Source organism: Oryctolagus cuniculus, chromosome 18 (genome assembly GCF_051225735.1).
Source record: "Oryctolagus cuniculus isolate XC-2025 breed Fujian yellow rabbit chromosome 18, ASM5122573v1, whole genome shotgun sequence".
Taxonomy (NCBI): domain Eukaryota; kingdom Metazoa; phylum Chordata; class Mammalia; order Lagomorpha; family Leporidae; genus Oryctolagus; species Oryctolagus cuniculus.
In genome coordinates, this window is record NC_142884.1 from 25916405 (window position 1) to 25986598 (window position 70194).

Below are 70194 nucleotides of genomic sequence, written 5' to 3' on the forward strand. Positions count from 1 at the left end.
GCGTGGCGGGCGTGGCGGGCGTGGCGGGCGTGGCGAGCCGCGCGGCCCCTGCCGCCGCCCTGGGGGCGGCCCCTGCCATCGCGCCGGACGCCTCAGGCCTCTGCGGGGGCCGCGCCCACCAGCTCCACGGGGACTCCAGCTTCCTGCCCTGGACGCGCCCCCGCCTGCAGGCCGGCCGCCACGCCCCCCAGTGCCGCGCCTCGTCTTCCCACCCGACGCCGCCGCCGCGGGCGCGCTCTGGGCTCCTCGTCGGCTCCACCCCGCGCCCCCGGCCTCTCGTAATGGCGCCCGCCCCCGCGCCGGCCTCCAGGCGTCCAGAAGCCACGTGGGCGCCCAACGGCCCGGACAACGGCCAGCCTTGCGCAGCGCCGCCGTGCGGCGGGGAGGGGCGTGGGGTCCCGCGGTCCTGGCGCGCGGCTCGCTTCCTGGGCCGCGGGGCGCCCGGGGGCTTGGGGACCTGGGCTGGCCTCCCCGCCGGGAGCGCGCGGGGCCTGCTGGGCTGTCCACCCCCAGCGTCCAGCGGGCCGCGCTCCCCAGGTCTCTGTGCTGGGCTTGCTTGTCTTAGCGGAAGTGTGCACGACCCCGTCCTCTGAGTGGGCCGGGGTCTGCAGCTCCTGTGACTGAAGCAGCCACCAGAGTTCTCACTTGGAAGGCTCTGTCCCCGCACCCAGAAGAAGCTCCTGGCTTCTGATTGGCCCAGCTCTGGCCATCTGGGGAGTGAACCAGCTGATGGAAGACCTTTCTCTCTGTCTTTCCCTCTCTCTCTAACTAGCACTCAAATAAATAAATAATATTTTTTTAAAAAATGAAAGAAACCTCGACACCCCCCCCCCCAAATCCTGGGCCAGGAAGCTTTTACAGCTGAATTCCTTAATATTTCAATGGGGGGTGGGGGTGGGCACAAGGTTTCTTAAGCTCTATGTGGAAATGTGTTAATTGATTGGGGCAACCAACAAAATAGTAGAAGACCAGATTAGAGAGAGCATGGGAATTGTTAGGTTCTGTGCTTGGGGGAGCAAGATGTTCAGGTAAGCCTCTAGTTTTAAAAAATAAGCTCGACTCTCTCGGTAACTGACTTTCAAGTAAACCTTTAAAAAAAATAAAAATTCAAGGAAAAAAAAAAGCTTGATTCTACAGGCCCCACAGGTGTGTGCTTGACGTCCCCCAGGAGGACCTTGGGAAAGGACAGGTGTGCGCCTGCGAGTCAGGCAGGAAGCTGCTGATGGGGAGCATGGTGTTCACCTGGTGCTGGGGGGGGGGGTGGCGAGGAAGCAGGCTACATACCTGGCAGGCCAGCACACCTGTCGACAGGTGAGACGTGGAAGGTCCCGAGCCTGAAAGGAGGTGGAGAACACGGGCAGGCGATGTGCCAGCGCGGTGGCTGGAGCCCCTGCGTGCGGTGTCCGTCTGCACTTGCATTCAGTTTCCTGCGATGTGCAGGAGAAGCAGCAGGGGAAGGCCCAGGTGCTGGGTTCCTGCCACCCACGTGGGAGATGCAGCTGTAGTTCCTGCTTTCAGCCCGACTCGGCCCTGCTACTGAGGGCACTTGGGGAATGAACCAGTGGATGAAAGATCTCTCTCTCTCTCCCTCCCTGCCTCCCTCCCTTCCTCCTTCCTGCTCTCTCTCTCTCTCTCATTTTGCATTTCAAATATATAAAATTGTTTTAATGAAGAATGCAAGGGACAACCTTTGTCTTTTTTTCTTTGATTAACTCATGCTGCAAAAGGTGATCCTGAAACATTGTCACAAACCTGCTTCCAGAAAGTGGAACTATTTGTACATCACAGTGGCCTTACCAAGCCCAGGGTCTTTGGCTCACTTGCAGATAGAAATTGACAAGGGGCCAATATGCAGCCCAGAAGGGTTTATGGGGCGCTCATGCTCCAACACAGGGATAGCACAGCAGGGTTAGCTTCCATCAACTTGCTGTCCTATGGGAGCCGAACAGGTGCTTTCATGGGGGTGGGAAGGCATGCCCGTTCCCCCAGTGCACACGGCACTTCAATCTGGCTCAAACCCCCGGGCACAGGACAGCATTTGGCACCCAGCTAGGTGATCTGCACAGGCACCGCTGATTTGGCTTTCACTCTTTTTGCACACGACACACCACAGCAATGGTGCTTGATACCATCACCCCGGAAAGTTCACATGAGGCCATTTTGGGCATGCTTGAACGTTCAGGAGTCCCTACCAGGGCAGCAGGGGTCACTGCCGGTGAGGATCTGACACTCCTCGCTCCTGATTGGTTTGGAGCTAGAAATGGACACGTGTCCAGTTGTGAGGAGCTTGATATTTTTCTAAATGAGTCCTGTTTCTCTCCTGTTGCACTGGGATGGATACTCAAAATGAGGCTGCAGCCACCCAGTCTCTTAAGACTGCAGAGTTTCAGAATCTGTACCTGTAACCTGCTCCCCCCTCCCCCAACTCTGATGCTAATGGGGAGATTTTTTGTTTGTTTTTTAAAAGACCTTGCACCATTGTTTTGGACATTTGGTGCAGCAGTTAAGACACAGCTTGGTATGCTGGTAGCCCCTATCAGAGTGCCTGGATTTGAGGCCTGGCTCCACTTTGAATTCCAGCTTCCTGCTCGCCTAGACCCTGGGAGGGAGTAAGTGACAGCCCAAATATTTGGATCCCTGTCACCCACACAGGAGACCCAAATTGAGTTTGGGGCTCCTGGCTTCAGCCTGGCCCAGCCCTGGCTGTTGCAGACATTTGGGGAATGGATCAGTGGCCAGGAGATCTCTGTCTCTCTGCCTTTCAAATAAACAAATGTAAATAAAAATTCTAAAACTTTACAACATAAACAGGTAGAAAGAGAACAAGGTTGTGGAAAAAAGGAAGACGTAGTATGGTGCTGCCATATCGTCCCCATTGGGTGTCTGGGCCACTTTGGAGCAGAGCAGCTGGGGTTCAGGCTCTGTGGTCTGTAGGAACCCCCAGAAGAGCCCAGGGAAGAGTTGGCCACGTTAAGTGGAAAAAGAAAGCAATGACTGATTACGATGACTTTGCATTTTGGGTCTGGATTTGCCACTCCTTTCCTGATGCGAAGACACCTAAAGCTTAAGAAAAACATTGGGGGCAGGCCCTTGGTGCAGTGGTAAAGCCGCTGCAGCCAGGTCCTATATAAGAATACCTGAGTTCAGGCCGGCATCCTGGCTCACTAGGCTATTCCTCCGCCTTGCGGTGCCGGCACACTGGGTTCTAGTCCCTGTCGGGGCACCAGATTCTGTCCCGGTTGCCCCTCTGCCAGGCCAGCTCTCTGCTGTGGCCAGGGAGTGCAGTGGAGGATGGCCCAGGTGCTTGGGCCCTGCACCCCATGGGAGACCAGGACAATTACCTGGCTCCTGCCATCTGATCAGCGTGGTACGCCAGCCGCAGCAGTCACTGGAGGGTGAACCAACGGCAAAGGAAGATCTCTCTCTCTCTCTCTCTCTCTCTCTCTCTCTCTCTCTCCACTCTGCCTGTCAAAAAAAAAATTTTACTCTGAGATTCTTATAATAAATTTAACCCATTTTTTGTGGTTGTGGTTGGTGTGTTCTAATTTCAGTCACTCTCTTCTAAGGTTTTGGCTTACGTTTCATGGCTACTTTCAGTGCTCTCCCTTTTGCATGAGGAGTTACACTCTTGTTTCTGACTGATTTGTAACATCACACGCTGTCTTTAATTCTACCAGCTACTCTTGCACTGAAAAGCACTTGAACAGATATTTCTCTATTATCTCAGGTATTTACTCTGTCCTCTCATGTTTTTTCCTATTCTTTCTAGCACTACCCCTATATGTGAGAATATAGTCTGGAATAATTGAACAAAAACCACGTTATTTTTATCTTTAAAAGGTTGTTTTTAACAAAACAGGTTAAATTTTAATTTTTAACATTTGCAATGTCTTGTTTAAAAAAGATTTATTTATTTATTTGAGAGTCGGAGTTACACAGAGAAGAAGCAGAGGCAGGGAGAGAGAGGTCTTCCATCTGCTGGTTCGCTCCCCAGTTGGCCGCAACAGCCAGAGCTGTGCCAATCTGAAGCCAGGAGCCAAGAGCTTCTTACCAGTCTCCTGTCGCTGCCCCTCTTTGTGGAGGAACGACACAGGACCCTGCGCTGTTCTTTTGTCTGCTCGGCCCTCCCCGGGTTTGCTGCTGGTTCTTCCCGGGTTGGCTACCATCCCTTCCACCTCTGTGGAAGGGCAGTTCCCCCTGCCACCTTCCCCACTTCCGCGGGGGAGCGGCACACCGCCGGCCGGCTCTCTCGGGGGCTGCACAGGTGTTCCTTCAGATAGATGTTCCTGGTGCATGTTGTCTCTCTCCTCCTTTATAGTCCTTTTCCGCCAATCCCAACTCTGCTACCCACACGCCGAGTACGCTGCTCTCCTCCAATCAGGAGCAGGTCCTACAGTTTATTGGTTGAACTGGAGGCAGCTGCGTAGAAGCTGTTTCTCCCTTCTCAGCGCCATATTGTGGGAGAGCAGATGCATAGAATAAGTCTTAATTCCAGTAACAGTCCAGTCCGAGTTGCTCCCCACAGTCTCCCATGCGGTGCAGTTTCTCAAGGGCTTGGGCCATCTTCTGCTTTCCCAGGCCACAGCAGAGGTGCTGGTTCCAGTCCCGGCTGCTCCACTTCCAATCCAGCTCTCTGCATGTTTCCATGTGGGAAACCCAGAGGAAGCTCCTATCTCCTAGCTTTGGATTGGAATAGCTCACTCTGTTGCGGCCAGTTGGGGAGTAAACCAGCAGATGGAAGACCTCTCTCTCTTTCTCTCTCTCTCTCTCCTTATCTTTCTATATAACTCTTTCAAATAAATAAATAAATCTTTAAAAAAAAAAAAAGAGAGGAGCTGGATTGGAACCAGTGCCCGTATGGGAGGCCGGCACTGCAGGCAGCGGGTTTACTCAATACGCCACAGTGCCAGCCCCTACAGTGTCTTTATCTAGAGCAATTATCCAGGCTGGCACCGCGGCTCACCAGGCTAATCCTCCAATTGCGGCGCTGGCACACCGGGTTCTAGTCCCGGTCGGGGCACCGGATTCTGTCCCAGTTGCCCCTCTTCCAGGCCAGCTCTCTGCTGTGGCCCGGGAGTGCAGTGGAGGATGGCCCAAGTGCTTGGGCCCTGCACCCCACGGGAGACCAGGAGAAGCACCTGGCTCCTGCCATCGGATCAGCGTGGTGCGCCAGCCGCAGTGGCCATTGGAGAGTGAACCAACGGCAAAGGAAGACCTTTATCTCTCTCTCTCTCTTTCTCTCTCACTCTCACTGTCCACTCTGCCTGTCAAAGAAAAAAAAAAGAGTAATTTTGCAGACTCTCTCTCTCTCTCTTTCTCTATCTCTGCCTCTCTGTAACTACGCCTTTCAAATAAATAAATAAATAAATAAATATTTAAAAAGGAAAACAAAAAAACCAATATGTGATAGTCACAGAAAGAATTCTCTGGATCATGGGCTCTGAAGATTCTCCTGCTCAAAATACTATAGATGAAAAAACAAACAAAAAAGAAATACTATAGGCTTCTAAAAATTAATCAGAATCAAATATTTTGAATGAGCAGTGCATGGTAGAAGTCCTGATAATAAGTGTCAAAGTCAATTAATTATAGGAAGTAAGTCTGGATAATTACTCTATTTTTTTTTCTTTGACAGGCAGAGTGGACAGTGAGAGAGAGAGAGAGAGAGAGGTCTTCCATCCACTGATTCACTCCCCAGATGGCCGCAACAGGCAGAGCTGAGCCGATCTGAAGCAAGGAACCAGGAGCTTCTTCTGTGCCTTCCACACGGGTGCAGGGGCCCAAGGACTTGGGCCATCTTCTACTGCTTTCCCAGGCCATAGCAGAGAGCTAGATCATAAGAGGAGCAGCTGGGACTAGAACCGGTGCCCATATGGGACACCGGTCCCTAAGGCCAGGGCGTTAACCCACTGGGCCACTGCGCTGGCCCCAATAATTCCTTTTTAAACACAGTAAGCTGGGGCTGGTGCTGTGGCTCTGGCGTAGTGAGTTAAAGCCTCCTCCTGCAGTGCTGGCATCCCATATGGGAGCCAGCTTGAGTCCCAGCTGCTCCACTTCCCATCCAGCTCTCTGCTATGGCCTGGGAAGGCAGTAGAAGATAGCCCAAGTCCTTGGGCCCCTGCACCTGCGTGGGAGACCAGGAAGAAGCTCTGGCTCCTGGCTTCGGATCGGCACACCTGTGGCTATGGGGGCCAGTTGAGGAGTGAACCAGCAGATCGAAGACCTCTGTCTCTCTTTCTCTCTCTGCCTCTCCTCTCTGTGTGTAATTCTGACTTTCAAATAAATAAACGAATCTTAAAAAAAAAAAAAAAACAGTAAGCTTATTTCAGTGCAAAAATTTCGAAAGTCACATGACTTTTTCATAAAATGCAGCTTCCACTACGTTTTTGAAGGTCTTTTGTGAATGTGTAGATATTGCCTCACATTAATTTTTTTAAAAAAAAGACTTATTTTATTTATTTGAAAGACAGAGTTAGAGAGATAGAGAAAGAGAGAGAGAGAAATGTCTTCCATCTGCTGATTCACTCCCCAAATGACCAAAATGGCCGGAGCTGTGCTGATTAGAAGCCAGAAGCCAAGAGCTTCTTCTGGGTCCCCCACGCAGGTGCAGAGGCCCAAGGACTTGGGCCATCTTCTACTGCTTTCCCAGGCCATGGCAGGGAGCTGGATTGGAAGCAGAACAGCCAGACTTGGCCAGCATCCATATGGGATGCCAACACCACAGGCCTGGGCTTTAAACCCACTGAGCCACAAGCCAGCCCCTCACATTTTTAAAAGTGCAGGTTTTACATGTCACAATATGTCAAAATTAGGGTCCATGTTGTGGCTTAATGGGTAAAGCTGCTGCCTGCTGTGCCGGTATCCCATGTGGGCTCCAGTTCCAGTCCCGGCTGCTCCACTTCCCATCCAGCTCTCTGCTAATGGCCTGGGAAAGCAGTGGAAGATGACCCAAGTGCTTGGGCCCCTGCACCCAAATGGGAGACCCAGAGGAGGCCCAGCTGCCATTGCAGCCATTTGGGGAGTGAACCAACGGACTGAAATTCTTGCTCTCTCTCTCTCTCGCTCTCTCTCTCTCTCTCTCTGCCTCTCTGTGACTCTGCCTTCCAAGTGAATTCAAGATTAAGCACTTTTGTTTTGTTTTGGCTGGAGGCACTCTATCACCAACAATGACAGAATACGGTTTGCTGGGCATCAGAGCAGAAAAGACACACAATTATTTCGAGCCCAGGGAGAACCCTGTGCCAAACAGGATTCACATCCGGCAACTGCTTTAGGCAAAGAAGCACTCAGAGCTGAGTGCCAGCTGCCCGTTGTCCACCTGTCCTCGGGGCTGGGAGCTTTCTCAGCCTGTCCTGGGTTTTCTGACCTTGCCACTCTAGGGGAGGCCTGGCCAGGGATGACCCAATGTCCCCTACACTGTGCTCTCTTTGGAGTTTGGACTAGGGTTGGGGAGTTTGGAAAGAAAACCAAAGAAATCAGGTCCCTTCTTGTCACCTGGCATCCAGGTGCATGACAGCTGTGGCTGACCACGGGTTATCACCAGAGGACTGTCCACATCTGTCAGGGAGGGGCAGTAGCTCCCCCTGCTGGAGCGGAGTCAGCCATTGACTACTTAGGGTCTCAGGAGTATTTGTCTCTTCTCCATCCGTCTGCTTATGCAGTCATCTGTTTGTATCAGGATGCACTCACATGTGGGGTTTTATTCATGGTTATAACCTGATATTAAGTTACTCCTCTTGCTGCTCACCGGGTTCCAGATAAGAGCACAAGCAGCTGTCTTGGGCTCGCTTCTGCTAACGTTTCCATGGACACCCTCGTCTTGTTGGAGCCAACACACTGTGCTCCTGCATCGGAGGCTGGGGGAGCTCTCTGGAGGGTCTAGGCAGAGCAGCACCGCCCCTTGGTGACCCGGCATGTGGGCCTGTAGGGCTGCAGCCTCAGGGGCTGGAAGGGCTCGGGACAACTCAGTCTGGGGAGATGCCTCTCTCCCGATACCACCTGCTGGTGCTGATGGAGGCACAGGGCCCTTTAAACCGCCCAGGGGGTTCAAGGCTCAAGTTCAGAAAAAAAACTCCATTGCTGTGCTTACGCTGGTTTGCAGGTCATACTTGCTGCTTGTTATGTGAGTTTCCCAAGGCAATGAAAAGGTCGATCATCTTATCTCCTGCAACTTGGCTGCCATCAGACACCTAGAACAAGCCCCTATTCTACACCAAAAACTTCATATGGCAGAAAGCAACACAAAATCACTTTTCCCGGAGCTAACAATGAGCCAATGCAAACACCTAGTGCACTCTTGCAAGAATTGTGCCCCCTCGCCCCGTCAGCCCCACTGCTACAAGCAGCAGTGACCCCGCGAGGCCTTGCTCCTAAGAAGCTCTGGCAAGTGGACGTCACCCACATGAACTCCTTGGGTCAACTTAAGTTTGTCCAAGTGGTGGGAGATACTTATTCAAAGGCTGTATTTGCAGCAGCCCAATCCGGAGAAAAGGCTAGAAATGTGATAAAGGCGGTTAAGTCAGCCCTGCTGGTCCTCGGTGTCCCCTGGAAAATAAAGCCTGATAACGGGCCAGCGTATACACCACAGGAATTTAATTCCTTCCTGAGGTCCTGGAACATACAGTGTGACACAGGTATCCCATACCTGTGAGAGACATGTGGGGTCAAGCCAGGGATGCTGCAGCCACGGCCGCCCAGGTCTAGGGGAGAGCACAGAGGTGACACAGGCCCTCCAACCACGGCTGTTCCTATTGTGCCGATCTGTCACCGAGGTCACGGGCACTCACAGCTGCTGCTCTCCCACCCTGACCCAGTTCCCACAGGGCACAGCTGAATCTCAGGCATTGCCTGCAGGGTCCTGAGTGGGTCTCTGCCTGGGGCTGGGGGCTGTGGAGCTGCCTACGCTCTCCAGGAATACGGGGAAGCTTGCTGCCGCTGGGCACCGGGGTCACAAACTGGAGCAAACTCGTTTCCATGGAACAATTTAATACAGACTCAGCACCACCTGAGGGTGGCGGTGGGGGAGGGGGCGGGGAGGAGGGTACAGTGGCTCCTGGCACGGCTGTTGTCTTCCAGTGTCAGGGTGTCCTGGCCCCAGGAAGAGCCTGGGCGGTGGGGGCTCAACCAAGTGCATAGGATGCCGTGAAGACACACGGAAGGCTGCTGCCCAGCCTGGGCAGGACAGATGGTGGACTCGGCCTCTCTTCTAGGAGGCACCCATCATCCAGGTGCCCCACAGAATAAGAGGTAAGGAGGCCTCTGGCCAGGGAGGGCACGCGGGCCTGGTCTCCCAGCCCAGGGCTGGCTCTGCCCGGCTCCAGCCCGTGACTGTCCCCAGAGTGCGTGGGGCTGCCATGCCAGTAGGGGGGAGTCTTCAGCTGTGGCCCCCAGGCGGGGACAGCCTGCATGGGCCCTGGTTCCGGGGGCTCCGAGGCCCGTGGAGGAGCCCACATCCACAGGCCCTCCCGGCTGCCAGCGTCGGAGGAGTCGTCCTCCCTGTGCTCTGGCCCGCTCAGGTTAGGGAGACTGGCGCACTGGCACAGGCCTCCCCACCTCGAGCACTTTGGAGACTCCGTGGGGCTGGCAGAACCTGGAGACTCTGCGGTCCCCACAGGGGAGCCCAGGCCGAGGGGCTCTGGGCTGCCTTCCCAGCTCTCCTCCTCCTCCATGCCTTCCCTCTTGGTGATGCGGAGGCCAAAGCTTCCTGGAGGACGGATCATCACTGCACGGGTAGCGGGACCCCTGGTCTGCTCCCACACTGCCACTGTGTCCTGAATGGTGATTTTGGCCTTCGGAGCAGTGGGGGCAGGAACGTGCATCTGGGGGACGCGTGCCTGCCCCAGGGGCCTGCTGCACTGTTCGATGGCCTTGGCTGGAAGAAGAAGAGACACGGTTTGCTTCTCCACAGCCCCCGTCTGGCCTGCAGGGTGCCTGCCCCGACCTCATCCTGGGGTCCCCATCACCACGTGTGACGCTGAGGACTCTTCCAGGCTGCTGGCCCCAGACGGGAGGGTGTGTGCAGCCCGGGCAAGGGGAGCCCTGGGACACCACCGGCTCCTCCTGCACAGCCCCACAGGGTGGATGGCCCTGAACTCCTTGCCTCACTCTCATCTCTGGGGACCCAGGCACCAACTCAGGACCCCATCACCTACCCCACCTGACCTGCTGCGCCCTAACAGTGCATTGGCTGATTTCCCGCATCTGAGTCTCTCCTACATGGCTGGAAAGGAACTGAGCCTAAGATGATGGGGGTGAGAGCTGGGGCTGTGGGGCAGACATGGAGTCCGGTTCAGGACTTGGGGACAGGGAATGCAGTTTCTAAAGAGGTGGCAGGGGTGCCCTGTGTCCTCTGCCCCTGGGCCACTGTCTCTTTCCTGGTGAGACTGGGCTGTCACCGCTACTGTCCCAGGAGCACCCAGGGGAGGCAGCACCTGGAGGCACAGTGGGGCCTCCCCAGTGCCTGGACAGCCTGCACCTGGGCCCCCACTTAGAGCCTCTAGAGCTGGGACAAGCCCATCTCTGCTCTGCATGGGGACCCAGGCGCTCAGGTCCATGATGGCAGCAGCAGCAGGGGATGAGCACGGGGACCCCTCCCCACTAGAGCCCAGAAGCCAGCGATGCTCCGGGTCCCGCTGCCTTCTGTTGGCCCGAGGCTAGGGCTGCAGAGCCCACACTCTTGTGTTCTGCCGTGGGGCCCCCAGCCCTGCCTCTGTGCCCAGCCCTGCTCGCAGGAGTGCACTCGGCCCCCACAACTGGGCTCAGGGCACCTGGGCCTTCCAGGGGTTCTCAGATGGCTGAAGGGGATCCAGTGCCGGTAGCCTTTACATCACTGCACAGGGTCTCCCACAGCCCCACCTCCCTCTAGCCCTGCCCACATGCAGGTGGGAGCCCCGCCCACCCCTGTCCTAGGAGGGTCCTGTGTGCAGACAGCTGTGGTCATCGGGCCAGGAGCCTGTGTGGGGTCAGTTGGGGAGGGGCCCCCTGGGCAGGCAGGGCCACTTCTCATCTTGCTGGAGTGGGGGTCCAGCTGTGCTCCAGGCTCCTGGGGGCACTGAGCCAGGGCACCTGCTCCAGACCTGGGCAGGGTAGCTCAAGGCGGGGCCTCCAATCCACTCCAGAGTGGGGGTCAGCCGAGGAGCCAGAGCCACAAATGTCCTGAGGACAGCTCCACGGCCCGGCCCCAGAGTCGTGGGGGGAGAGCCGGCACCCACAGGAGGATTCTGGGAAGCTGCCCGAGGCCCTGCCAGGCCATGCTGACAGAGCTTCAGAAAGCAGAACTGCTGAGCCCGGGGAGGACAAGGAGGACCAGGAAGAGGTGAGGCCCTGGGCGGGGATGTCAGGGCCTGGCACTCCCACTACTGACTCCCCCAAGGGAGCATGGGACGGGGCCGTGTGCTGGACTCACCTTCGGGAGGCAGGAGGCACTGGAGCTTCCCCAGCTCACGCATGGAGGCCCGCAGCTGCCTGATGACCGCGTCCTCGCTCAGAGACCAGGCCTGCTTCAGGGTCACCTGCAGGAACTCCCGGAGGTGGTCCCGGGGCATCTTCAGCAGGCGCTCTAGACATGGGGGTGGGTGTCAGGCTGGGAGGGGCCCTAGGGATGGCGCAGCCACCATGGCTGCTCCAAGCCCTGTCCCAGCACCAGACATGGGCTGCAGACACCCTTGGACACCCTTGGGTGTCACACCAAGCACTAGAGGGACTGCTCAGGGGCCAATTTCCAGTGCGATGACCCTGGCCACTTCTCCTTGTGGTCTGTGGGGGCCTGGGATTGGGGATGCAACAGGGGGATTCTCAGTGCCCTCCTGAAGGGAACCCAGGCCTCCCCAACCCCCTCATCCCTCCCTCAAGTCCTGCTCACGAGGGACAGGCAGGGGACCCCCAGCTCCTCCGTCCCCAGCACCCGGGCCTCTGTGGGCCCTGAGGACTCACTGTTATGGATCTTGAGGGCCGTGTATGCCATGGCCGGGAGCACGTGCTCGCCCTCCAGGATGTATATATCCCATATTCTCAGAGCCAGGGGGAACGGCACCTGGGGACAGAGGCATTGGAGGACCCGCCCATCAGGGCCTCAGCAGGGCCCACAGGGGTGGGTGTGCAGTGTCACTCCCCTAGGACAGAGGGAGACTCCAGGAGGCTGATCACACAAGAAGGCCAGAGCTCCTCCTGGGAGGGGAGGGGAGGCCATGCCTCATGGCCACATCCCTGCCCACTCAGCGAACCAGACCCAGAGAGGATGACCATGTCCTGTCCTGGACCCTGGGGGTCTGCACACTTTGGAAGCCACACTGGAGATGCCAGACACCCCAGGGACCTGGGGAGGGGTCAGCCCTTGGGCTGTGCTGCCACCAGCCTCTGCCTCGGGGGGTCTATGGATCTCCTGCCTCTCACTGTAGGGCTCTGGCCTTTGCCAGGCTCTCTGGATAGGTCCTGGTGGGACCTGTCCCCTCCTTGCTGGCTCTGAGGCTCAGCCTCAGCTTGGACCACCCTTAGCAGGGCTGGACAGGGCCTGCCTGGTCTGCACAGCAGGCTCCCTCCTGTGTCTGCTGGGGCTGGGGGAGCTCAGAGTCACAGGCCACCAGCACCAGAGAACCAGGCACTGGGGCAGGAGCTTCCCTGGGCAAGGGGTCCCCGGGGCACTTACCCCATCCAGGAAGCACTGGATGTACCAGTGGGTGGTGGAATCCTCCAGGCACACACCCTCCTTCTCCTAAGAAAAGGCAGAGGCAGAGGGGGCTCAGGGCCCAGGGCCCAGGGCCCTGGCCTGACTCCCTCTAATCTGAGCCCTGGGGCAGAGCCCCTGGGTGCAGGAAGCCCAGCAGCAGGGGCATCCCCCCTCCCAGCCATGCAGGTTCCTGAAGGGACACAGGTCCCTCCTTCCACTCTGCTCTGGGGACAGCGTCTCCCTTCAATCTACGCCAACTCTGGGGGACCAAGTGCTGGACAACAAACCAACACCCAAGCTGCCGTGGACCCCCGTAACCAAGGAAAGTTTTGGTGAGGATGTGGCCTCCCCTGGCTCAGGAAGCAGTCCCATGAGCCCAGAGCCCCCAAGAGGAGAAAGGAGATGCTTAACTTACCAGGTGTTTCTCCAGGGAGGGGAGCACGCGATGCACAATGAGCCCCAGGTGTTGCTGGAATCGCTCCAGTTTGGGGGTGTTTGGTTTGTAGAAACCTGAGTAGAATCAGCCACACCCTCATGTGAGAGCCTCCTCCTAGGAAGGCTGGAGAGCCCCAGGCCTGGGTGGGGTGCTTCTGAGCATTGAGGGTCAGGGGAGGCTGGACCAGGGGCAGGTGGGGATGAACGTGGCCAGGGCAGAGGATCTGCTTGGGAGGTGGGTGCAGGTGGGTGACTGTGTGCAGCCCAGGCCTGGCTGCCCCCTGGAGCCCGCTGGGGTGGGTGCAAGTCAGACTGGGTGCCTCCTGACCATTCCAAGACTCAGGAGCGAGGAGGGGTGACCCTACAGGGGATGCTGCCTTCCACAAGTTCCCTGGGTGTGGCTCTGTGCTTGAGAGTTGTGTACGGACGTGTGAGGCAGAAGAGTCAGAATCGACCTGAGTCACTGGACAAGGACAGGACCCCTTGTTCTGAAGGTTCTCACACCCAGGATGGCCATGGCCAAGCTGCAGGGCCTTTGGGTGGTGGTAAAAGAAGGGGGCTGGCTCAGTCTGGGAGGCCTCTGCCAGCCCTGGCTTCTAGGGAGCCCCCCCCCCCCCACACACTGTGACACTGTCCTGCACATTCAGGAGCCAGTGAGGGCCGTGCACGGACTTGCATGCACTGGGCCCCACACGCCATCCACCTACCGTGCATCGCGTGCTTCCTGCTTTCCATGAGCTGCACCAGGGCCCAGAAAGCGTCCTCCTCGGGCATATACATGAGCAACAGCGCCACCACATGGCTCAGACCCTGGCTGTAGCCCACCTCCTGCAAGATCCCAGAATACCTTTAGGAGACCTCCCCTGGCAAGAATGATATCCTAGGATGGCCCACCTCTCAGGCAGATCAGGGTCACCCACTGAAGGGTCCAGGAAGATTTAGGCACAGGGAGCCCCTGTGCCTGAATCCTGCCACTTGGTGTCAGCTGCCCAAGAATTGGAGCCCAGAGAAGTTCTCCAAGTTCCTGGAGGGAATCCTGCAGGGCCTGAGCTTAGGCAGCACAGGGGGAGAGCTCAAGTATGGACACCTGTTACCCCCAAGATGTCAGCATGGGCCAGGTTGCTGTGGGAATCCAGATCCATGCCCATGGAAGCTTCTGGACCCCTGAGCTCTGCAGGTGAGCCGGTGGCCCTTTCTCACATGAGGAAGAAGTAAGCCAGGAAGTGCTACCAGGACCGGAACAGGAGGTGTGCCTCTGGCATGGGTGCAGGCCTGGGCTTCCTGAATGCCAGGCCCCCCTGGGAACCAGGGCACCAGGCAGGGTTGGCCAGTGGCAGGTCAGGGGGGTGGGGATGTCCAGGCCTTGCTGGGTCACCCATGGAGCCCTGCGCCTGCTCCACTCATGGGAAAGTCTGAGTGGGTGGTTGTGGCAGTGGCGCTGTACAGAGTGGGATTCAGGCCCATGGGTCCAACCACAGGGCTGGTGGGTGTAATGGCATCAGTGGGACCCAGAGCAAAGTCGTACACCTGATCTGCCCTGCCTTCGCCCCCCGCCCCACTGCGTGGAATGCTAGTCCTGGGAGGGGCATCCCAACACGGCCAAGCTCCTGGGGTCTGGAGACCAGCCCAGGAGAAGGCTGCCTTTCTCCTCCCAGAACTTGAGGTTGGGTCCAAGAGGCTCAGAGCCTGGCCTCCACCGCTCTTCCTCAGAGCTGTGGATGAGCGAGGCCCCCTCAACCCAGGCTGGGATCTTTGTGACCAGGGGTGCCCTGCAGGGACTGCCGGGATAGCACCTGCGCTATGATCCCAGAATACTCACAGGATTGTAGACGGAATAGGCCATCAGTATGTGGAATAAGGCCTGTTGGCTGGAAGAGAGAGGACAGAGGCCGTGTGTCTTGTGCTGCCGAGGCTCTCAGTGCAGCTCTGCCTAACAGAGCCTGACAGCCACACGCAGGGCCCGTGACACTCTGCTCATGCGCAGTGACGTCGTCAGGGCACCTGCGTGTTGTCCACCGTGTGGGTGAGCGCCGCCTGCAGGGACACGCACACCTCCCAGGGCGCAGTCACGTGCACTTTCATTTCCCAGGTGGGTGTTCAGGGCACAGGTGAGCGTCCCACTGTGGGAGTGCAGTCCCGTGGGTCCAAGCTGTGCAGAGTCAGCCTCCCATGCACGTTCAGCCTTGTAGGGAGCAGCACCCGGTGTCCTCAGTGGTTTTAGTTCCCCCCTCCCACAGCTGTGCGCTGGTGCCCCTTTGTGGTGTAGGGAATAAGTGTGTGTTCATGCGCTGAGGAGGTGAAGTGTGTGTGCTTTCATGAAGGGTCCCCCCGAGCCTGTGTTCCCAGGGTACTGGGGGGCTGCCCACTGCTTCCTTGTGACTGAGTTGAAGGGCTCCTTGAATATTCTGGAAACAACACCTTTATTAGTTAGATTGCTACTATTGTCTCCCCTGGTGTTTCTTTTCATTTCAGTCTCTCCACAGTGTCTTGGGAAAGTTTGTGTACTATAGAAAAGGCAAGTTTGTTTTCTGTGCTCAATGAACTGTTTTAGGCTTGCACCCAATCTTCCCTAGGGACCCCATGTGCCCCAGGACCCTTGCTCCTCCCACCCGCGGGTCCTCCCCAGCCCAGAGGCCTCACTTCATTCCGTAACGTTCCCGGAACATGAGGTGGTTTCTGAAAGTCCATGCGATGGCGGAGTCGATGTGATGGAAGTGAGTGGCGCCCAGCCTGGCCAGCTCTTTCATCTCCTGCAGGGCAGGGACAAGGGGGAGGGGCAGCCTCAAGAACTGCACAAGCCCCATTGCCACACAGGGACCTCAAGTCCACGTCAGCTCTTCTGGCTGACAGGGAGTTCCCTGCAAGCGCTCATTCCTTTCTGGGTCCCACCTTGAGGGAGGGTCATGGGCTCCCTACTTGCCTCAGTGCCCACGTAACCCTGACGGTCAGCAGCAGACAGGGGCTCTGAAAGGTCCCTGTGCACTCCCCCTGCCTGCCTCAGCTCTCAGCACAGACACGGTCTGCCCCCAGCCAGGCTTCTGAGCCTCCTAGCTGAAATCTCAGGCCCTGCCCTCCAGGAGTCAGCCACAGCCTAACCACTGCTCCATGCTGCCCCCTGCTGGAGGGGCCCATCTCCATCTTGACATTGCAAGCCACCCTTGGCTTGGAGCTGAGCCTGGGCAATGACTGTCTCCAGGCCCAGCTCCCAGGGCCAGCCCCAGACTGCAGACTTGGGGGAGGCAGGGTGGGAAACACAGCTGGGCCCTGCTCCCTGATGGCAGCCAGGGGCCATGAGAGCCAGCTGCAGTTGACTGCCCTCTGCTCACACCAGTCCTCACTCCCTCCTTTCCCAGAAGCATTGAGAGCTGTCTGACCATTGGAGCGGCCTCTCCAGGCAAGGGCAATGCCAGGGGCTGCAAGTCCATGTGAAGGCAGGGCCAGCTGTGGGCAGGCCTAGGTGAGGGCCGGCCAGCTGCGGGCAGGCCATGTTAGCACAGAGCCTGTGGGGCTCCCTACCTCACACCATTGTGATCTCATCCTGGGAGACCCCCGCCCATCAGGGACCAGCAAGTCCTCTCTTCTGGCCGTATGCCAAGCTGCCCAGGTGAGCTCAGCAGAGAGCAGGTTAAAGCCTCTGGCACAAAACACACCTGTCCAGTCCCAGCTGGGTCTGAGGAGACGTGGAGGAGGCACTGACTAGGATCTAGGGAGAGGAAGGCAGGATGGGGAGGAGGCTCCCGAGGGCTCAGTGAGGGACGGTCCTCCACGGAGACTCAGGCTCCTGAGCAGGCCCGAGCAGGCCGGGCCCCCTTGGGCTGAGTGCAGAGCCGTACCGCGTATTTGCCCGCGTTCTGGGCCTTCCTCTTGTCCACCTCCAGCATCACGGCCCACACCTTCCCGCGCACCTGGGCAGGGATGCCTTTGTAGATTCTGCGCTGAAACTACAGGAGAGAGGAGGCTCTGGTGAGTGTTGAACGTGGCCACTCGTGGAGGCAGCGCAGGGTGAGACAGCAGAGGGAGAAGCCAGGGGCTCCCTGTGTATTGGCAGAGGGAGTATCTGCCCAGATGGGGGCCTTATGACCCACAGTGACTGGAGGGCCAAGGGCTCAGGGGCACCGGCTCTGCCGTGTACGGAGTGGCCGCTACAGGGCTCCTGGAACCACGCCTGCCCTGCATCCGGGATTGTCTTCAGCAGTGACTTCAGATTTTCTACCAGGACAGTGTCCTGTGTGTATGGGGAGGTGTGCCCATGACCTGTGTCTCTAGGGACTGGACAGTTGCCCCTGGGCATCTGAGAGGCAGGCGGTGCCTGGCACAGGAATGGGCACTGCTCAAACCCCAATTCAGCTCTCAGTGTTCCCGAGGGGCCCTCATCGCCACGGTACCTTGTCACTGCCGCGGTATTTACTATGGTTCTTGATCATCTTTATCCACTTCTGGATCCTTCTTACCTCCTGTTTACGCTGGAAAACGAGACAGGATGGCGTGAGCCCAGCTTGGGGCTCTGAGAGGGGCCCTCGGATGCAGCTCAGGAGCTCTGTGGGGGCTCAAATAGAAGGAGCCAGAAAAGGCACAGACCGTGAGCCCCAGATCTTCTGTCTGGGGGAGCATCGGTGGCCTGGCCTCTGACCCGAGCTGCCCCGTCTTCAAGGAAGAGCCCCTGAGCTCCAGCCAGGTCACTCCCAACCATGCCAATGAGTCAGGGCGGCCGACAGCAGACGCCCCTGAGCTGTGGCTCACTTCTGGGACAGGTGAGTGTGGTAAGATGTCAGCAGGTGCCGTGTAAGTACCGCATCGCGGGACCTTATGGCGCTCCCACTCACCACTGCCGAGCCCCACGTGCCCCTCCGCCCAGCTCTGCTTTCAGATGACTGGCCCATGGCCAAGGACTTGTCCTTACCTTTGCCCCCGGGGTGCTGTCCTGGGGCAACTTCTGCTCACTGGAAAGCAAGGGAGGCGGAGAGGTGAGGACAGGACCACAACAGGCACCACGACCTCCCTAGTGGGCCAGGGAAGGAGCAGCTTCATCCTCTCAGCCCAGGGGACTGAGATGGGGAGGGAGGGGCTGGTGACCATGAGCACAGGGGGCCTAGGGCCAGGCAGGGGCCCTTGCTGCCAGTGGGGGGCTCCAGGCCTGTCAGAGGTCCACCTTCGTGGGTGTGTGGCAGCCCCCCACAGCGGTTGTGGGGTGGCTGTCCTGAGCAGGGCCAGGCTGCCCAGGGCTGAGGCAGCTATATCCCCACATCAGCTCTGCCCAGGACGTCACCCTGGAACTGACCGAGTCTGGGTGGCCTGCCTGAGAGATGCTCAGTGCTGTGAGTGTGCACCTGGGGCTCGAGGTACCTGGGACCCCCACACCCCTCAGGGTCCCCCACTGCCCACCCTCCCCCCGTGCCCTGGCCTCCTGAGGTCATGCGCCCCACCTCACCCCCTCCTCTGTCAGCCCAGACCCTGACCATCTCTCCACCACTCTGCTCCTACTTATTCTCCAGGTTCTGGCACAACATGGAGGCAGAAGCCCTTATCCCCGTGCTAAGGTGGGCTGCTGAGTCATGCCAGAGATGGCCCGAGATGGCTCCATCCCTCCAGGTTACCGGAGCCCACCCTCCAGCAACGGGGCCTCTCTCCCCGACATCTGTGGGAACAGCCTCCACGTCCGACTCCTGCCCCCAAATGCTGACCAGTGCCTGCCTATGACCACAGCTGAGCTCAAGGTCGGGACCCGGGGACAGGTGTGCCGCCTCATGTTGGGGTTTCTGACCCCAGTCCCGCCCTGGGGTGAGCTGGGGTGCGGAGGACTCACTGCAGGAACCCAAGCCTGTCTGGGACGAGGCAGCCGCCCTCATCGTCCTCTTCTTCGGGCACCAACAGTGCCGCTCCTCGGCGTCCCTGCAGCCGAGAGGGACCCGGGATGAGAAGTCACTGGGGGAGCTGTCCACCTGCCCCCTCCCCCGTGTCCCCAGGGAGGCTGGGTCTGGCTCTCACAGGCACAGTCCTTGAGGCAGGGCCCCACCTCCTCTCCCAGCACCCTGGCCGGTACCTGCTCATATTGTCTGATGAGCGCTGCTCGCTCCTGGGCCCTCCGGGACCTCAGGGCATTCATATCCAATCTGTAAGACACACACGCACATGAGAGCCAGCACCGGGGAGCCCACAGGAATGCTGCCCTGAGGGCTGTCCCCCTGGTCAGAGGGGGGACAGCCACACAGCCAGGCAGGCGGGCACCTGGTGTCTGGGTCCCTGGAGGATGACTTGTGCAGAGCTCAGGGACTAGGGACGGTTGGGGAAGGACAGCCCCCACCTTGCCTCCCCTGCCCTCGGAAAGGACGCTCCTCCCCCAGGCTGGCATCCATGTGTCCTCCAGGGGGCCCAAGTCTACGGGGCTCCCTGGCCTGCTCCCAGCTCCCGCATCTCTGGGGCTCTCAGAGCTGGCCTCCCTGCCCCACGTGATACCAGCTGACCTGACACCTAGTCTTGAACCCATGTCCAGACAGGGACTCACACCCAGGCCCATTCAACACTGGTGACCAGCAGAGCGGGAAGAATGAGAAAACTATACACGCTCTGCACACAGGGGCAGCACTCAGAGCTCCACCACATCACTCATGGAATCCAGTGTGGGAGACCAGGGCCACCCCCCTGGCAGGACCTTCCCCACACCACAGCTCATGCAGAGAGCAAGTGCCACTCACCTCCATCGCGAATCCATGTGATTCTCTGAAATGCGCCTGCTGCCTACACTACCAACTGGTCAGTTGGGCAGTAGACGCACTACTGGCCTCTGGTCGCCTCCCAGCCCAGAGTGCGCATCTCAGTGACTGTGACATCACAGAAGCCTGCCAGCCAATCCCTAGTGGCTCTGCTGTGGCAGGGCTCAGGGTCCTCAGGCCTGGCTTCATTAAAGGTCACCACAAGTGGGGCCTGTGTTCTCCCCAGGGCCCAGGTGAAGAGGGCAGGGCTCTGGCAGAACTGCCCCGGAACCAGGGGTGCCAGGGCCCTCTGCCACCTGCCGTAACGGTCTCAAGTCCCAGGCAACCGGCACCTCCCGCCAATCCTTTCTGCCTCTGCTATTGTATTACAGCCCAACTGTGAAGGCCTCTTTCTTTGAACACAAGGTCGCATAGGGAGCCCCACATAGACCTGTCCCCACACTCGGGGCTGCCCCTGCCATGACCTGAACTGAGACTCCCAGGGTGCAGCCTCCTGTCCTACCACAGGCCCCACCCCAGCACTGCCACCCTCTGCTGCCCCTCCTGCTCTGTTCCAGCCCTTCTTCCCTGGAGTTGTAGGAGGTGGACACAGGGGTCCTCTGGGATGGAGGCAGGGGAGCATCCCGCTGAGCACCTCAAGCCAGTGTGGCCCAGCCTGTCCAGAGCGGGAACCAGGGCCCTGTCCTGGACACGGGCCAGGGCTTCAGGCACAGAGCACTGAGAACTCCTGGGCACCAGCACCTGAGCCGCATGCTGGTAACACCGGGCTGCTGCTGACCATAAGGACAGGGACAGCACCCGTCAGGCTGCAGGCAGGAGTAGCCACAGGCCTGCGGCTCCCCGGGGTGCTGATCGCAAGGTTGCTCCCCCTGGGAAAGTGGCTCAGCCCTCCCCCAGCACCTCCTTGGTCCTGGGCCCCACACTGCACCTAAGCTGCCACCTTATGGCCACAGTCGGTTCTTTTCCCTTCAAGGGCACACTGCTCTGCCTCTCTGCCCACTTCCCTTGCCCTGGCATGGAGACCACAGGGTGCAGGGCCCTGGTCACCCACACACCTGCTGGCCTCCTCTGCGGAGTGTGAATGAGTGCACCGCTGTGTCGTGTCCAGAGATGCTGTCCAGCAACACTTGGGTTTTAACTGATTCTTATATTCCCCCCCCCCCCCAACTCAGCTTCTCAGCTTTAAATTGCATTGTAAACTCTTTGGAAGACTCACAAAGTGCTGTAAAATAACACAGCGAGTGCTGAATGGGGACCACTCAGCTTCAGCAGTCAGATGTTCCTAATTGGGTGGAAGACGCCCATTCGTTTTCCTTTCTCTGCCTGAGTTCAAACTCCAGATGCCTAGGCTTAGTGTTCTCCACATTGCATTTTCCTTCACTCGGGGGGAGGTTTTTTTCCCCAGAGTCCATGTGCAGGGAGCATGGGTGCATGGGCCCCAAACCAGCTCCTGCATGGACGGGCGCCGGCCTCCTGGGGTGGCTTAGGGTGCACAGGGGTGAGTTCCTATTGTTGTTGCTACAAATGTTTCCTTATCATCAAGGTGTTGTTACATATGTTTAATTCGTGGATCTTGGGGTGTGGTTGCTTCCATCCACTGTTCCCCTCAGCATAGGCCTGCAGTGGCCAGTGGCTGAGGCCTTAAAATAAATAAATCTTTAAACAATAAAAATTAAAGTTCAAAATAAAAGCAAGTTCCTCTACTTCTCTCCCTCTTTCTCTCTACATCTTTGACTCTACCCGCCGCTCCCTGCACCCCCATGGGATGTTGGCCACCATGTTGGATGCAGCACGAAGGCCCTCCAGAGCCGTGAGCCAATCAGCTCGTGTGGCTTGGACATCGCCCCAGTCTGTGGGATTCTGTCACAGCAGCAGAGAGCGGACCGAGACACCTGGTGTCGCCTGTGTCCTCACTGCACATAGATTTGCATCTGTCAGACGGAGTGTGGTGGGACACAGCCCCAGGGTCCCACAGGTGGGGTAATGAGGGGGTCTCTGCTCCCCAAGCCCTCCCGTCCCCTGGGCTCCCTTTCACTCCTGCAGAGGCAGGGGTCCCCCATTGCTCCTCTGTGGAGGGAGCTCAGTGAGCACAAAGAGCAGGTCTCCCCTGGGGTAAGTGCTTTAGACAGAGTTTGTGGCACCAAGAGGGCTGTGGGACCTTTAAGAGGTGGGCAGAGTAGGAGGTTGCTAGGTGAGATGGGGTGGGGCCCTGGGAAGGCATGAGTGCTGGGCTCCCAGAATCAGGGCTGGGCCAGCCAAAGGCAGGAAATGCATCTGGGTCTCCCTCCCTCCTGGGTGATGGAACCCCAGTGCTTGGACCACCACCTGCAGGTGCCACCTGAACCCCCGAGTGTGCATTAGCGGGGAGCTGGAATGGCAGCCAAGGAGCTGGGAGTAGAACCAGGCCCTCTGACTGGGGATGTGGGCGCCCCAATCCGGGACTTCACCGCTGCCTGGAGCGCCCACCCCGACCTCTTCTCTCTGTGAAGCCAGCCCAGGTACAAGTGTGGGAGAAACAGGAAAAGAATCAGCCCACCCTGCCCCCCTCCAGCAAGCCACCGGTGACAGGAGCGGCTGCTATCAGGGCCTCCCAGCAGCTCCTTGGTCACCAGGATGACACAGATGTTCCTCCCGAGACAGCCCTGTGCCGAGTGCCCTCAGTGAGTTGTTACAGAGCAGGGGGCAGGTAGCAGATCCAGGCCCAGAGGGCACAGACAGGAATGCGGGGAGCCTGAGACAGGCAGCAGCATCATGACCACAGGGCTGAGCCACCGCAGACACCCAGACCCTGGGCCCACTGTGCGGGAGACCCCACGCGGGGTGTGTTTGCGGGGTCACAGCTGCGTCCACAGTTGGGGGTTGGCACTGGGACCAGCTGAGGCACGAGAGAGGATTTCTGGATCATGGCCAGGGGCGTTCATGCCCCCTGAGCTTTAGGTCTTCCTGTCCGGTCAGGGACCTCTTCCCACCCCTTATGTCCCTTGGGCCTGGAGGTGGGAGGTCTCATATCCATCTATAGGTGGGCACCACTGCTACCGTGCATGGCCTCACACTGAGCAGCCGAGCAGGTCTCCCTGCAGAGGGCGGGGCAGCAGAGTGGCTGCGGCTGTGCAGTTGGGCACGCGCCCCGGCTCTGAGCCGCAGTGTGCTCACGGTGACGCTGGGACTCTCACTGCCGCTCTGAAGGAGGCTAGCTGGCTATGCCTGGTCAGTGACGCGTGTGTCCTGCGGATCTCGGCCATGCCGACGGAGACCACACACCCCCCCGCCCCGCCCCACACTGCACCCCTGCAGGAACAACACGGACAGCCCTGGATCCAGCCACCACTGGCAGTCACGGCAGCTGGCCCCGCTGCACCGCCCGCCTCCCACACCCTTGCCCGGTGTCCGGTCCAGCACTGAGCCGACTCTGTGCAATGCGGGCTTTTATTGTTGCCTCCTCCTTTGAGAGGCCGCCAGTGCGCGGGGCTGCACCTGCTGAGAACGTAGGCCCAGGGTGGCCCTGGGTCTTCTGGCTGGGAGGGCTCCCTTAACAAAGAGGATCTGAGAAGATTTTACTCTGCAAAGAGAAGTTGGGACACCTGGTGAGGCCGGGGCCCATAGACACCTGCAGGGCGCAGGCACAGGGCACTTCCTGGGGAGGAGCTGCAGCCTGGCACTGGATCTGGGCAGCTGAAGTCAGATCCTCTCCTACACCCTGGGTGCCTGAGAAGCTCTCGTAAAAATCCTTCCCTTGATGAGGAATGGGGGGGAGGTTCTCTGTGGGGGGTGCAGGCGAGGCTGGGACAGGCAGGGGCTACACAGAAGGCCTGGCAAGGTGGCAGTGGCACCGGGGGCCTCCAGGAATGCACAGACCCCAGTCCGCTGGCCCCTTCTGTCTCTGGCACACTTGCAGCCTAGCAGTGCCCATCCCTGCCTGTGCTCCACCTGCAGTCAGGGTTTGGTCTGCTTTTTCCCCAGCTGTCGCCAGGCCCGGGAGGACAGGAAGGGCTGTTGGAGGTCTAATTCCAGGCTCCGGAGCCCCAGATGGCCGTTTGGGGTCCAGGGAGAAGGAAACATGAGGTCTGGGGGTGGAGGAGGGCACCTGAGGGGTCAGGGTGAGTTAGTGAGATTTGAAGGCAGACAGCACCCAGTGGTCACCGCTTGGAGAAGATTCGACTCGGGCGCTGGAGAGGCTGTGGGCAGGGAGGCCAGAGCTGAGATTTTACAGAGGCAGGGCTGCCGTGGGGACAGCGGCCCTGGAGGGTCTTGGGCCTGCCTGGGGGAGCTGAACAGCCATGGAGCCCAGGGCTCCGGGTCCACACAGTCTCCCTCCCTGTACTTGCCCGCACCTTGGGGGGGGGGGCGGCCCCCAACTCTGCATCCTCATCTGGAGGTTCTTCCCACAGAGTCCCAGGCTGGGCTGTGGTGGGCACGAGCAGTGCCCCCTCCCCAGGGCCCCGGAAGGAGCCGGTGTTGGGCCAGGCCCAGCTGGACTCACCACGGCACTGATCGCGTGCCCCTTCTCCTCTGCTGTCAGTTTCCCATCTCGCACTGCTTCAGCGCAAGGGCTGCACTAGCGGGTCACTTTGGTAATTTTGCACATAGGAAATATACTCATCGGAGGGTCCTGACAGAAATTCATAAACAGCTGTCTGCACAGCCGGCAGATGTCACAATCTGAAGAGAAATGGAAGGCATGGGTCACGGCAGGTGCGTCCCTTCCCCCGCCCTGGGAGCCAGCACTGCCCTGGAAAGCTGGCCCCTGCCCCCAGAGCACCCCCAGCCCAGGCGTCCGTGGCTGGCACCCACTGGCAAGAGAGAACAGGAGCCAGGCAGCGCCGAGCAGCACCAGGCAAGCAGCAGGCTTCATGGTGCAGGGACAGCCGCTGCCATCGCGGGGCCCTTTATACCTGCTCTGTGTCCCCAGTGGGGCAGGAGGGGCCTGTCCTCCCGGGGATGGGGGGCTCCACGCCCAACCCAGGCCACAGCTTGCATGACCTGCAGTTGCAGAGGGCGCACGTGTGTGTGTGTGGATAGTGGCCAAGTCCAGCCCTGGATTAACACAGGGCTTAGCTCTTTCTCCCTCTCTCTTCCCGGGGACCTGACCATGGGCCCATGCCTGGGTGCAGGGAAGGCGCAGAACCAGTGGAAACCCTGCCTGGGCAAGGGGAGAAAGCACCACACAGGGCCTCTGGAGCCCTGGGCCAGCTCAGCCTCTCGCACCTTGGCTGGGACCTTGACGACTGGCTGCTGTGACTATGGGAACTGCAGGACACCCAGTGCCAGTGTGGCGGGCAGGCTGGAGCACAGCTCCTCTGCTTCTCTCTTGCACTCACGGCCCTGAAGGCTAGGGGACACGGGGTAGACCAGTTGTCTCTAAACACCTACTTGGCATTTGACCACATTCTGCTCGTTGGGGCTCGAGGGCCCTGGCTGGGCTGGGAGAGACGCCCAGGTCCTTGTCTTCCCGTGGGGAGAACAGAACCAGGACACACAGAGAAGTGCAGCCTTGTCAAAAGGCAGGGGTCGTGCACGACTTCTCCATCTCTTCCCGCACCTGTGCTCCCCGAAAGACGCCCCAGGGGAGCCCAGCTCCCTTCTGTCCCTGGCTTCCCCGCACACACCCTCTCCCACCCTGCTGCCTCTGCCACCTCCTGCCCAGTCTCCCTCCCTCCATGGCCTCCTTCCATTTTTTTTTTTTTTAATTTATTTGAAAGCCACAGTTACAGAGAAGCATTGACAGAGTCAGAGAGCAAGAGGTCTTCCACCCGCTGGTTCACTCCCCAGATGGCCACAACAGCTGGAGCTGCGTCGATCCGAAGCCAGGAGCTTCTTCAGGGTCTCCCATGTGGGTGCAGGGGCCCAAGAATCTGGGCCATCTTCTACTGCTCTCCCAGGCCATAGCAGAGAGCTAGATCAGAAGAGGAATGCCTGGGACTGGAACCACCACCCATATGGTGAGGGAAGTCTTGCAGCTGCAAGTTCACCTCCCCCACACAGGGGAGCACAGCTGGGGCTGGCCGGAAGCTGGCCAGGAAGCAGCAGTGGGACAGGACTCTAGGCGTTCTGACCTGTGATGCCCACATCCTAAGCAGCAGTGGAACCCGCTGTGCCCCAGCACCTGCCCCGCACGTGAGTTCTTGCTGTGGCAGGACTGGGCTGGTAGAGGGAAGCTTGTGCTAAGGCGAGTTCCGCTTCCTTGGCTTGCTCTGCTCTCGTCCACCTGCACACGCTTGCCTTCTGCTGTCCACTGTGGCCAGGAGCAGCAAGAGGGCCTGGTGGGGAGCGCTGATGTGCTTGGGGCTCCCCAGGGTGCAGCCCAGCAGGAGCTGGGAGCCCAGTAGGAGCGACAGCCAGGCTCAGCCCCAGTGCACACTCGCCCCTGCGCGCTCGGGCTCGCCCTCCCGTCTTCAGTTCTCCATGGTTTCCCTCCCTTGTGGAGGGACGGGAGCTCCAGGAACATGAGGGCTGTCAGAGGAGCTGAGGGCGTGGCCTGCTTCTCCGAAGTCTCTAAACAAGGACACGTTCACATGGGTAGGAGAGGACTTGAATAAGTTCATGGATATTAGCATTTAAAGTGCACGGGCCAGGGTGGTGCTAACTTGCAATGATGGCATCCCATAGTGGAGAGCTGGTTCGAGTCCCAGCTGCTCAGCTTCGGATCCAGCTCTCTGCCAACAGGCCTGGGAAAGCAGTGGAAGACGGCCCCAATATGTAGGCCGCTGCTCCCGCATGGGAGTCACAGTTGGAATTCTGGTTCCTGACCTTCGCTTGGCATAGAACTGGACCTCAAGGACTTCTGGGGAATCAACCAGTAGATGAAGGATTTGTCTCTCTTTCACTGTCACTCTACATTTTGAATACATAAATAATTCCATTTTTTAAAGATTTATTTATTTATTTGAAAGTCAGAGTTACACAGAGAGAGGAGAGGCAGAGACAGAGAGAGAGGTCTTCCATCTGCTCATTCACTCCCCAGACGGCCACAACCGCCAGAGCTGTGCCGATCCAAAGCCAGGAGCCAGGAGTTTCTTCTGTGCCTGCAGGGTCCTGAGCGGGTCTCTGCCTGAGGATGGGGGCTGTGGAACCACCCATCTCCCCAGGAACACGGGGAAGCTTGCTGCCGCTGGGCACCGGGGTCACAAACTGGAGCAAACTCCTTTCCATGGAACAATTTAATACAGGCTCAGCACCACCTGAGGGTGGCGGTGGGGGAGGGGGGCGGGGAGGAGAGTACAGTGGCTCCTGGCACGGCTGTTGTCTTCCAGTGTCAGGGTGTCCTGGCTCCAGGAAGAGCCTGGGCGGTGGGGGCTCAACCAAGTGCATAGGATGCCGTGAAGACACACGGAAGGCTGCTGCCCAGCCTGGGCAGGACAGATGGTGGACTCGGCCTCTCTTCTAGGAGGCACCCATCATCCAGGTGCCCCACGGAATAAGAGGTAAGGAGGCCTCTGGCCAGGGAGGGCACGCGGGCCTGGTCTCCCAGCCCAGGGCTGGCTCTGGCCGGCTCCAGCCCGTGACTCTCCCCAGAGTGCGTGGGGCTGCCATGCCAGTAGGGGGAAGTCTTCAGCCGTGGCCCCCAGGCGGGGACAGCCTGCATGGGCCCTGGTTCCGGGGGCTCCGAGGCCCGTGGAGGAGCCCACATCCACAGGCCCTCCCGGCTGCCAGCGTCGGAGGAGTCGTCCTCCCTGTGCTCTGGCCCGCTCAGGTTAGGGAGACTGGCACACTGGCACAGGCCTCCCCACCTCGAGCACTTTGGAGACTCCGTGGGGCTGGCAGAACCTGGAGACTCTGCGGTCCCCACAGGGGAGCCCAGGCCGAGGGGCTCTGGGCTGCCTTCCCAGCTCTCCTCCTCCTCCATGCCTTCCCTCTCGGCGATGCGGAGGCCAAAGCTTTCTGGAGGACGGATCATCACTGCACGAGTAGCGGGACCCCTGGTCTGCTCCCACACTGCCACTGTGTCCTGAATGGTGATTTTGGCCTTCGGAGCAGTGGGGGCAGGAACGTGCATCTGGGAGACGCGTGCCTGCCCCAGGGGCCTGCTGCACCGTTTTATAGCCTTGGCTTCAAGAAGAGACACGGTTTGTTTACCACAGCTCCCGTCTGGCCTGCTCGGTGCTTGCCCCGACCTCATCCTGGGGTCCCCATCACCACGTGTGACGCTGAGGACTCTTCCAGGCTGCTGGCCCCAGAGGGGAGGGTGTGTGCAGCCCGGGCAGGGGGAGCCCTGGGACACCACCAGCTCCTCCTGCACAGCCCCACAGGGTGGATGGCCCTGAACTCCCCACCTCACTCTCATCTCTGGGGACCCAGGCACCAACTCAGGACCCCGTCACCTCCCCCACCTGACCTCCTGCGCCCTAACAGTGCATTCGCTGAGTTACCCACATCTGAGTCCCTCCAACATGGCTGGAAAGGAACTGAGCCTAAGATGATGGCGGTGAGAGCGGGGGCTGTAGGGCAGACATGGAGATCGGTTTAGGCCCTTGGGAACAGGGAATGCAGTTTCTAAAGAGGTGGCAGGGGTGCCCTGTGTCCTCTGCCCCTGGGCCACTGTCTCTTTCCTGGTGAGACTGGGCTGTCACCGCTACTGTCCCAGGAGCACCCAGGGAGGCAGCATCTGGAGGCGCAGTGGGGCCTCCCCAGTGCCTGGACAGCCTGCACCTGGACCTCCACTTAGAGCCTCTAGAGCTGGGACAAGCCCATCTCTGCTCTGCATGGGGACCCAGGCGCTCAGGTCCATGATGGCAGCAGCAGCAGGGGATGAGCACGGGGACCCCTCCCCACCAGAGCCCAGAGGCCAGCGATGCTCTGGGTCCCGCTGCCTTCTGTTGGCCCGAGGCTAGAGCTGCAGAGCCCACACTCAGTTGCCCTTGAGTTCTGTCGCAGGGGCCCCCAGCGCCTGCCTCCGTGCCCACCCCTGCTCACAGGAGTGCACTCGGCCCCCACAACTGGGCTCAGGGCACCTGGGCCTTCCAGGGGTTCTCAGATGGCTGGAGGGGATCCAGTGCCGGCTGGTTTCCCCTTCACTGCACAGGGTCTCCCACAGCCCCACCTCCCTCTAGCCCTGCCCACATCCAGGTGGGAACCCACCCACCTGTCCTAGGAGGGTCCTGTGTGCAGACAGCTGTGGTCATCGGGCCAGGATGTCTTGGGTGTCACGCCAAGTACTGGAGGGACTGCTCAGGGGCCAATTTCCAGTGCGATGACCCTGGCCACTTCTCCTTGTGGTCTGTGGGGGCCTGGGATTGGGGATGCAACAGGGGGATTCTCAGTGCCCTCCTGAAGGGAACCCAGGCCTCCCAAACCCCCTCATCCCTCCCTCAAGTCCTGCTCACGAGGGACAGGCAGGGGGACCCCCAGCTCCGCCGTCCCAGCACCCGGGCCTCTGTGGGCCCTGAGGACTCACTTTGATGGATCTTGAGGGCCGTGTATGCCATGGCCGGGAGCACGTGCTCGCCCTCCAGGATGTAGATGTCCCGCATCCTCAGAGCCAGGGGGAACGGCACCTGGGGACAGAGGCATTGGAGGACCCGCCGTCAGGGCCTCAGCAGGGCCCACAGGGGTGGGTGTGCAGTGTCACTACAGGGGACAGGGGGAGACTCCAGGAGCAGTGACCCAGGATATTGAGGATCTCTGTCTCTCTGCCTTTCAAAGAAATAGCAAGATCAATAGGGGCCTGTGCTCTGTACAGTAGGCTAAGCCTCCACCTGCCACACCGGCATCCTGTATGGGGCCAGTTTGCGTCCCAGCTGCTCCTCTTCCAAGCCAGCTCTCTGCTTATGGCCTTGGGAAGCAGTGGGAGATAGCCCAGGTGCTTGGGCCCCTGCACCCCTGTGAGAGAGCTGGAAGAAGCTCCTGGCTTCTGACTTCTGATCAGCTCAGCTCCTGCCACTGCAGCCATTTGGGGAGTGAACCAGCAGAGGAAGACCTTTCTCTACGTCTTTCTCTGTCTATAACTCTACCTCTCAAATAAATAAAATATTTTTATTGAAGGACGGGGTGGAGCCAAGATGGTGGAATAGTGAGGGCACGCACCGATAGTCCAGGAAAATTTAGTTTAATAAAAGTGGAGTTATGGTAGCCTCAGAAAAAGGATCAGGAAAAAACTGCAGAGGAAACTCTTCCGGATCTAGTGGCTGTGACTCGGAGGACCTACTGGGAGAACAAGGTCGCCCACCGCGCGGAAGCCGAGCTGCGGGAGCTGCATGGTCTGCGCGCCAGTGCAGGAAGGGGAGTGGATGTCACACAGACACCAGCAGGGAGAGCAGGGACGCCCAGGGCTCTGAGTCCACACATCGGTGCTGGAAGGGGAGGTGAGCTCAGTAACCTGAGACATTGGCGGGGAAATGGCGGTCAGAATCTAGAGGGGAGCGGGAAAGTTCACCAGACTGACTACAGGAGAGAAGGAAAAAAGGTGTGTGGGGGGGTACTGGTACAGAGGAGTTTCTCTCTCTGCCAACCTTGCAAAGGCAAGCAAGAGACAAAGAGCAGGCATTCACTCTGGATTTAGATAACAACTAGGGAGAGCTAAGGAACTGAGTCACTACAATTCAGTAGCCTAGGCAACCCAGTGGGAGTCCAGAGGAGAAACAGAGCCTGCACAGACTCTTTGGGTAGAAGCCAGAGATCGGAAGCTAAATACCATCAATTCTGCACAGCAGTGCGGTGCGGTATTACTTACCTCCTAAATAAATAAATAAATAAAAAGGAGAGATTTACCACGCATAACCTGAGGGTGTCACCTTTGCACACCCGTAACCCAGAAGAACCAAGCAGAGCTCTCAGGCCACACCCATCTCAAGCCTCCAAGGCTCCTCCAACAGCAGGCAGTCCACTTAACACAGACATAGTATTAAAAAAAAAAAACACACACACACACAGTGACGAAAGAAGAATTAACTATGCCAAGCAACAAACACAGAAATCGAGGGAACAAGATCAACGATGACACTATGATGCCTCCAAATAAACAAAACACCCCAAGCCAAGATTATGAAGATGATGAGATAGAAGAAATGCAAGATATGGATTTCAAAAAATTTATGATAAGAACATTTAGAAGTTTTCACAACACAACATATCAAAACTTATGGGATACAGCAAAAGCAGTATTGAGAGGCAAGTTAATAGCAATAGGTGCCTATATCAAGAAATTGGAAAGGTACCAAATAAATGAGCTTTCAGCACAGCTCAAGGACCTAGAAAAACTGCAGCCAAACCACACCCAAATCTAGTAGGAGAAGAGAAATAATTAAAAGCAGAGAAGAAATTAACAGGATTGAATCCAAAAAAAAATTACAAAAAATCAGCCAAGCGAGAAGGTGGTTTTTTGAAAAAATAAACAAAATGGACACCCCATTGGCCCAACTAACTAAAAAAAGAAAAGACCCAAATCAATAAAATCAGAGATGAAAAAGGAAATGTAACAACAGACACCATAAAAAAGAAATAAAAAGAATCATCAGAAATTACTACAAGGACTTGTATGCCAGCAAACAGGAAAATCTATCAGAAATGGATAGATTCCTGGACACATGCAATCTACCAAAAGTGAACCATGAAGACATAGAAAACCTAAATAGACCCATAACTGAAACAGAAATCGAAACAGTAATAAAGGCCCTCCCAACAAAGAAAAGCCCAGGACCAGATGGATTCACTGCTGAATTCTACTAGACATTTAAAGAAGAACTAATCCCATTTCTTCTCAAACTATTCAAACAATTGAAAAAGATGGAATCCTCCCAAATTCTTTCTATGAAGCCAGCATCACCTTAATCCCTAAGCCAGAGAAAGATGCAGCACTAAAAGAAAATTATAGACCAATATCCCTGATGAGCATAGACGCAAAAATCCTCAATAAATTTCGCACCAATAGAATACAACAACACATCAGAAAAATCATCCACCCAGACCAAGTGGGATTTATCCCTGGTATGCAGGGATGGTTCAACATTTGCAAATCAACCAATGTGATTCACCACATTAACAGACTGCAAAAGAAAAACCATATGATTATCTCAATTGATGCAGAGAAAGCATTTGATAAAATTCAACACCCTTTCATGATGAAAACTCTAAGCAAATTGGGTATAGAAGGAACATTCCTCAATATAATCAAAGCAATGCATGAAAAACCCATGGCCAGCATCCTATTGAATGGGGACAAGTTGGAAGCATTTCCACTGAGATCTGGCACCAGGCAGGGATGACCACTCTCACCACTGCTATTTAACATAGTTCTGGAAGTTTTAGCCAGAGCCATCAGACAAGAAAAAGAAATTAAAGGAATACAAATTGAGAAGGAAGAAGTCAAACTATCCCTCTTTGCAGACAATATGATTCTTTACTTAGGGGATCCAAAGAACTCTACTAAGAGACTATTGGAACTCATAGAGGAGTTTGGCAAAGTGGCAGGATATAAAATCAATGCACAAAAATCAATAGCCTTTGTATACACAAACAATGCCATGGCTGAGAAAGAACTGCTAAGATCAATCCCATTCACAATAGCTACAAAAACAATCAAATACCTTGGAATAAACTTAACCAAGGACGTGAAAGATCTCTACGATGAGAATTACAAAGTCTTAAAGAAAGAAATAGAAGAGGATACCAAAAAATGGAAAAATCTTCCATGCTCATGGATTGGAAGAATCAACATCATCAAAATGTCCATTCTCCCAAAAGCAATTTATAGATTCAATGCAATTCCAATCAGGATACCAAAGACATTCTTCTCAGATCTAGAAAAAATGATGCTGAAATTCATATGGAGGCAAAAGAGACCTCGAATAGCTAAAGCAATCTTGTACAACAAAAACAAAGCTGGAGGCATCACAACACCAGATTTCAGGACATACTACAGGGCAGTTGTAATCAAAACAGCATGGTACTGGTACAGAAACAGATGGATAGACCAGTGGAACAGAATAGAAACACCAGAAATCAACCCAAACATCTACAGCCAACTTATATTTGATCAAGGATCTAAAACCAATTCCTGGAGCAAGGACAGTCTATTCACTAAATGGTGCTGGGAAAACTGGATTTCCACGTGCAGAAGCATGAAGCAAGACCCCTACCTTACACCTTACACAAAAATCCACTCAACATGGATTAAAGACCTAAATCTACGACCTGACACCATCAAGTTATTAGAGCACATTGGAGAAACCCTTCAAGATATTGGCACAAGCAAAGAGTTTCTGGAAAAGACCCGGGAGGCACAGGCAGTCAAAGCCAAAATCAACTACTGGGATTGCATCAAATTGAGAAGTTTCTGTACTGCAAAAGAAACAGTCAGGAGAGTGAAGAGACAACCGACAGAATGGGAAAAAATATTTGCAAACTATGCAACAGATAAAGGGTTAATAACCAGAATCTACAAAGAGATCAAGAAACTCCACAACAACAAAACCAACAACCCACTTAAGAGATGGGCCAAGGACCTCAATAGACATTTTTCAAAAGAGGAAATCCAAATGGCCAACAGGCACATGAAAAAATGTTCAAGATCATTAGCACTCAGGGAAATGCAAATCAAAACCACAATGAGGTTTCACCTCACCCTGGTTAGAATGGCCCACATACAGAAATCTACCAACAACAGATGCTGGCAAGGATGTGGGGAAAAAGGGACACTAACCCACTGTTGGTGGGAATGCAAACTGGTCAAGCCACTATGGAAGTCAGTCTGGAGATTCCTCAGAAACCTGAAGATAACCCTACTGTTCGACCCAGTCATCCCACTCCTTGGAATTTACCCAGAGGAATTTAAATTGGCAAACACAAAAGCGGTCTGCACCCTAATGTTTATTGCAGCACAATTCACAATAGCCAAGACCTGGAACCAACCTAAATGCCCATCAACGGTAGACTGGATAAAGAAATTATGGGATATGTACTCTTTAGAATACTATACTGCAGTAAGAAACAATGAAATCCAGTCATTTGCAACAAAATGGAGGAATCTGGAACACATCATGCTGAGTGAAATAAGCCAGTCCCAAAGGGACAAATATCATATGTTCTCCCTGATCGGTGACAACTGACTGAACACCAAAAAGGAAACCTGTTGAAGTGAAATGGACACTATGAGAAATGGTGACTTGATCAGCATAGCCCCGACTGTTAACAACTTAATACATTATCCCCGTTAGTATTTTTTTTGTCTGTTCTACTTAATATGACTGGTTTAATTCTGTAATTAATACAGTTATTCTTAAGTGTGGAAATTTAACTGAAATGTGATCCCTGTTAAACATAAGAGTGGGAATAAGAGAGGGAAGAGATGTACAATTTGGGACATGCTCAAGCTGACTTGCCCCAAATGGTAGAGTTAGAAACATACCAGGGGACTCCAATTCAATCCCATCAAGGTGGCATGTACCAATGCCATCTCACCAGTCCAAGTGATCAATTTCAGTTCACAATTGATCATAATGAAAGGACTAAGAGTCAAAGGAAGCACATAAACAAGTCTAGTACCTGCTAATACGAACCGGTAGAATAAATAAAGGGGAGAGTGATCCAACATGGGAAGCGAGATACACAGTAGACTCATAGAATGGCAGATGTCCTAAACAGCACTCTGGCCTCAGAATCAGCCCTAAAGGCATTCGGATCTGGCTGAAAAGCCCACGAGAGTATTTCAGGCATGGAAAGCCAAGACACTCTGGCAGAAAAAAAAAAAAAAAAAAAAACCTAAATGAAAGATCTCTGTGAGTGAGATCCCAGTGGAAAGAACAGGTCTTCAAAGAAGGAGGTACTTTTCTCTGAAGGGAGGAGAGAACCTCCACTTTGACTATGACCTTGTCTAAACAAGATAGGAGTTGGAGAACTCAAAAGGCTTCCATGGCCTTGGAAACTCATGACTGGAGCATAGGGAGATTACTGATGCCATAAACAGGAGTGTCAATTTGTAAAGTCAACAACAGGAGTCACTGTGCACTTACTCCTCATGTAGGATCTCTGTCCTTAATGTGCTGTACAGTGAGATTTAATGTTATAACGAGTACTCACACAGTATATTTCACTTTGTGTTTCTATGGGGGTGCAAACTGTTGAAATCTTTACTTAATGTATACTAAACTGATCTTCTGTAAAAAAAAAAAAAAAAGAAATTATCAATTCCCAACTTGACTCTCACTGGGATGAAACATGACAATAGGTCTGATCTGATTTCATCATCATTTAAAAATCATCTATTATTTTTCACTTTATGTTTCTGTGTGGGAGCAAACTGTTGAAATCTTTACTTAATGTATGCTAAACTGATCTTCTGTACATAAAGAGAATCGAAAATGAATCTTGATGTGAATGGAAGGGGAGAGGGAGTGGGAAAGGGGAGGGTTCTGGGTGGGAGGGACGTTATGGGGGGAAGCCATTGTAATCCATAAGCTGTACTTTGGAAATTTATATTCATTATATAAAAGTTAAAAAAAATAAAATATTTTTTATTTTATTTATTTTTTTTGACAAGCAGAGTAGGACAGTGAGAGTGAGAGAGTGAGAGAGAGAGTGAGAGAGAGAGAGAGAGAGAGAGAAAGGTCTTCCTTTTTCCGTTGGTTCACCCCCCAAGGGGCTGCCACGGGCGGCGCATTGAAGCCAGTGCACTGTTCCAATCCGAAGCCAGGAGCCAGGTGCCTCCTCCTGGTCTCCCATGCAGGTGCAGGGGCCAAGCACTCAGGCCATCCTCCACTGCACTCCCAGGCCACAGCAGAGAGCTGGCCTGGAAGAGGAGCAACTGGGACAGAATCCGGCGCCCTGACTGGGACTAGAACCCGGGGTGCCACCGCTGCAGGCAGAGGATTAGCCTAGTGAGCCACGGAGCTGGCCAAGAAAATCTTTTTCAAAAAAGATAAATAAAGGACCAGTGCTGTGGTTCAACGTCTTAGGGCCTAGGCCTGTGGTGCCAGCATCCTGCATCCCATGTGGGTGCTAGTTCGGATCTTGTCTGCTCCACTTCCAATCCAGCTCTATGCAATGACCTGGGAAGGCACCAGAGGATGGCCCGGGTCCTTGGGCCCCTGTGCCCATGTGGGAGGCCCAGGGAAGGTTCCTGGCTCCTGGCTTCAGGTCAACTCAACTCTGGGGGGTGAGGCGTGCTGTTGTGCAGTGGGTTAAAGCCCAGCCTGCAGTGCTGGCATCCCATATGGGCAGTGGTTCATGTCCTGGCTGCTCCTCTTCTGATCCAGTTCTATGCTATGGCCTGGGAAAGCAGTAGAGGATGGCCCAAGTCCTTGGGTCTCTGCACCTGCGTGGAAGACCTGGAAGAAACTCTTGGCTCCTGGCTTTGGATCAGCTCAGCTCTGGCCACTGCGGATTTTTGGTGAGAGAACCAATGGAAGGAATGGATTCGCTCTCTCGCTGACTCTACTTCTAACTCTTACAAAAAAAAAAAAAAAAAAAAAAAAAAAAAACAACAATGAGGAAGTATATAGAGAACATTTACCCCACAGCCTAGACATAATCAATGTTCAAAAGTAGTAGTTATTTTTATTTTTACTAAGAAAGGTAGTATCTACACTACATCTAGATAATTACAGGGGGCAGGTATTACGGGGTCCCAGGTGGAGCCACCATCTGTGAAGCCACCATCCCATTATGGGCACCGGTTCATTTCCAGGCCGCTCTACTTCCAATCCAGCTCCCTGTTGATGGCCTAGGAAAAGTAGCAGAATGTAGCCCAAGTGCTTGGGCCACTGCTACCAACATGGGAGACCCAGATGGAGCTCCCAGATTCCACCTGGCCCAGAACCAGCCATTGTGGCCATCTGGGGAGTAAGCCAGTAGATAGAAGATATTTCTCTCTCTCTCTCTCTCTCTCTCTCTAACTCTGACTTTCGAATAAAAAAAATTACAAGGATAAAGTACAATATAGCAGTTCTAAAACTATTCACATAAAAAATACTTAATGAGCTTTTCTTTTTAAACAAATATTAGATTTCTAATAAGATAAAGTCAAATAACTAAAGAGAAATATCAATCTAAAATAACAGGTAAATCAGTCTCTCTCCACACACACACAATAAACACTAAAGAGATACCCAACTTTGCAAGTGAAAAAATGCAAGTTAAAACAAGAGATCATGTTCACCCAGCAAACAAGCAGAAATTAAAAAGCCTATTAACAGGGCCGGTGCTGTGGTGCAGCAGGTAAAGCCACTGCCTGCAGTGCTGGCATCACATATGTGTGTCAGTTCAAGTCCTGGCTGCTACTACTTTTTATAAGTTGCTTTTTTAAGTCAAAAGGCACAGAGCTCAGGCCCGGGAGGGGGTGCCAGAGAATACTACTCACAGCCAGTTTGACCAGCACCAACTCACAGGCTGCCTCCTGCAGAACCCAGACCTTCAAAACCTGCTTACGGGTAACTGATGGCACATAAATAAATAATAAAGATACAATAAATAAAGTGCATTCAGATACATACCTGTCCTTCTTCCAACACTGATGGTTTTATTTCTGTATCTTTACACATGCTGTTATAGAAGCCATTCATGGCGCTATTTAGTTTTTGATAGTCGACTTCATGATCCAAAAAGGGACTACATCCTTTTATAATAACCCAGAAGCAATCTGGGTCTTCAACCTGCAGAATTTTTAAAAGATTATAAAATCATGCATGATTTCTTTTAAAACCAAATAAACCTCAGAACCATGTAACTTTCTAATTTAAGTGATCTATCATTTTTGACAACTACCTTTATCTTAAATGGTCATACCAAAGAGCCAAAGATAAAATTTAAAACATGTAATCAATAATATGTAATTCTCAATTATGTATTACAACTCAAAAAGCAATCAGTTCTATTTGGTCTCCTGTAGCTTAAAAATATAAATATTAAAAATATTCTTATTATTAAAATACCTATTAAAACATCCATATATATAAAAGGTTCAGAACATTTTTAGTATTCTTTTTGTGTAAGAAAAATAAGTATGAATATATATACAGCCTGCTCATATTTTTTAAATGACAGCAGATGAACCAAAACAAATACAGATTACCTCCTACAGGAGAAAAGAATGGAGTAGAAAGAATAAGGATGAAACTTCGACTGAATTCTCTGAATGGGTCTTATCTACTCTTGTTATTAGAAACCAAGATTTTTATTGTTAGGGAAAAGAATTATAAAATGGAAAATTAAATTTTTAAAAAGATTTTATTTATTTGAGAGGTAGAGTTGCAGAGAGAGGGAGAGACAGAGAAAAAGGTCTTTCATCCGCTAGTTCACTCCCCAAATGCCCACAATGGCCAGAGCTGGGCAGATCCGAGACCAGGAGCCAGGAGCTTCTTCTGGGTCTCCCATGCAGGTGCAGGGGCCCAAATACTTGGACCATCTTTTACTGCTTTTCCAGGCCATACAATAGAGCTGGATAGAAGAGGAGTAGCTAAGACATGAACTGGCGCCCATAAGGGATGCCGGCACCACAGGCAAAGGCTTAGCCTACTATGCCACAGCACCAGCCCCCCAAAATTAAGTTTGATTGACAACATCACTAAGAACTCATGATTTGGGGCAGACGCTGTGGTGCAGTGGGTTAAAGCCCTGGCCTGAAGCGCCAGCATTCCATATGGGTGCCGGTTCGAGTCCCAGCTGCTCCACTTCTGATCCAGCTCTCTGCTGTGGCCTGGGAAAGCAGTAGAAGATAGCCCAAGTCCTTGGACCCCTGCATCCACGTGGGAGACCTGGAGGAAGCTTTTGGGTTCGGATTGGCACAGCTCCGGCCGTTGTAGCCATCTGGGGAATGAACCAGCAGATGGAAGAACACTCTTTCTGTCTTTACCTCTCTCTGTAACTCTTTCAAATAAATAAAATTAAATTTTAAAAAATAACTCATGATTTTTTTTTTTTTTGGACAGGCAGAGTTAGACAGTGAGAGACAGAGAGAGAGAAAGGTCTTCCTTCTGTTGGCTCACCCCCCACATGGCCGCTACAGCCAGCATGCTGCGCCGATCTGAAGCCAGGAGCCAGGTGCTTCCTCCTGGTCTCCCATGCAGGTTTTGGGCCCAAGGACATAGGCCATCCTCCACTGCCTTCCCGGGCCACAGCAGAGAGCTAGACTGGAAGAGGAGCAACTGGGACAGAATCCAGTGCCCCAACTGGGACTAGAACCTGGGGTGCCGGTGCCACAGGCGGAGGATTAGCATAGTGAACCACGGCGCCGGCCAGAACTCACGAGTTTTCAGAGGTTTTCCCTAACTCTGTCTACTGAAAAGGTATGGAAGCAGAAACACCCAGAGATATGGAGTCTAAGTTACCAGTGGCAGGAATAGAAGAGTTCATCTTAGTAATCGTATTATTTTTCTGAATGTTTGACTATTCTCATAATAAATAACTGGAAAATGAACAGCAGTCATTCTGGCAAGGGCAAAATAGTGTATAAGTTACACACACAGCACAATTATGAACCCTGAAAAAACACAAAATAAATGAAGAGCTAGCATAAGCAACAGACACTGGAGAGCTGACCCTCGAAAGAAGGAACTTCACTGGGCACTATCCCAGAACACCTCCCAGTTGTACAGAGTGGCAACAACGCAACACAAAGTCACACTGTGGCTCGGGGAATCAGAGCTGTCGGTGCCAGTGAGGATTAGGGGGAGAAATTCTGAAATAGAGCCATAGAGGGAGCCCTGATGTCTGCACATCAACACCCCTCCCACCCTTGCCAAGTCCTGAACGGCAATGGGGGAGACAGCAAGGAGTACTGAGTAAGTGAGCAGTGCAGGGCTCAGAGGAGCACGCAGTTACAGCTGCTGCCCCTAGAAACAGCACTCCGGGCATGTGGCTCCATTCAGTCCTTCGCACTCAGAGACAACCAGATTCCGGCTTCCAGCAGCACAAGGCCACAACCCTGGGATGACTGCAATTATTCATTAAAGTGCTCACTTGAGTGGTGAGCATGTGGCCTAACAGTCATGACACTCACTGAATCCCCCCACCAGAGTGCTAAAGATTCAATATTCAGTTCCAGCTCCTGACTCCAGCTTCCTGCTAATGCAGAGCCTGGGAGGCAGCAGTGATGGCCCAACTGGGTTCCTGCTACCCATGCAGGAGACCTGGAATGGGTTCCCTACTGCCAGCTTTGGCTTCAGTCCAGTCCTGGCCATGGTAGGCGTTTGGGAAGTGTATCAGTAGATAAGAGCTATTTCTCTCCCCCGACCCCTGTCACTCTTAAATAAAATTGATAAATAAGCAAGCCTGCCTGCCTGCCTGAATAAGCTCCACAATGCCAGAAGAACTGACTGTTCAGGCTATCATCTGAGGCAGGCCCCAACCTTCCGTTCTTAGAAGCTTCACTCAAAAAAGCTTACAAATCTGGAAGTGTGTCCCTGCTCAGTAGCCACTCCTATGAGGCCAGGGCCGCCATGCCAGTTTCTGCAAGAAGACAGCGTGCTAACTTCCATAACTTCCAGCTAGCACACACAGCTGGGATCACGCATTTACCCTGAATGACCTCTTCTCACTCTTCCCTTGAGCTGTGCCAACCCCAGCCCTCCCTTTAAAACACCCAGGCACCTCCGCACCACTGGTAATGGAGCTCAGCTCTCCTCAGGAGGTACTGAATAAAATCTGTTTTCACTGCTTTAACTAGTCTCTGGCCTCCAAACAAAAAACAAACAAACAAACAAACAAAAAAGCCCGGACACTCACCCCAAGGAAAGAGTGGAGCCCGCCAACCAGAGGGCGGGAAGCAGCTCAGGGTTCAGTGCCGGAGCAGAGCCCTCCCTGCAGAACAAGAGCCTGTGCTCTCACGGCAACAGCCAAGCAGGGTGCAGGAACCGAGCCTCCCCAAGTGTGGCAGAGGCCTTTGTCTTTTACTTAAACTTGTTTCTAGCTGACACCATTGAAGTTGTGCTAGAGGCTTTCCCAAGGTCCAAAGAAGAAAGAGAAATCTGTCCTGGGAATGAAATGTGGCTGTCATCTGCTTACCTATGAAGGCTTCAACTGTAATCCCTATTGGCTTCTATGCAACCATTACAGGTTCTGCAATGATGCTAACCCTTGCCAGACAGCAGGTGACTAAATGAAAAATGGCCATTTAACAGATCTCAGGTTGATAAAACTGATTTCCAGTTTTATAAAAAATAAAATTCCATATAAATGTAGTTCTGACATTAATTCAGACAAAGCATGATACAATGCCAGTATCTTCAGTCATCTGTAAAGGGCTCATGGCCCCTTCCCCATTCCTTCTGCCCTCAGCCCACCCCCTCCCCATTTCCTCCCTTCCTTCTGACAACCAGTGCAACCTCCTCTGGTTGGGGAACCAGGTGCAACCTCCCCCAGACTCCTTGCAAAACAACTAATTAAATAGATGAGCTGCACAGGGCAGCTTTCTAATTAGATTTGAGGAAAGTTCCCAAGGCTTCCCAGAGCCCCCTAGTTCCACTTTCCACCAGCTGCAAAGTCCTCTCCCTCCCCCACAGCGACAGTGGCAAACTCCCTCCTTAACCAGGTAAAACCCCAGCCCCAAGTGCACTCCAGACCAGACTTTTCTAGAACAGGATGCTTTTCCCTCTTTGCCTTAATGAAGTGACCTGTCTCCGTTGATGTCAGTTCTCTCATCCCGTGGCGGCGGGGGGGGGGGGGTACAAAAGGCCAGAACCCCAGCTATTCCAACCCTAACAATCTGGGTAGTTGCTAAATATCAATCTGTTTTTTTTTTTTTTTTGACGTAAGGTTAAAATCTGATCCTCTGTAAAAGCAATGAGGTTGATGAAATACATAAGTGTTAATAGATATTTGGGAAAATAGTCTTTTTGTATCCTACTGAGATAATCCTTGTCTCATTAAGTTCTACTTGTTTAAAAACAGCTGAGTTCTAAAAGTTTCAAAGTTTTAAAAGTCTGTTTAAATATGGACTTGTTTTACATGTCAAGCATAGAAAGCTAAGACACTGTGGCAAAAAATGTTCTACATGAAGGATCTCCGTGAGGCCCCAGTGGAAAGCAGCAGCCATCAAAAGAGGATGTACTTTTCTCTAAAGGGAGGAGAGAACTTCCACTTTGCTTATGGCCTTGTCCAAATACTGAGAGTTGTGGACTCAAAAGGCTTCCTTAACCTATGCAGCTCATGTCAAGAGCCTCAGGTGGTTACTGACGTCATAGATAAAAAAAATTAACACTCTTAAGATTTCTTTATTTGAAAGTCAAGAGTTAGAGAGAGGTCTTCCATCTGCTGGTTCACTCTCCAATTGGCCGCAATGGCCGGAGCTGTGCCAATCTGAAGCCAGGAGCCAGCGCCCATATGAGATGTCGGCGCTTCAGGCCAGGGCGTTAACCTGTTGCACCAGAGCCAGCCCCATTAATTTTTTTTTTTGTCTTTTCTTTTCTTTTTTTTTCTTCCAACAGGCAGAGTGGACAGTGAGAGAGAGAGACAGAGAGAAAGGTCTTCCTTTTTGCCGTTGGTTCACCCTCCAATGGCCGCTGCAGCCGGCGCACTGGGCTGATCCGATGGCAGGAGCCAGATACTTATGTGCAGATTGTGTGTCTATATAAAAATTATTAAAAACTGCTAAATTAACACAAATTACCTTTCTGGTGCACCTGACTTAAATAAATATGATAAATAGGCTGTTCTCAATTTGTTGGTAAAGAAAAACTAAAAAAAAAATTTTTTTTTAAGTTATTGACATGTTTGCATTTGGGTCTGCTGGTCAAACAAGTTGCACTTGTGTTAGGTATTTGCAACCATAAAGGTGTACTATTTATCTAAAAACAATATAGTTAGAGGTATAATACAGTGCTCATTGCTCCCTCTAAAGTCCAAGTTAAAGTTGTTCTTGGCAAATTAATAACAAAATTTATAGACAAATTAGTGAAACCATCTTCATGTTTTGACTTACTTAAAGAACATAGCTCTCCTCATGGGCACTGCATTGTTTCAAAAAAAAAAAAAAACTGTCAAAACATGCCTGTGACTACAGACTTCTAGCTCAGCCACCAAAGATTAAGGACAGAATGCAACAACCCCTTAACTGACATCCTAGAGGATGCCTCTGTGGTCTGCTTTAGCAGGAGGAATGTAAAGATAGCTGTCAAGCCAACTAATAGCTACTTTACACAGTGTTCTGCCATCAAAAAGACCCAGTGAGGCCAGTCCATCCCAAATGGCATCAGGCTTCAATTTGGAAAGCCAGGAGATGGGGCAAACAGCCATCCTGAAAAAAGCCAGCCTCTACCAAATTTTGTCAAGAGCTGAGTGAATGGAATTGCCTTGGGGCTGAAGGGATCCCAGGTTAGAACCACAGATCCTACTGGCTCCAAGCTCAAAGAGCCCTTTACTCTGCCAGCTTCCAAGATAACTACTGCCTTTGAGGGCAAGGCCTCGGGTCAGGACAGGCAGGACTGCAATCTTCCTTTCAGAAGTGCCGCCTCTTCTGTACTAACCTCCTGTTCAAGCCAGCTCTTCTCCCAGGCCGCCTAGGTAATGGAGTCAACAGGGCGTCTTCCCTCAAGAGGTTCACACCTTTCTTATGATGTCTCTTCCACTATCCCATGTAAAGACAGAGAGAGGTCGGGCCTCATACGTACCTGGCCAGGCCTACATGCCTCTCTCTGTGAGAAAACCTGCTCCTGGTTTAGAGAACACATTTCTTAGGTACTCTAATAACGATTCAATCTTTTTGTTTTAGATCCTGTTGTATCTAATTTGCTTGTTAGACCTGCAAATTCCAGACTTAGAAAGCCACAAAGTGGGGAAAAGTCCTCTATTGTAAAAAAGCCTTCTCGGGGCTGGCGCTATGGTGCAGCGGGTTAACACCCTGGCCTGAACTGCTGGCATCCCAGATGGGCGCTGGTTGGAGTCCCAGCTGCTCCACTTCCGATCCAGCTCTCTGCTATGGCCTGGGAAAGCAATAGAAGATGGCCCAAGCCCTTGGGCCCCTGCACCCGCGTGGGAGACCGGGAAGAAGCTCCTGGCTCCTGGCTTCGGATCAGCTTAGCTCTGGCCATTGTGGCAAACTGGGGAGTGAAACAACGGAAGGAATACCTTTATCTCTGTCTTTCCCTCTCACTGCCTAACTGTACCTCTCAAATAAATAAAATCTTTAAATCAAATAAAAAAGCCTTCAACCAGATAAAACAAACCCTTAGAAATAAACAGACCCTTGTTCCATCCACCCCTACTACAGTCAAAGTCCACAAGATAGCTCCCTGGACCCACCACAACAGACAGGCAGGTGGGCTGAAACTGGAGTGCAGCTCAAATCCAGCAATACCATACAAGCTGAGCCTCTCAAACAGGAGGGTCAGCCCTAAAGAGACCAGCAGGGCCGGTGGCTGCAGAGAAACTCCGGAAGTGGACTGATTTACCCAGGCCGGAGCTTGAGGAAACAGCTGCCCAATAAAATAAATGCAGCGATCCTTTAGTTTTTGTCTCTTTAGATTGGTTTTAAAATTTTAAGCAACTTTTGTATACAAATAGGTGATGAGGACAAGATCATAAAAACAATTACTGATCAAACGAAAAAGGTCACCCTTGGGGCAGGGGTTGTCCATCCACCTCAGCGGAGGGCCCAACTGGACCCTCAGCACCATGGGCTATGCGCCTTGAGGGGTGGCTGACAGTAATGGAGGCCGTTCACGCGATGCTGCGCAGTGCTGGGGGTGGGAACCCCCCTAGCACCTGTGGGGGCCGTAATTAAGAAACGGCTGTTTTCCCCTGAAGTGCTCTAGAAACACAACGCAATTCCAACAGGTTTTACTGGTTGATTTTTGCAGGGAAGGGGTGGTTACAAATCAGCATGCTAATAATGAGATCCTCCTTGGAAAGACAAAGGAATTAGGGGCTGGTGCTGTGGTGCAGCGGGTTAAAGCCACAGCCTGCAGCAATGGCAAACCATATAGGCATCAGTCTGAGTCCTGGCTGCTCCACTTCCGATCCAGCTCTCTGCTATGGCCTGGGAAAGCAGCAGAAGATGGCCCAAGTCCTTGGGGCCCGGCACCTGCGTGGGAGACCTGGAAGAAGCTCCTGGCTTCAGATCAGATAAGCTCTAGGCATTGCAGTCATTTGGGGAGTGAACCAGCAGAGGGAAGACCTCTCTCTCTGGCTCCACCTCTCTCTGTAACTCTCACTTTCAAATAAATAAAAATAAATCTTTGGTTAAATAAAATCAAAGGAATTCAAACAGCCTAACTAATCATGAGAAAGAAGAACACAACTGGAGGACTCACTATCCGACCTCAAGTCCCAGTCTCAGCCGTGAGACTACAGCCATCAGGCGAGGGTGGCACTGGACAAAGCACAGGTGCTGAGCTCCATAGGACACACACACACAAAGGGACACACGTGAACATGGTCAGCTCCTGTTTGATAAAGGCACACAGGAATGCAATGTACACAGTATACTCTTTTCAACAAATGGTCCTGCAGCAATTAGATACCCACATGCAAATAAAACAAAACCTCCATCCATTCCTGACCCCAAACAAAAAATTAAGTCAGATGGATCACATAGCTAAATGTGAAACTCCTAAAAGAATAGGAGGCAACCTTTGTGGCTAAATTAGACAAAGATAACATTACCAAAAGTGTAATTCATAGAAGCAAAGACTGATAAATTAAAGTCCATCCAAATTAAAACCTTCTGCTCCTTGAAAAACATAAGAGAAAGGAAACTGGGAGGAAGTATTCACACATCATACATCTAACAAAGAACTTTGTAATATATAAAGAACTTTAAGGAGTTCATAATTATTAGAAGAATGTACAAATCTTAACATATACCTCACCAAAGATGGCAAACAAGCTGGTGACAAGGAAATGCAAATTAGTACCACAATGAGATACCATTGCCCACCTACTAGAATGGCTACAATTTATAAACTGGCGCTAAGGCCTAGCCGGTAAAGCTGCTGCAACCCCTGCATCCCATAAGGGCGTGGGTTCCAGTCACAGCTGCTCTACTTCCAATCCAGCTCCCTGTAATGTAATTGCCTGGGACAGCAGTGGAGGATGGCCCAAGTGCTTGAGCCCCTGCACCCACAAAAGAGACCCAGATGGAGTCGGGGCTCCTGGCTTTGGCCTGGCCCAGCTCCCACCTTTGCGGTCAATTCAAGAGTGAACCAAGGCTGGTGCTGCGGCTCAATAGGCTAATCCTCCGTCTTGTGGCGCCGGCACACCGAGTTCTAGTCCAAGTTGGGGCGCCGGATTCTCTCCCGGTTGCCCCTCTTCCAGGCCAGCTCTCTGCTGTGGCTTGGGAATGCAGTGGAGGATGGCCCAAGTGCTTGGGCCCTGCACCCCATGGGAGACCAGGAGAAGCACCTGGCTCCTGCCATCAGATCAGCGTGATGCACCGGCCGCAGTGCACCGGGAGCAGCAGCCATTGGAGGGTGAACCAACGGCAAAGGAAGACCTTTCTCTCTGTCTCTCTCTCACTGTCCACTCTGTAAAAAAAAAAAAAAAAAAAAAAAAAGAGTGAACCAGCAGATGGAAGATCTCTAACTCTGCCTGTCGAAATCATCAATCTTTAAAAAACAAACAAAAAACCTGACAATACTAATTGTATATACGGATGAAGAGCAAATAGAACTCAGACTTTTTTTTTTTATTAGAGTTAGTGAGAGAGAGAGAGACAGACGGAAAGGTCTTCCTTCCGTTGGTTCACCCCCCAAATGGCTGCTATGGCCGGCACACTGCGCCAACCCGAAGCCAGGAGCCAGGTGCTTCCTCCTGGTCTCCCATGGGGTGCAGGGCCCAAGCACTTGGGCCATCCTCCACTGCCTTCCCGGGCCACAGCAGAGAGCTGGACTGCAAGAGGAGCAACCGGGACTAGAACCCAGAGCCCACATGGGATGCCGGCGCCGCAGGCGGAGGATTAACCAAGTGAGCCACAGAACCGCCTCCCCCCCCCCACCTTTTTATTAGACAGGCAAAGTTAGACAGTGAGAGAGAGAAAAAGGGAACTCAGACATTTTTGACAGGAATGCAAAAAGGCAGTTATATTGGAACACAGTCCATCGGTTTCTCATAAAGTTAAAACACAAGTAATTCCATCCTTGTTATTCTCCCAAATGAAATGAACTCGAGTCCATACAACTACCTGTATGCAAAGATGATAGCAATGCTGTTCATCATCTCCCTAAACTGAAACAACTCCAGTGGCCTGTGAGTATAAACTGCTGTGTGTGCACACAACGGAATACTACTCTGCCACTGACCCTACGCAGCAACACAAAGCAGTATCCAATGTGTCGTCTTTGAAGAAGCCACAGTGAAAGGCCACTACTGCTCTGGGATTCTGCACGCACCCATTTCTGTGACATTCTAGAAAAGAAAAACTAATAGCAGCAGAAAACAATCTTCTTTATAAAGCATTACAGGTGGAGAAAGATACAGCTACAAAGGAGCGTCATCATGGGAATATGGGGAAGTGAGGAAATGCTTCTGCATTTTGACTGTGGGGGTGATTACACGATGCTATGCATTTTTCAAAATACAGAATTCTACACAAAAAGGAATGAATTTTTCTGTAAATAAATTATACATCAATTAAAAAATAGGGGTGGGCTTTTGTCATAGCAGTGAATCCTCAGGCCGGGTCTGCATTCCACATGGGAGTGCTTAGGTTTCCGTCCACGTTCTGATGCAGATTCCAGCTTGCTGCTAATCAGTGCACACTCTAGGAGGCCTCTTGACCATGGCTTGAGTGACTGGGTCCCTGTCCTCAGTGTGGGGGACTCAGGGTGAGTTCCCAGCTCCAAGCTTTGGCCTGGCCCCGCCTTGGCTACTGTGGGCATCTGGGGTGTGAACAAAGGTTTGGGAGAGCTCTGTCTCTCCTTGTGTCTCTACCTTTCAAATAGATAAGAGTTTGGTGGGTGTCCCAATATTGATACTATTTCCCACACTTTTCTGCATCTCCAATGTATTTTCTAATAAAAAGTTAAAATTTTTAAATTAATCTGAATTTTTTAAAAAGATTTACTTATTTATTTCAAACGCAGAGTTAGAGAGGGAGGGAGGCAGAGAGGGGGGCAGAGAGAGATCTTCCACCCACCAATTCACTCCCCAAATGGTTGCAATGACCAGGGCTGGACCAGGCTGAAGCCAAGAGCTTCATCTGGGTCTCCCACATGGTGGCAGAGGCCCAAGCACTTGTGTCATCTTCTGTTGCTTTCCCAGGCACATTAGCAGGGAGCTAGATCTTAAGTGGAGCAGATGAGATTTGAACAGGTGCCCATATGGGGTCCTGACATCACAGGTGGTAGCTTACCTTGCTATACCACAATGCTGGCCCCAGCATCAAATTTTTTTTTTAAAACATCTTGTCCTCTGACGTGGCATAACTTATGTAGCATTTTTACTAAAAGTGTCTAACCTAAATATATTAATATAGTTATAATTATTGAGGAATACTTTGCAAAGTGACTGCCCTTATTCTTCAGAAATTTCAGTATCATCAAAGATAGACCAATGTCTTGCCTGAATGAACTCTACAAGGCCATGACAATTAAATGCATGTGTAGTTCTGGGTTCTTTATCAGAAAAAACAAGCTACAGTAGACCTTATCAGGACAAAGGGAGTACAGACTGTGTATCAGGTAACAGACTTGCACCAACATTAAATTTCTCAAGTGTGATGATTACATTATAGTTCTATAAGAGGAAGGCTTTGTTCCTAGAAAAATCACTTAAGTGCTCTGAGTTCTAGACTCATTCTCAAATGGCTCAACCAAAAAAGAAAAAGTAATTTTTACATACACATATTTCTGAAGTGCAAACGCAGCAAAGCGTTACCAACCAGTTAGTGTGGGTGTAGTACACACAGGCATTCATGATGCTGTTTTGTGTTTGAAAATTTTCCAAAGAGTAATTTAGGAAAGACGTTTACAAAGCATTCTTAGGGGTGGGCGTTTGGGGCAGCAGTCAGCTCACGGCTTGGCACACTCAGAGTGCCTGGTTCACATCAAGGCCACACAACCACCAATCCAGCTTCCTGCCAACGTGCCTACTGGTCAGGCAGCAGATGATGGCCCGAGCACTGTGGCGCTGTCACCCACGTGGGAGACCAGGACTGAGCTCTAGGCTCCCAGCTTTGGCCTGGCCCAGCCCTGGCTGCTGTGGGCATTCTGGAGTAAACCAGCAGATGGAAGAACTCTGCTGACCTGTTTTCCCAATGAAAATACATAAATAAATTTTTTAATGTTAAATGTTGAGGCTGCTAGAATGTTTCATTAAAAAAAAAAATCTGCTTCTAAAACCTGTAAAATGCAAGCCAGGCCCAGTTTTTGCAGACAGCAGCACACACAGTTCTAGTTGCCAGTTCCTCCAGGAGCTTCCCAGGGAAGGCCGAGGACTACTGCTTTCTGCCACTCTCCAAGGCCACGTGCCCAGCCATCAGGGTGCTACGGCCTCCCAGATTTCAAACACAGACGTGTGTGGCCCGGGATGCTTTCCTCATATTTGCTGTGTGTACTTATGTATTTGAAAAGCAGAGTGACAGAGAGAGATGGACAGCAAGAGCAAGGTGGGGGATGGGGAGAGAGCTCTTCCATCTGCTGGTTCACTCCCCAAATGCCCACAACAGCCAAGTCTGGGAGGAGGGAAGGAACTCCACTCTGACCTCCTACACAGGGGCAGGGGTCAAAGTACTTGGGCCATCATACGCTGCCTTCCCATGTGAGCACACGGGAAGCTGGACCAGAAGCTGAGCGGTCAGATCTGAACAGGCACCCTGATGTGCGATGCAGACATCACACGCGGCACCTAACCAGCTGGGGCGTGCGAGCCCTCCTCCCATTCCTGGCAGCCAACAGCTCTTCTCGGCCCTCCTTAGCCAGGAGAGGTCTCGGCCCCGCCAGATGTGGCAGAGTCTCCTGCAGGCCGGACTCTTCAGGAACAGCACAGCTGCCCTGCTACAGGGCTCCTGGTGATGCGGCTCTCCAGGTACAGCTCTCGCCTCTGTCTGCGTCACTCAGGGAGGCCGCTGTCTTCTGGGTCGCTGCTTCTCTTCTCTGCCGGGTTCCTGTCTCATGACCACCAAGAACCAGTTCGAGTCCCGCCTGTTCCACTTCTGATCCAGCTCCCTGGGAATGTGCCTCGGGGTCCCAGTGCTTGGTCCCCTGCCACCCACATGATAGGCCCGGATGGAGTTCCTGGTTCCTGGCTTCAGACTCTGCCAGATCTGGCTGTTGCGGCCATTTGAGGAATGAACCAGTGGATGGAAGACCTCCCTCTCTGTTGGTCTCTGTCATTCTGTTCTTCAAATAAGTAAATCTTTTTAAAAAGTCGTGGCAAACTCCAGATAAAATTCATCCTTTTGGGCAATTTTAAGTGTACAGTTCAGTAGCATTACGTAGACTGGCACTGTTGTGCAACCATGAGCACTAGCCATCTCCAGAATTCCTCACCTTGCAAAAGTGAATCTCTGTCCTGTACGCACAAACCCAACCTCTGGCAGCTGCCATTCAACTCGCCCACAGAATCATACAGCACGTGGGCCTTTCTGCTTGGCTCACCTCACTTCATATGACATCCTCATGTGTAAGAGGACACCTCCAAACTAACTAATGTGAAAGCTAAATAATTTCCCATCCTCCATGCACACCACCCTGAGGGTACCCCATCACCTGTTGATGGGCACAGGGTGGGAGGGGGCACCGTATCCATGGAAATGCCACATCAATCTGGATCAGGACAGCCAGAACCTGGACCTCACTGGGGCACATACTCCTATAAGGGACAGAAGATTTGCTCCAAGGGTGAGCCAGGTCGCAGTCATAAGTGGAGGCCGGGCAGAGCTGAGGGCAGACATAAGCAGGTTCCAGGGCCCAACACACAGACGGGTTCCCAAGCAGGAGGGCACGAGCCCAGCACTTCTTGCCCAAGTCCTGCACCCACGGGCGTGCACGTGGCAGGATGGGTGAGAGCCCTTTCACAGGAAGGAATTGGGACTAACATATTTAGGACTGATGGAGAACATTGACTAGTGCAGAGGAGCCTCCCAGGGAGACCTGAAATCCCTTCAAAGTCTGAGAGCCGAGGCCGACCCCATGGCTCACTTGGTTCATCCTCTGCCTGGGGCGCCAGCGAACCATATGGGCGCCGGGTTCTAGTCCCAGTTGCTCCTCTTCTAGTCCAGCCCTCTGCTGTGGCCCGGGAGGGCAGTGGAGGATGGCCCAAGTGCTTGGGCCCTGCACCCGCATGGGAGACCAGGAGGAAGCACCTGGCTCCTGGTTTCTGATCGGCGCAGCACGCTGGCCGTGGCGGCCATTTGTGCGGTGAACAAAAGGAAGGAAGACCTTTCTGTCCGTCTGTCTGTCTCTCTCACTGTCTCTAACTCTGTGAAATAAATAAAACAGATTGAAAAGTCTGAGAGCCAGGCCTCCTTGCAAGGAGTCAGCGGCTTCGGGGGTGTGTGACGCTCTGGTCGGGTGAATCCACAGAACACAGACACCACCCATCCCCCTCCTTCGCGGCGCCCCTCCCCATCCCACACTCTGGCTCCGGTTTGTAAACTCCCTCCTCCAGCGCCTCCCCTCCGGCTTCCTCGGGAGCCCTCCCTGCACCTCAAGTCTCCAAGGTGGAGGCCCATGCCCGCCCCGGGGACCAGGACACCCGCGTGAGGAGAGGGCGTGTGGGGGGGGGTCCCGGAAGCCGAGCCCCGAGGGCGGCGGGGGAAGGGCGGGAGCCAGGTCCACGGTTCCCCGCGAGGGCCCTGACCTAGGGCGGACGTGGGCTGGGGTGTGCGGGGCACCAACACACCTGCCAACCTGCCCGAGTCAGGAACGCACACCTAGTGGGAGACAGCTCGCAGCAACCGCCCTCCGGGGTCGTCGGGAACAGCGCACGCGCCCCCTTCTGAAGCGACCCCCACCCGCACTCCAGCCTCCCGCCTGCACCGACCCGGGCCCGACCGTCCGTGCGCGGGCCGCTCGCTCACCTGGAGCACCAGGACCTGGAGCATCTTCGCCGCGCCTCTGGCCCGCTCGCCCTGGACGACGCGCCGGGCGGCGGGCGTGGCGGGCGTGGCGAGCCGCGCGGCCCCTCCCGTCGCCCCGGGGGCGGCCCCTGCCATCGCGCCGGACGCCTCAGGCCTCTGCGGGGGCCGCGCCCACCAGCTCCACGGGGACTCCAGCTTCCTGCCCTGGACGCGCCCCCGCCTGCAGGCCGGCCGCCACGCCCCCCAGTGCCGCGCCTCGTCTTCCCACCCGACGCCGCCGCCGCGGGCGCGCTCTGGGCTCCTCGTGGGCTCCACCCCGCGCCCCCGGCCTCTCGTAATGGCGCCCGCCCCCGCGCCGGCCTCGAGGCGTCCAGAAGCCACGTGGGCGCCCAACGGCCCCGGACAACGGCCGGCCTTGCGCAGCGCCGCCGTGCGGCGGGGAGGGGCGTGGGGCCCCGCGGTCCTGGCGCGCGGCTCGCTTCCTGGGCCGCGGGGCGCCCGGGGGCTTGGGGACCTGGGCTGGCCTCCCCGCCGGGAGCGCGCGGGGCCTGCTGGGCTGTCCACCCCCAGCGTCCAGCGGGCCGCGCTCCCCAGGTCTCTGTGCTGGGCTTGCTTGTCTTAGCGGAAGTGTGCACGACCCCGTCCTCTGAGTGGGCCGGGGTCTGCAGCTCCTGTGACTGAAGCAGCCACCAGAGTTCTCACTTGGAAGGCTCTGTCCCTGCACCCAGAAGAAGCTCCTGGCTTCTGATTGGCCCAGCTCTGGCCATCTGGGGAGTGAACCAGCTGATGGAAGACCTTTCTCTCTGTCTTTCCCTCTCTCTCTAACTAGCACTCAAATAAATAAATAAATAATATTTTTTTAAAAAATGAAAGAAACCTCGACACCCCCCCCCCAAATCCTGGGCCAGGAAGCTTTTACAGCTGAATTCCTTAATATTTCAATGGGGGGGTGGGGGTGGGCGCAAGGTTTCTTAAGCTCTATGTGGAAATGTGTTAATTGATAGGGGCAACCAACAAAATAGTAGAAGACCAGATTAGAGAGAGCATGGGAATTGTTAGGTTCTGTGCTTGGGGGAGCAAGATGTTCAGGTAAGCCTCTAGTTTTAAAAAATAAGCTCGACTCTCTCGGTAACTGACTTTCAAGTAAACCTTTAAAAAAATAAAAATGCAAGGAAAAAAAAAAAAAGCTTGATTCTACAGGCCCCACAGGTGTGTGCTTGACGTCCCCCCAGGAGGACCTTGGGAAAGGACAGGTGTGCGCCTGCGAGTCAGGCAGGAAGCTGCTGATGGGGAGCATGGTGTTCACCTGGTGCTGGGTGGGGGGGTGGCGAGGAAGCAGGCTACATACCTGGCAGGCCAACACGCCTGTCGACAGGTGAGACGTGGAAGGTCCCAGGCCTGAAAGGAGGTGGAGAACACGGGCAGGCGATGTGCCAGCGCAGTGGCTGGAGCCCCTGCATGGGGTGTCCGTCTGCATTTGCGTTCAGTTTCCTGCTATGTGCAGGAGAAGCAGCAGGGGAAGGCCCAAGTGCTTGGGTTCCTGCCACCCACGTGGGAGATGCAGCTGTATTTCCTGCTTTCAGCCCGACTCGGCCCTGCTACTGTGGGCACTTGGGGAATGAACCAGTGGATGAAAGATCTCTCTCCCTCTCTCTCCCTGCCTCCCTCCCTCCCTCCCTCCTGCTCTCTCTCTCTCTCTCATTTTGCATTTCAAATATATAAAATTTTTTTAATGAAGAATGCAAGGGACAACCTTTGTCTTTTTTTCTTTGACTAACTCTCATGCTGCAAAAGGTGATCCTGAAACATTGTCACAAACCTGCTTCCAGAAAGTGGAACTATTTGTACATCACAGTGGCCTTACCAAGCCCAGGGTCTTTGGCTCACTTGCAGATAGAAATTGACAAGGGGCCAATATGCAACCCAGACAGGGTTTATGGGGCGCTCATGCTCCAACACACGGACAGCACTGCAGGGTGAGCTTCCGTCAACTTGCTGTCCTATGGGAGCCGAACAGGTGCTTTCATGGGGGTGGGAAGGCGTGCCCGTTCCCCCAGTGCACATGGCACTTCAATCTGGCTCAAACCCCTGGGCACAGGACAGCATTTGGCACCCAGCTAGGTGATCTGCACAGGCACCGCTGATTTGGCTTTCACTCTTTTTGCACACGACACACCACAGCAATGGTGCTCAATACCATCACCCCGGAAAGTTCACATGAGGCCATTTTGGGCATGCTTGACCGTTCAGGAGTCCCTACCAGGGCAGCAGGGGTCACTGCCGGTTAGGATCTGACACTCCTCGCTCCTGACTGGTTTGGAGCTAGAAATGGACACGTGTCCAGTTGTGAGGAGCTTGATATTTTTCTAAATGAGTCCTGTTTCTCTCCTGTTGCACTGGGATGGATACTCAAAATGAGGCTGCAGCCACCCAGTCTCTTAAGACTGCAGAGTTTCAGAATCTGTACCTGTAACCTGCTCCCCCCTCCCCCAACTCTGATGCTAATGGGAAGATTTTTTGTTTGTTTTTTAAAAGACCTTGCACCATTGTTTTGGACACTTGGTGCAGCAGTTAAGACACAGCTTGGTATGCTGGTAGCCCAGATCAGAGTGCCTGGATTTGAGGCCTGGCTCCACTTTGAATTCCAGCTTCCTGCTCGCCTACATCATGGGAGGAAGTAAGTGACAGCCCAAATATTTGGATCCCTGTCACCCACACAGGAGACCCAAATTGAGTTTGGGGCTCCTGGCTTCAGCCTGGCCCAGCCCTGGCTGTTGCAGACATTTGGGGAATGGATCAGTGGCCAGGAGATCTCTGTCTCTCTGCCTTTCAAATAAATAAATGTAAAGAAAAATTCTAAAACTTTACAACATAAAAAGGTAGAAAGAGAACAAGGTTGTGAAAAAAAGGAAGACGTAGTGTGGTGCTGCCATATCGTCCCCATTAGGTGTCTGGGCCACTTTGGAGCAGAGTAGCTGGAGTTCAGGCTCTGTGGTCTGTAGGAACCCCCAGAAGAGCCCAGGGAAGAGTTGGCCACGGTAAGTGGAAAAAGAAAGCAATGACTGATTACGATGACTTTGCATTTTGTGTCTGGATTTGCCACTGCTTTCCTGATGCGAAGACACCTAAAGCTTAAGAAACACACTGGGGGCAGGCCCTTGGTGCAGTGGTTAAGCCGCTGCAGCCACGTCCTATATTAGAATACCGGAGTCCAGGTTCCAGCTCCTCCTCCAATCCCAGCTTCCTGCTGATGCCCACCTAGGAGACAGCAGATGATGGCTCGAGTGGCTGGGCCCTGGCCGCTACATGCGAAACCTGAATTGAGCTCCCCGCTCCTGGTCCAGCCCCAGCTATTGCAGACTTAGTCAACAAGCAGATGTAAGATCTCTATGTGTCTGTCTCTGTCTCTCTGCCTTTCAAATAAAACATGAAATGTTTAAAAAAATTTAATAAAAATTTAAAAACTGAGGATGCTTTCGGTCATCTACTCACTAGAAATGAAGAACATTTCAAGAGGTATAATCTATTGATTGTGGATCAAACTCTTGAACTCATGTAGGATATGTTGAACTCATACTGGATATGTTTGTAAATAAACTCATGAGATGAATGCTTTAAAATTTTTTCTCAATTCATTTTTGTAAGATAGTTAAATTTCGGTACTAAAATGTGACAAAGATAACACAGAGTAATTTCCCTTATTATTGCAGGTGGTGAAATTCCAAATAAAATGCTGCCAAGTAAAACCCAAGACAAATTAAAAAAAAAAAAAAGTTAAGCCATGGCCAATAAGGCAGTAAGGCTTCCTCAGGAATGCAGGAAGGTTTAATAGTGCCCAATCACAAATATTGCCAGTTAAACAGCTCTGCAAGCAACCAAAAGAAGTTACTGGAGCTGCCACGAACATGCTGGCTCTTCCAGGGATCATGGGATGAACAGAAGATATTGGAAAATTTTTAAAGATTGATTGATTGATTTGAAAGGCAGAAGGAGAGACAGAGAGAGAGATCTTCTATTCGCTTGTTCACTCCCCAAATGGTCTGGTCTGGGCCAGGCAGAAGCCAGGAACCAGGAACTTCTTCCAGGTCTCCCACGTGAGTGCAGGGACCCAAGCATTTGGCCATCTTCCACTGCTTTCCCAGGCACATTAGCAGGGATCTGGCTCGGAAGTGGAGCAGCTGAGACTCAGGGCCGTATGGGAGAGATGCCAGCGTTGCAGGAGGCGGCTTTACCTGTTAGGCCACGATGCTGGCCCTGCTCATAGGAACTGAAAGGCTCTGCCGTGGTGGGAATGGTCTTTTGAATCTTCAGGGGGCCAGGGTGGAAAGAGTTCTGTTCTCTCCAGTGAGTTACTCCTTCAGTAAAGCCCATGATAATGAGACGGTTGACGCCGGCAGTGATTACAGTCGAAGCTGGAACTCTGCACTGCCTAGTAAACTTCAGCATACACTTGACTGTTTCTATAAACACTGCCATTGACTTCTGTAAACAAGAGTTCATAATAATTCACTCAAATTGCCCAGCGCCGCAGCTCACTAGGCTAATCCTCCGCCTGTGGCACTGGCACACCAGGTTGTAGTCCTGGTTGGGACGCCGGATTCTGTCCTGGTTGCTCCTCTTCCAGTCCAGCTCTCTGCTGTGGCCCGGGAGGGCAGTGGAGGATGGCGCAGGTCCTTGGGCCCTGTACCCGCATGGGAGACCAGGAGGAAGCACCTGGCTCCTGGCTTCGGATTGGCGCAGCGCACTGGCCGCAACACGCCGGCCTTAGCGGCCACTTGGGAGGGTGAACCAACAGAAAAAGGAAGACCTTTCTCTCTGTCTCTCTCTCTCACTCACTGTCTAACTCTGCCTGTCAAAAAATAAAAATTCACTCAAATTATCTTATAATGTGATGTTGGCTTAATGTGACCATGCAACTTTCCAATATAAGTTTACTAAGAAAACGTTTTACCTTCTCCTTTAAAGAACTTTATATTTTGGGCCAGTATTATGGCGCTGCAGGTAAAGCTACTGCCTGTGACGCCAACATCCACTATGGGCAATGCTGGTTCGAGTCCAGGCTGCTCTACTTCTGCCCCAGCTCCCTTACTGATGCCTCTGGGAAAGCAGAGGAAGATGATCCAAGTGACTGGGCCACTGCCATCCATGTGGGAAAGCTGGATGGAGGCCCAGGCTCCGGGCTTTGGCCAGCCCTGGCTCTTGCTGCCATTTAGGAAATGAAGGAGCAGATGCAAGATCTCTCCCTCCCTCTCTGTCTGTAACACTGCCTTTCAAATACATAAAGAAAATCTTTTTTCAAAAATAAGAACTTAATAATAAACACTGACTATATCTATATTCAGATTTACAAAGATAAATTATCTATTGAGTTGAATCCTATTCATACTCATTTTAAAATTTTTAACTGACATATGTGTACTTATTTATGGGGTACAGTATTATAATTTGATACAGGTAATGATCAGGCTAATTCATATTTCTCTCTTCTTAAATATCAGTTCTCTGTATTAAGGACTTCAAATTGGGCCGTCCTCTCCTGCTCGTCCAGGCATCCCAGCAGGGAGCAAAATGGGAAGCAGAGCAGAACTGCTCTAGTTTCCTCATGTATCTGTCCCATTGAGAGGGATGGGACATCGCAGCTACGGAATCAACCAGAGGTGGACACCTGGAGCCTGCCCAGGGCCTTCCTCCAACACTCCGGTCGCCTTTAAGAGCCTCCCTCTGTTAGAGTGAGCCTTGCTCATGGTCCCCCCAGTATACATTTGTCATCCTGATGTTTCTAACAGTTTCTTTATGCAACGCTATTTACTACAAACATTCTATTTGCATTTTGAGCTGTACACTATTGAACTAAAATTAAGCTTGCCTCATTTATTGCTTTTTTGTATAAACAATGACTTCTTCATTTGATCAATACTCTCTAATCTCTTTTTACTTCCTTTGTGTTTCATTTGTTTTAATTTTAGCCTTCCTGAAAAAGCTGCTTTTAACAATTTATAATTGGCTTTTAAAACATTTACTCTGGCTCGTGCTGCGGCTCACTAGGCTAATCCTCCACCTTGCGGCGCCAGCACACCGGGTTCTAGTCCCGATCGGGGCGCGGGATTCTGTCCCGGTTGCTCCTCTTCCAGGCCAGCTCTCTGCTGTGGCCAGGGAGTGCAGTGGAGGATGGCCCAGGTGCTTGGGCCCTGCACCCCATGGGAGACCAGGATAAGTACCTGGCTCCTGCCTTGGGATCAGCGCGATGCACCGGCCGTGGCGGCCATTGGAGTGTGAACCAACAGCAAAGGAAGACGTTTTTCTCTGTCTCTCTCTCTCACTGTCCACTCTGCATGTCAAATAATAATAATAATAATAATAATAATAAATTTAACCCATTTTTTGTGGTTGTGGTTGGTGTCTTCTAATTTCAGTCACTCTCTTCTAAGGTTTTGGCTTACGTTTCATGGCTACTTTCAGTGCTCTCCCTTTTGCATGAGGAGTTACACTCTTGTTTCTGACTGATTTGAAACATCACACGCTGTCTTTAATTCTACCAGCTACTCTTGCACTGAAAAGCACTTGAACAGATATTTCTCTATTATCTCAGGTATTTACTCTGTCCTCTCATGTTTTTTCCTATTCTTTCTATCACTACCCCTATATGTGAGAATATAGTCTGGAATAATTGAACTACAACCACGTTATTTTTATCTTTAAAAGGTTGTTTTTAACAAAACAGGTTAAATTTTAATGTTTAACATTTGCAATGTCTTTTTTAAAAAAGATTTATTTATTTATTTGAAAGTCGGAGTTACACAGAGAAGAAGCAGAGGCAGGGAGAGAAAGGTCTTCCATCCGCTGGTTCACTCCCCAGTTGGCCGTAACAGCCAGAGCTGTGCCGATCTGAAGCCAGGAGCCAAGAGCTTCTTACCAGTCTCCCATGCGGGTGCAGGGGCCCAAGGGCTTGGGCCATCTTCTGCTTTCCCAGGCCACAGCAGAGGTGCTGGTTCCAGCCCCGGCTGCTCCACTTCCAATCCAGCTCTCTGCATGTTTCCATGTGGGAAACCCGGAGGAAGCTCCTATCTCCTGGCTTCGGATTGGAATAGCTCACTCTGTTGCGGCCAGTTGGGGAGTAAACCAACAGATGGAAGACCTCTCTCTCTTTCTCTCTCTCTCTCCTTATCTTTCTATGTAACTCTTTCAAATAAAGAAATAAATCTTTAAAAAAAAAAGAGAGAGAGCTAGATTAGAACCAGTGCCCACATGGGAGGCCGGCACTGCAGGCAGCGGCTTTACTCAATACGCCACAGTGCCAGCCCCTACAGTGTCTTTATCTAGAGTAATTATCCAGGCCAGCACCAAGGCTCACTAGGCTAATCCTCTGCCTGCGGTGCCTGCACACCGGGTTCTAGTCCTGGTCGGGGTGCTGGATTCTGTCCCGGTTGCCCCTCTTCCAGGCCAGCTCTCTGCTGTGGCCCGGGAGTGCAGTGGAGGATGGCCTAAGTGCTTGGGCCCTGCACCCCATGGGAGACCAGGAGAAGCACCTGGCTCCTGCCTTCGGATCAGTGTGGTGTGCCAGCCGCAGCAGCCATTGGGTGGTGAACCAACAGCAAAGGAAGACCTTTCTCTCTCTCTCTCTCTCTCTCTCTCTCTCACTGTCCACTCTGCCTGTCAAAGAAAAAAAAAATAGGGTAATTATCCAGACTTACTTCCTATAATTAATTGACTTTGACATTTATCATGAGGACTTCTACCATGCACGGCTGATTCAAAATTTTTGATTCTGATTAATTTTTAGAAGTCTATAGTATTTCTTTTTTGTTTTTTATTTCGGCTATAGTATTTTGAGCAGGACAATCTTCAGAGCCCATGATCAAGAGAATTCTTTCTGCGACTGTCACTTATTGTTTTTTTTTTTGTTTTGCTTTTTACATATTTATTTATTTATTTGAAAGGCGTAGTTACAGAGAGGCAGAGAGAGAAAGAGACAGAGAGAGAGATCACTTCCATCCACTGATTCACTCCCCAGATGGCCGCAACAGGCAGAGCTGAGCCGATCTGAAGCAAGGAACCAGGAGCTTCTTCTGTGCCTTCCACACGGGTGCAGGGGCCCAAGGACTTGGGCCATCTTCTACTGCTTTCCCAGGCCATAGCAGAGAGCTAGATCATAAGAGGAGCAGCTGGGACTAGAACCGGTGCCCATATGGGACGCCGGTGCCTCAGGCCAGGGCGTTAACCATGGGCCACTTCGCCGGCCCCAATAATTCCTTTTTAAACACAGTAAGCTGGGGCTGGTGCTGTGGCTCTGGCGTAGTGAGTTAAAGCCTCCTCCTGCAGTGCTGGCATCCCATATGGGAGCCAGCTTGAGTCCTGGCTGCTCCACTTCCCATCCAGCTCTCTGCTATGGCCTGGGAAGGCAGTAGAAGATGGCCCAAGTCCTTGGAGCCAACACACTGTGCTCCTGCATCGGAGGCTGGGGGAGCTCTCTGGAGGGTCTAGGCAGAGCAGCACCGCCCCTGGCTGACCCCACACGCGGGCCTGTAGAGCTGCAGCCCTCGGGGGCCGGAAGGGCTCAGGACAGCTCAGTCTGGGGAGATGTCTCTCTCCCGCTTCCGCTTGCTGGTGCTGATGGAGGCACGGGGCACTTCAAACCACCCAGGGAGCCCTGAGAACTCTGACATAATGAGTTCATGAGGACTTCTCCCACTCAGCAGGCCCCATCTAAACACAGGTGAGGTTCAGTTCCTGATGCATACTTTCAATTTTGATCCTTCAAGGCTCAAGTTCAGAAAAAAAACTCCATTGCTGTGCTTATGTCAGTTTGCAGGTCATACTTGCTGCTTGTTATGTGAGTTTCCCAAGGCAACGAAAAGGTCGATCATCTTATCTCCTGCAACATGGCTGCCATCAGACACCTAGAACAAGCCCCTATTCTACACCAAAAACTTCATATGGCAGAAAGCGACACAAAATCACTTTTCCCGGAGCTAACAATGAGCCAATGCAAACACCTAGTGCACTCTTGCAAGAATTGTGCCCCCTCACCCCATCAGGCCCACTGCTACAAGCAGGAGTGAACCCGCGAGGACTTGCTCCTTAGAAGCTCTGGCAAGTGGAATTCACCCACATGAACTCCTTTGGTCAACTTATGTTTGTCCATGTGGTGGGAGATACGTATTCAAAGGCTGTATTTGCAGCAGCCCAATCCGGAGAAAAGGCTAGAAATGTGATAAAGGCGGTTAAGTCAGCCCTGCTGGTCCTCGGTGTCCCCTGGACAATAAAGCCTGATAACGGGCCAGCGTATACACCACAGGAATTTAATTCCTTCCTGAGGTCCTGGAACATACAGTCTGCCACAGGTATCCCATACAAGCCACAGGGGCAGGCAATCATTGAAAGAACTCATAGGACGATTAAAGATCTCTTACAAGGACAGAAAAACAACCGTATGTCCCCAGACCCACAGCTTGCTTTGACTGAGGTCCTTTTCACTATCAAGTTTCTTCCTTTTGATTCCAAGGGGTCAGCCCAGTTTATAAACACTGGGGATCCTTTCCATCCCAGACCCCGGCCCCTATGGTTAGGTGGAAATACCCCTGACAGGAGAATGGAAGGGGCCACACCCTCTCTAACCAAAGGTCGAGGATATGCTTGTGTCTTTCCAGAGAATGCGGCACAGCCCATTTGGGTACCAGCCAGAAACATCCAGCCTGCAACTGACAGCCAACCAGAACCAGCTGAACAAGACTGAGAGTCAGCCTTGTTAGCAGACGCACCTGCCCTATCATCCTACCCTGGGAAACTGCCCATAGACACATCCATTAATGCTTCATACCCCACTAGCTCTAGTCAGCCACTCAAACGGCCCACAGCCTGTGTGTGGTCACACAATTCCTGGTTATCATTCTTCCTCATTCCTACCCCATCTGAGCAAGCACACCAGTGGTCTCCTGTGTTGAGCACTGTTTAGTCAACGACGGGTAAGATCCCCTGGGGGACAACCTAAGACAGGCACAGCTGCGTACAGAGACCACATGGACACAGGGTCAACAATGGTATGGCCAAAAATCATGCCTCCCATTGCTCAAAAATAAATGAAAGGGGGAAATGTGGTGGAATGAGAAGGCCATGTCAAGATGACCGCTGGCAAGCGAGCGTCAGTTACTCAGGAATGGCTTTGAATCCCATCTGGCAGTGGAGCCTGCCTGGCAACAGGCTGTGATTGGATGGCTTCCAATACTGCCTGACAACAGGCTGTGATTGGTTAGGGTATAAACCACCCCATGACCGGATTGGCTGTCTTGGCTATATAAGCTGTTGTACTAACTGAAATAAATGAGTCTGCGGGCTGCTTGCCTCAAGCCCACTTTCACCGGACTCCCGGCGTCTGTGTGGTGACTCCATGCCTCTAGCCGCCACCAGGCTCCTCCTCTCAGAAACAACTCCACTGCAATATTGTTGAGAAATCAACTGCAACAGTGCACATGTGGAAGAAGCTGGACTCAGGGGCCGAGGCAGGGGATGGACCCCGGGTGGTCCAGGAGGGGATGCACGTGCCCAGTGGTGTCTTCCCCACGTTGCCTGCCCTGGGGTTGTCATCAGGGACAGGGCCCAGTCCTCCTCCAGCCCCATCTCACTCGGGCTCCTGCTGGGGGATGCTGTCTGCCATGAGACCCTCACTAGAAGCTGATGCCGTGCCACGCTCTCGGGCTGGTCAAGCCACAGGCAAAGTGAACTTCTTTCATTTTCTAAGCAACGCGGCTTCAGGTATTTTGCTATTGCCACACAGAGTGGCCAGGACTCCCCTCCAACTTCAGCGAAATGCCCTCCAATGTCCCTGAAGGGTTTCTGAGAAAGCCTCTTCCCGAAGCATCAGGGGTTCCCCATCCCGGATTTTAGTTGAGGTCTCCCTAAACCAGCTCTGGCTTCCTGTGCCCCCTAAACCCCCAGGTCTGAGTCCTCTGTTAGGGGTGGCTGGGGGTACAGGCAGAGGCCAGCTCAGCAGCACTGCTCATGGCACCTGGGAGTCCGGCAGGACTTCAAGTCCCTCAGGTCAACCTTTAGAGACATCGCGGGGCCTCATCTGTGTCCTGGGAGACAGGAGCCGGGCAGGAGCTGGGAAATGCTGAGTCTGCGAATTCACCGCCAGTCCTTACAGGGCTCTGGAGCCGCCCCTGCGTTTCAGGTGAGCCATGGCCCGCGTGCCTGGCTGAGAGCTGTGGCTACACGGCCACAGAGATCACCTCTGACAGTGGTGCTTGTGGGAGAGCAAGGTGACCTGCGTGCTAGGGCCCTTCCCGCCCACAGCACATGAGCTCAGCACACAGACCAGGCCCCTCCTGCGCGCTGCGGCAGCCCTTCCTGGAGAACCTCTCTGAGTCCCAGGGCCAAGGGCTCTACTCCCGTGGTGTTCACACACAGGCACAGCCGAGAGCAAGTCCCTCTCACCTCCACCGAGAATCCATGCGATTCTATCAAATGTGCCTCCTGCCTACGCTACCAACACCTGGTCAGTTGGGCAGTAGACGTACTCTGGCCACTGGTCGCCTCCCAGCCCACAGTGCACATCCTCTCCCACGTGGGAGAGCCATGTGGGGTCAAGCCAGGGATGCTGCAGCCACGGCCGCCCAGGTCTAGGGGAGAGCACAGAGGTGACACAGGCCCTCCAACCACAGCTGTTCTTATTGTGCTGATCTGTCCCAGAGGTCACGGGCACTCACGGCTGCTGCTCTCCCACCCTGGCCCAGTCCCCACAGGGCAGAGCTGAATCTCAGGCATTGTCTGCAGGGTCCTGAGTGGGTCTCTGCCTGGGGCTGGGGGCTGTGGAACGACCCATCTCCCCAGGAACACGGGGAAGCTTGCTGCCGCTGGGCGCCGGGGTCACAAACTGGAGCAAACTCCTTTCCATGGAACAATTTAATACAGGCTCAGCACCACCTGAGGGTGGCGGTGGGGGAGGGGGCGGGGAGGAGAGTACAGTGGCTCCTGGCACGGCTGTTGTCTTCCAGTGTCAGGGTGACCTGGCCCCAGGAAGAGCCTCGGCGGTGGGGGCTCAACCAAGTGCATAGGATGCCGTGAAGACACACGGAAGGCTGCTGCCCAGCCTGGGCAGGACAGATGCTGGACTCGGCCTCTCTTCTAGGAGGCACCCATCATCCAGGTGCCCCACAGAATAAGAGGTAAGGAGGCCTCTGGCCAGGGAGGGCATGTGGGCCTGGTATCCCAGCCCAGGGCTGGCTCTGGCCGGCTCCAGCCCGTGACTCTCCCCAGAGTGCGTGGGGCTGCCATGCCAGTAGTGGGGAGTCTTCAGCCGTGGCCCCCAGGCGGGGACAGCCTGCATGGGCCCTGGTTCCGGGGGCTCCGAGGCCCGTGGAGGAGCCCACATCCACAGGCCCTCCCGGCTGCCAGCGTCGGAGGAGTCGTCCTCCCTGTGCTCTGGCCCGCTCAGGTTAGGGAGACTGGCGCACTGGCACAGGCCTCCCCACCTCGAGCACTTTGGAGACTCCGTGGGGCTGGCAGAACCTGGAGACTCTGCGGTCCCCACAGGGGAGCCCAGGCCGAGGGGCTCTGGGCTGCCTTCCCAGCTCTCCTCCTCCTCCATGCCTTCCCTCTCGGCGATGCGGAGGCCAAAGCTTTCTGGAGGACGGATCATCACTGCACGAGTAGCGGGACCCCTGGTCTGCTCCCACACTGCCACTGTGTCCTGAATGGTGATTTTGGCCTTCGGAGCAGTGGGGGCAGGAACGTGCATCTGGGGGACGCGTGCCTGCCCCAGGGGCCTGCTGCACTGTTCGATGGACTTGGCTGGAAGAAGAAGAGACGCGGTTTGCTTCTCCACAGCCCCCGTCTGGCCTGCAGGGTGCCTGCCCCGACCTCATCCTGGGGTCCCCATCACCACGTGTGACGCTGAGGACTCTTCCAGGCTGCTGGCCCCAGACGGGAGGGTGTGTGCAGCCCGGGCAAGGGGAGCCCTGGGACACCACCGGCTCCTCCTGCACAGCCATCACAGGGTGGATGGCCCTGAACTCCTTGCCTCACTCTAATCTCTGGGGACTAAAGCACCAACTCAGGACCCCGTCCCCTCCCCCACCTGACCTGCTGCGCCCTAACAGTGCATTGGCTGAATTTCCCGCATCTGAGTCCCTCCTACATGGCTGGAAAGGAACTGAGCCTAAGATGATGGGGTGAGAGCTGGGGCTGTGGGGCAGACATGGAGTCTGGTTCAGGCCCTTGGGGACAGGGAATGCAGTTTCTAAAGAGGTGGCAGGGGTGCCCTGTGTCCTCTGCCCCTGGGCCACTGTCTCTTTCCTGGTGAGACTGGGCTGTCACCGCTACTGTCCCATGAGCACCCAGGGAGGCAGCATCTGGAGGCACAGTGGGGCCTCCCCAGTGCCTGGACAGCCTGCACCTGGGCCCTCACTTAGAGCCTCTAGAGCTGGGACAAGCCCATCTCTGCTCTGCATGGGGACCCAGGCGCTCAGGTCCATGATGGCAGCAGCAGCAGGGGACGAGCACGGGGACCCCTCCCCACTAGAGCCCAGAAGCCAGCGATGCTCCGGGTCCCGCTGCCTTCTGTTGGCCCGAGGCTAGGGCTGCAGAGCCCACACTCTTGTGTTCTGCCGTGGGGCCCCCAGCCCTGCCTCTGTGCCCAGCCCTGCTCGCAGGAGTGCACTTGGCCCCCACAACTGGGCTCAGGGCACCTGGGCCTTCCAGGGGTTCTCAGATGGCTGAAGGGGATCCAGTGCCGGCAGGCTTTACATCACTGCACAGGGTCTCCCACAGCCCCACCTCCCTCTAGCCCTGCCCACATGCAGGTGGGAGCCCCGCCCACCCCTGTCTTGGAGGGTCCTGTGTGCAGACAGCTGTGGTCATCGGGCCAGGAGGCTGTGTGGGGTCAGGCAGGGCCACTTCTCATCTTGCTGGAGTGGGGGTCCAGCTGTGCTCCAGGCTCCTGGGGGCACTGAGCCAGGGCACCTGCTCCAGACCTGGGCAGGGTAGCTCAAGGCGGGGCCTCCAATCCACTCCAGAGTGGGGGTCAGCCAAGGAGCCAGAGCCACAAATGTCCTGAGGACAGCTCCACGGCCCGGCCCCAGAGTGGTGGGGGGAGAGCCGGCACCCACAGGAGGATTCTGGGAAGCTGCCCGAGGCCCTGTCAGGCCATGCTGACAGAGCTTCAGAAAGCAGAACTGCTGAGCCCGGGGAGGACAAGGAGGACCAGGAAGAGGTGAGGCCCTGGGCGGGGATGTCAGGGCCTGGCACTCCCACTACTGACTCCCCCAAGGGAGCATGGGACGGGGCCGTGTGCTGGACTCACCTTCGGGAGGCAGGAGGCACTGGAGCTTCCCCAGCTCACGCATGGAGGCCCGCAGCTGCCTGATGACCGCATCCTCACTCAGAGACCAGGCCTGCTTCAGGGTCACCTGCAGGAACTCCCGGAGGTGGTCCCGGGGCATCTTCAGCAGGCGCTCTAGACATGGGGGTGGGTGTCAGGCTGGGAGGGGCCCTAGGGATGGCGCAGCCACCATGGCTGCTCCAAGCCCTGTCCCAGCACCAGACATGGGCTGCAGACACCCTTGGACACCCTTGGGTGTCACGCCAACCACTAGAGGGACTGCTCAGGGGCCAATTTCCAGTGCGATGACCCTGGCCACTTCTCCTTGTGGTCTGTGGGGGCCTGGGATTGGGGATGCAACAGGGGGATTCTCAGTGCCCTCCTGAAGGGAACCCAGGCCTCCCAAACCCCCTCATCCCTCCCTCAAGCCCTGCTCCCGAGGGACAGGCAGGGGACCCCCAGATCCTCCATCCCCAGCACCCGGGCCTCTGTGGGCCCTGAGGACTCACTTTGATGGATCTTGAGGGCCGTGTATGCCATGGCCGGGAGCACGTGCTCGCCCTCCAGGATGTATATATCCCATATTCTCAGAGCCAGGGGGAACGGCACCTGGGGACAGAGGCATTGGAGGACCCGCCCGTCAGGGCCTCAGCAGGGCCCACAGGGGTGGGTGTGCAGTGTCACTCCCCTAGGACAGAGGGAGACTCCAGGAGGCTGATCACACAAGAAGGCCAGAGCTCCTCCTGGGAGGGGAGGGGAGGCCATGCCTCATGGCCACATCCCTGCCCACTCAGCGAACCAGACCCACAGAGGATGACCATGTCCTGTCCTGGACCCTGGGGGTCTGCACACTTTGGAAGCCACACTGGAGATGCCAGACACCCCAGGGACCTGGGGAGGGCTCAGCCCTTGGGCTGTGCTGCCACCAGCCTCTGCCTCAGGGGGTCTATGGATCTCCTGCCTCTCACTGTAGGGCTCTGGCCTTTGCCAGGCTCTCAGGATAGGTCCTGGTGGGACCTGTCCCCTCCTTGCTGGCTCTGAGGCTCAGCCTCAGCTTGGACCACCCTTAGCAGGGCTGGACAGGGCCTGCCTGGTCTGCACAGCAGGCTCCCTCCTGTGTCTGCTGGGGCTGGGGGAGCTCAGAGTCACAGGCCACCGGCACCAGAGAACCAGGCACTGGGGCAGGAGCTTCCCTGGGCAAGGGGTCCCCGGGGCACTTACCCCATCCAGGAAGCACTGGATGTACCAGTGGGTGGTGGAGTCCTCCAGGCACACACCCTCCTTCTCCTAAGAAGAGGCAGAGGCAGAGGGGGCTCAGGGCCCAGGGCCCAGGGCCCAGGCCTGACTCCCTCTAATCTGAGCCCTGGGGCAGAGCCCCTGGGTGCAGGAAGCCCAGCAGCAGGGGCATCCCCCCTCCCAGCCATGCAGGTTCCTGAAGGGACACAGGTCCCTCCTTCCACTCTGCTCTGGGGACAGCGTCTCCCTTCAATCTACGCCAACTCTGGGGGACCAAGTGCTGGACAACAAACCAACACCCAAGCTGCCGCGGACCCCAGTAACCAAGGAAAGTTTTGGTGAGGACGTGGCCTCCCCTGGCTCAGGAAGCAGTCCCATGAGCCCAGAGCCCCCAAGAGGAGAAAGGAGATGCTTAACTTACCAGGTGTTTCTCCAGGGAGGGGAGCACGCGATGCACAATGAGCCCCAGGTGTTGCTGGAATCGCTCCAGTTTGGGGGTGTTTGGTTTGTAGAAACCTGAGTAGAATCAGCCACACCCCCACGTGAGAGCCTCCTCCTAGGAAGGCTGGAGAGCCCCAGGCCTGGGTGGGGTGCTTCTGAGCACTGAGGGTCAGGGGAGGCTGGACCAGGGGCAGGTGGGGATGAACGTGGCCAGGGAAGAGGATCTGCTTGGGAGGTGGGTGCAGGTGGGTGACTGTGTCAGCCCAGGCCTGGCTGCCCCCTGGAGCCCGCTGGGGTGGGTGCAAGTCAGACTGGGTGCCTCCTGACCATTCCAAGACTCAGGAGCGAGGAGGGGTGACCCTACAGGGGATGCTGCCTTCCACAAGTTCCCTGGGTGTGGCTCTGTGCTTGAGAGTTGTGTACAGACGTGTGAGGCAGAAGAGTCAGAATCGACCTGAGTCACTGGACAAGGACAGGACCCCTTGTTCTGAAGGTTCCCACACCCAGGATGGCCATGGTCAAGCTGCAGGGCCTTTGGGTGGTGGTAAAAGAAGGGGGCTGGCTCAGTCTGGGAGGCCTCTGCCAGCCCTGGCTTCCTGGGAGCCCCCCCCACACTGTGACACTGTCCTGCACATTCAGGAGCCAGTGAGGGCCGTGCACGGACTTGCATGCACTGGGCCCCACACGCCATCCACCTACCGTGCATCGCGTGCTTCCTGCTTTCCATGAGCTGCACCAGGGCCCAGAAAGCGTCCTCCTCGGGCATATACATGAGCAACAGCGCCACCACATGGCTCAGACCCTGGCTGTAGCCCACCTCCTGCAAGATCCCAGAAAACCTTTAGGAGACCTCCCCTGGCAAGAATGATATCCTAGGATGGCCCACCTCTCAGGCAGATCAGGGTCACCCACTGAAGGGTCCAGGAAGATTTAGGCACAGGGAGCCCCTGTGCCTGAATCCTGCCACTTGGTGTCAGCTGCCCAAGAATTGGAGCCCAGAGAAGTTCTCCAAGTTCCTGGAGGGAATCCTGCAGGGCCTGAGCTTAGGCAGCACAGGGGGAGAGCTCAAGTATGGACACCTGTTACCCCCAAGATGTCAGCATGGGCCAGGTTGCTGTGGGAATCCAGATCCATGCCCATGGAAGCTTCTGGACCCCTGAGCTCTGCAGGTGAGCCGGTGGCCCTTTCTCACACGAGGAAGAAGTAAGCCAGGAAGTGCTACCAGGACCGGAACAGGAGGAGTGCCTCTGGCATGGGTGCAGGCCTGGGCTTCCTGAGTGCCAAGCCCCCTGGGAACCAGGGCACCAGGCAGGGTTGGCCAGTGGCAGGTCAGGGGGGTGGGGATGTCCAGGCCTTGCTGGGTCACCCATGGAGCCCTGCGCCTGCTCCACTCATGGGAAAGTCTGAGTGGGTGGTTGTGGCAGTGGCGCTGTACAGAGTGGGATTCAGGCCCATGGGTCCAACCACAGGGCTGGTGGGTGTAATGGCATCAGTGGGACCCAGAGCAAAGTCGTACACCTGATCTGCCCTGCCTTCGCCCCCCGCCCCACTGCGTGGAATGCTAGTCCTGGGAGGGGCATCCCAACACGGCCAAGCTCCTGGGGTCTGGAGACCAGCCCAGGAGAAGGCTGCCTTTCTCCTCCCAGAACTTGAGGTTGGGTCCAAGGAGGCTCAGAGCCTGGCCTCCACCGCTCTTCCTCAGAGCTGTGGATGAGCGAGGCCCCCTCAACCCAGGCTGGGATCTTTGTGACCAGGGGTGCCCTGCAGGGACTGCCGGGATAGCACCTGCGCTATGATCCCAGAATACTCACAGGATTGTAGACGGAATAGGCCATCAGTATGTGGAATAAGGCCTGTTGGCTGGAAGAGAGAGGACAGAGGCCGTGTGTCTTGTGCTGCCGAGGCTCTCAGTGCAGCTCTGCCTAACAGAGCCTGACAGCCACACGCAGGGCCCGTGACACTCTGCTCATGCGCAGTGACGTCGTCAGGGCACCTGCGTGTTGTCCACCATGTGGGTGAGCGCCGCCTGCAGGGACACGCACACCTCCCAGGGCGCAGTCACGTGCACTTTCATTTCCCAGGTGGGTGTTCAGGGCACAGGTGAGCGTCCCACTGTGGGAGTGCAGTCCCGTGGGTCCAAGCTGTGCAGAGTCAGCCTCCCATGCACGTTCAGCCTTGTAGGGAGCAGCACCCGGCGTCCTCAGTGGTTTTAGTTCCCCCCCTCCCACAGCTGTGCGCTGGTGCCCCTTTGTGGTGTAGGGAATAAGTGTGTGTTCATGCGCTGAGGAGGTGAAGTGTGTGTGCTTTCATGAAGGGTCCCCCCGATCCTGTGTTCCCGGGGTACTGGGGGGCTGCCCACTGCTTCCTTGTGACTGAGTTGAAGGGCTCCTTGAATATTCTGGAAACAACACCTTTATTAGTTAGATTGCTACTATTGTCTCCCCTGGTGTTTCTTTTCATTTCAGTCTCTCCACAGTGTCTTGGGAAAGTTTGTGTACTATAGAAAAGGCAAGTT

General features: G+C 54.2%; 1 protein-coding gene and 1 long non-coding RNA gene across 2 annotated transcripts in view; both read right to left on the bottom strand.

Moving 5' to 3' along the window:
* Positions 1-34, bottom strand: part of LOC149120883 (uncharacterized) — a 9101-nt gene extending 9067 nt beyond the window's left edge. Inside the window, exon 1 of the long non-coding RNA XR_016224742.1 lies at positions 1-34. This exon is cut by the window's left edge and continues 74 nt beyond it. This is a non-coding gene — a long non-coding RNA (uncharacterized LOC149120883).
* Positions 35-33694: 33660 nt separating this feature from the next.
* Positions 33695-52002, bottom strand: LOC138843235 (putative ATP-dependent RNA helicase TDRD12). Its single transcript, XM_089319185.1, has 3 exons — positions 51689-52002; positions 37230-37388; positions 33695-33868 (listed from the first exon to the last, which is right to left on the bottom strand). The coding sequence occupies exons 1-3, from the start codon at positions 51821-51823 to the stop codon at positions 33818-33820; spliced, it is 345 nt and encodes a 114-aa protein (XP_089175311.1). The 5' UTR covers positions 51824-52002; the 3' UTR covers positions 33695-33817.
* Between the last annotated feature and the right edge of the window lie 18192 nt (positions 52003-70194).

Excerpts from the sequence above, each read along its gene's own strand:
- LOC138843235 (XM_089319185.1), bottom strand. The coding sequence starts at position 51,823 with ATGGCAGGGGCCGCCCCCGGGGCGACGGGAGGGGCCGCGCGGCTCGCC. Across the intron at positions 37,389-51,688 it reads TCCAGGTCCTGGTGCTCCAG|GTTGAAGACCCAGATTGCTT; the intron begins GTGAGCGAGCGG and ends AAAATTCTGCAG. Across the intron at positions 33,869-37,229 it reads CAGTGTTGGAAGAAGGACAG|GTTTCCTTTTTGGTGTTCAG; the intron begins GTATGTATCTGA and ends TCACTTCAACAG.